Below are 71756 nucleotides of genomic sequence, written 5' to 3'. Positions count from 1 at the left end.
CTGCCCAGCCGCACCGCCACGAACCCCAGCACCGCCACCAGCAAGAGCGACGACACCGACGCCAAGGCCACCACCAGGTGGACGGTGAGCGGGTCGGCCCGGGCCTCGGCCGCCGCCGCGGCCGGGAGCGGCAGGTAGGGCTGCGAGAAGCCGTCCACCAGCAGCACGTGCAGCGTGACGCTGGCCGACAGCGGCGGCTCGCCGTTGTCCTTGACCAGCACCAGCAGCCTGTGCCGGACGGCGTCGCGCGCGCTCAGCGGCCTGGCCGTGCGCACCTCGCCGTTGTGCGCCCACACGCCGAACAGCCCGGGCTCCGTGGCCCTGAGCAGCTGGTACGCCAGCCAGGCGTTCTGGCCCGAGTCGCCGTCCACCGCCACCACCTTGGTCACCAGGTAGCCCGCCTCGGCCGCCCTGGGCACCAGCTCGGGGCAGCGCGCCGAGCCGTTCTGCGGCGGGTACAGCACGAAGGGCGCGTTGTCGTTGGCGTCCCCCACCAGCACGCGCACCAGCGCCTGGCTGCTGAGCGCCGGCGAGCCGCGGTCGGCCGCGCCCACGCGGAACTCGAACGCGCGCAGCGCCTCGAAGTCCAGGGAGCTGAGCGCGAACAGCTGCCCGGTGGCCGCGTTGAGGGACACCAGCGAGGCCAGGGGCAGCCGCGGGTCGTGCGGCGGCAGCAGCGAGTAGGTGACCTGCGCGTTGGCGCCCGCGTCTCTGTCCGCGGCGCTCACGCGGCCGATGTGCAGGCCGGGGCTGTTGTTCTCGCGCACCCGCAGGGTGTAGGCGGTGTGGCTGAAGGCCGGCGCGTTGTCGTTCACGTCGGACACCGTCACCGTCATGTGGTGCTGGGTTTGCAGCCTGGGGGTGCCCAGGTCAGTGACGGTGATGGTGATGTTGTACTCGGCCTGGCTCTCTCGGTCCAGCGGTCTCTCAGTAACTAGGGTGTAAAAGTTCTTGAATGTGGGTTTCAGGAGAAAGGGGAGATCCTTCTGGATGGAGCAAACCATCCTACCGTTGTCCCCGGAGTCTGGATCAGAAACACTGAAAACAGCCACTACAGTCTCTGGTGAGTTTTCTGGGGTAGAGCTTGTGAGCGTCGACATGGTAAGTTCAGGGGCGTTGTCATTCACATCCACAACCTCTATAGCTACAGTGCATTTTCCTGAAAGGCCCCCGCCGTCTGTGCCTGCAATTTCCACGTTATAGTATCGAGTTGCCTCGAAATCCAATGCCTTTTTCAGACGAATTTCTCCTGTAATTTCATCTATTACAAATGGTTGAGTAACTTCATTGCCTTGGAATAGAGTGTAGACTACATTCCCATTTGTTCCTGCATCTAAATCTTGGGCAGAGACAACAACAATTAAGGAGTTTAGGGGGCTGTTCTCGGGAACCGGTACCTCATAGAGCGACTGTAAAAACTGAGGAGCATTATCATTGATGTCCACGACTTCAATGTGGACTGCAGTGGTCCCGGACCTGGGCGGAGTCCCACCATCCAGCGCCATGAGGGTTAAACTGAGCTCAGACTGCTCCTCCCGATCCAGCGCTTTGTCCAGCATGAGCTCTGGGTATTTTCTGCCATCTCCGCGATTACGAGTGACAACGTGAAAATGGGAGTTGGGGCTGATTGTGTAGTTCTGCACAGTGTTGATACCTATGTCCAAGTCCTGAGCTATTTTCAAAGGAAATATGGTCCCTGGCTGAACATTCTCTGGGATTTTTAGGAGCATTTCCTTGTCTAGGAACTGTGGGGAATGGTCATTTATATCCGTAAGTTGCAGATCAGCCTGAAAAAACTGCACCGGGTTTTCCAGTAATAACTGGAAATATAATATACAGGGATCTGTCGCCCCGCACAGCACCTCCCGGTCTAGTTTTCCATATAGCAGCAAATTCCCGGTTTCTACATCCAGCTGCAAGACCTGTTTGTTTCCTTTGTAATGGATTCGCGCGCCCCGAGTAGCTAACTCCCCCACCCTAAGCCCCAGGTCTTTTGCCAGGTTGGCCACAAAGGAGCCACTTTCTGTTTCTTCTGGCATGGAATACCTAATTGCGTCAGAGGCAGCCTCCCACAAAAGCAACAATATAGCAAGAAAGATAACTTGCCTTTTCTGTGGTGTTTTTGCTAGCGCAGTCTCCATTGCTCAGACCCAATTCAATAAGGTGCAGTTTCTTCAACTCTGTATACAATCAGCCCAGATGATTTGGTTAAATAACCTCGATTTAGATATTTCTGACGACTCGCCCTAGAATGATGTCCTCTCTGAAGATAACTGCCGCTAGATCTTACTAAAATGCTTCCTTCTTTTAGGAAGCGCTCATTGTTCTGATTCCAGCTTAATGGCGTCCGGGATAGCCATAGAGCCTTTCATTCATACTCTAGCCTGGAGCGCCACCAGGCGTCCTTACTTACTATGGCATATAGTATTTGCCATTTCACTCCAAATTACAAATTGTATACACTATCAAAGTCCTTTTAAGTCACAGAAGTGCACCCTATCGTATCTCCAGTTCTTAGGTATTGGAAATTCTAAAGAAACATTTGTTAACTTTCAGTGCAGTAATACTTTTCAGAACAAACTAAATGATATATCAGTGTTCTTCATAAAATACATTTTGAGAAGAAACTTCTTGTTGGGTTTCTTATTTGATTACATTCAAGAAATAAGTGTTAACCGATGTTTACAAAAGTTTGCAATTTTACAAAAGTTATTTTTATTTTGAAATATAACATATCAGAAGGGGTACAAGTGATAAGTGTACAACTCAATACATTTTTCAGGAAGTGAACACAGTCCTATAAGTAGAAACTAAACTAAAACTAAAATGTTACCAAAACCCTAGAAGCTCCCTTCTGTTTTTGTTTGGTCATTACCCTCTCCCCTAAAGGTAAGCATGCTTCTGACATCTATTATCATAGATTTTTTTCTTTTTTGAACTTTTATACAAATGGACTTATGTCGTATTTCTCTTTTATGTTTGGCTTCTTTTACTCAACATTATGTTTTTAAAATTCATCTGTTATATATTGTCTTAATTTATTTTATTCTCAGTGCTTTATATTATTCTATTGTATGACTGTGCTACTCTTTATCTATTCTCCGGTTGATGCACATTGGGGTTTTCCAGTTTGGTGATATTTTGGATAGTGCTGCTACCGACATTCTTGTACATATCTTTTGGTGTCTATGTGAGCATTTATGTTGAATATATTCCTAGGAGTCAGACCTCTGTGTGCAAAGATGTACACATATATTTAGCCTTAACAGATATTGTAAAAAGTTTACAAATGTGGTTTTACTGAAACCAGCAAAAAGAGACAGTTCCAGTTGCTCCATGTCCTTGTCAACATTTGATACTGTCTTTTAATTTTAACCACTCTGATGATATTGTAACTTTAATTAACATCTCCCTGATTAAATTGAGCACTTTTTTCACATGATTAATGGCCATTAGGGTACATTCTTGTGAAGTACTTGTCTTTTGTCTCTATTTACGACATTTGCCTTTTTCCTTATCAATTATTAGAAGTTCCTTATATATCCTGAATATAATTACTTTTTCAGAAGTATGTATTGCAAATATCTTCTCCCACTTTATGGCTTGCATTTCCACTCTCTTGTGCTATCTTTGATGAACAAAATATCTTACCATTAGTCTAATTTATCAATACTTTTCTTATTTTTTTAAGATTTTATTTATTTATTTGAAGAGAGAGACACAGCGAGAGAGGGAACACAAGCAGGGGGAGTGGCAGAGGGAGAAGCAGGCTTCCCGCCGAGCAGAGAGCCCGATGCGGGGCTCGATCCCAGGACCCTGGGATCATGACCTGAGCTGAAGGCAGATGCCCAACGACTGAGCCACCCAGGCGCCCCAATACTTTTCATTTATGGTTAGGAAATCTTTGCATATATCCCAAGATCATGAAAATATTCTTGTATATTTTTTTAAATCGATTGCTTTACTTTTCATATTTAGAGCAATGATCTTCCTGAATTTGATTTTTTTCATATGAATGAGGTTAGGGTTACATTATTTTTTCATAAAAATATCCAAATGCACTATCTTTTGAAAAGAAGATTCATTCCCTATCATTTAGTTTGTTTCTGAAGTGTCAATTTATTATAAATCAGGTGACCATTGGTCTGTTCAAGACTCTTCTTTCCGTTTTTCTCTTGGTTTATCCTGGAATACCATATTGTCTTAATAACTATATCTTTTTAATAGGCTTGATTATCTGATAGGTAAGTTCTCCACTTTACAAATACCCCACATCCCTGATCATCTCCATTCAGAAGTTCTTTGAAACGATGTTGGCGTTGGCCAGTTTGAGGATGGAGTCATCTGGCTCACCTGTCCTGCGAATGGCCCCACAGCGTAGGTTTTAAACTGTCCATTGAACCTGCCTGTCATCTTCTCAACCTCGGCCTCGTTCATCTGGATGGACGCGTGATCCTTGGCGTCGATGATGCGGTTGCTGGCGGAGCATTTCCGCGGTACATGCAGCTCCACGAACTCGCCGGCGTCGTTCTGCACGTTGAGAGCGCTCCAGCTGCCAACCGCCAGGGGCGTAAGCACAGAAAGTCCTCCACTTTTATTCTTTTTCTTCAACATGGTTTTGGTTCTTATTGTCCTTTTGCATTTCTATATGAACTTTAGATTTGGCTTGTCGATTTTCACAAAGAAGTCTGCTGAAATTTTGTTTAGGATTTTATTCCATCTATAGAGTGCTTGGGGAGAACTGACATATTCCCAACATTGAGTCTTCCAAATATTGAAAATTATATATCCCTCTATTTTAGAACTTTAACTTTTCTCAGTATTTTATAGTTTTTCAGTATATAAGTCTTACACATGTTGTTAGATTTGTTTCTAGATATTTGATATTTTTTAAACTTTGTAAATGATACTCAAAATCTTAAATTTTATGATTTTTGTTGTTATCAGAAATACAATTTCTATTTGTATACTACCATATATCCAGTGGAATAGCTAACCTAATTTATTAATCATAATCATCAATAGATTCTTTATGACTTTTTATATATACAATCATGTCATTTTTTTTTAAAAAGACATTCTTATTTCTCCCCTTTCAATCATTGTCCCTTTTATTTTTTCTTTGCCTTATTCCACTGGTTAGGACCTATGGTATAATACTGAAGTGAAATAGTAAAGGCAGGCATCCTTGTCTCATTCTTGATAATTAAGGGAAACTTCAATAATTTACCATTAAAGATAATTTTTCCTGTAGGTTTTAAAATACAGTCTGAATGTTCCCTACTTTCAGTTTGCTAAATACTTTACCATGAATGTGTGCTGAATTGTATCAAATGACTTTTTCTGTATTTATTGAGATAATCCTATTTTCTTCATCTGTTCATGTGACTAATATTAATTTTCAAATATTAAATTGGATTTGCATCCTTAAAATAACACATTTTCTCATAATTTATTATTGCATTTTTATATATTTCTGAATTTTATTTCCTGATATTTTGTTTAGAATTTTCCCATCTATATTTATAAATGAGATTGGCCTCTGCTTTTCCTCTCTTATAATGTCTTATTCAGGTTTGGATGTCATAACCCATTGAAGTTATGTTAGCACCCAAATGATTTGAGAAACATTTCCTATTTTTCTATTCTCTGAAAAAGGCTGCAAAAACTGGTATTAGTTCTTCCATAAGTATTGTGGAAGAATTCCCTAGTGATAATTGGAGTGGCCAGGTTTCTTTAATAACAAGTTTAATTTACTTAATAGATATGCCTAATCAGATGTTATATTTCTTCTTGTTTCAGTTTTAGTATATTGTTTTTCAAAGATGTTTTCCATTTTACATAAATTGTCAAGTTTATTGGCATAAAGTTACTCATAATATCCCTTTTTATTTTTTAAATATCTATGGGATTGGTAGTGATGTTCCTTTTTCATTCCTGATATTGGTAGTTGGTGTTTTTTTCCTTCTTGATTTGTCTTACCTAGAGTTTTTTTTTTTAAGATTTTATTTATTTATTTATTTATTTATTGGGGGGGAGGGGCAGAGAGGGAGAAATAGAAAGAATCTGAAGCAGACTAGCAGCTGAGCACAACGACCCCAAGATCATTACCTGAGCCAAAACCAAGAGTCCGACCCTTCTAGTATCAAAAACCTATAAAGAACTTAGCAAACTCAACACCCAAAGAACAAATAATCCAATCAAGAAATGGGCAGAAGACATGAACATTTTTCCAAAGAAGACATCCAAATGGCCAACAGACACATGAGAAAATGCTCAACATCGCTCGGCATCAGGGAAATCCAAATCAAAACCTCAATGAGATACCAGTCAGAATGGCTAAAATTAACAAGTCAGGAAAAGACAGATGTTGGCAAGGATGTGGAGAAAGGGGAACACTCCTACACTGTTGGTGGGAATGCAAGCTGGTGCAGCCACTCTGGAAAACAGTATAGAGGTTCCTCAAAAAGTTGAAAATAGAACTACCCTACAACCCAGCAATTGCACTACTGGGTATTTACCCCAAAGATACAAATGTAGTGATCCAAAGGGGCACCTGCACCCCAATGTTTATAGCAGCAATGTCCACAATAGCCAAACTATGGTAAGAGCCAAGATGTCCATCAACAGATGAATGGATAAAGAAGATGTGATATATATATATATATATATATATATATATATATATATATACACACACAATGGAATATTATGCAGCCACCATAACAAAATCTTGCCTTTTGCAACAACGTGGATGGAACTGGAGGGTATTATGCTAAGCGAAATAAGTCAATCAGAGAAAGACATGTATCATATGACCTCACTGATATGAGGAATTCTTAATCTCAGGAAACAAACTGAGGGTTGCTGGAGTGGTGAGGGGTGGGAGGGATGGGGTGGCTGGGTGATAGACTTTGGGGAGGGTATGTGCTATGGTGAGCTCTGTGAATTGTGTAAGACTGATGAATCACAGACCTGTACCTCTGAAACAAATAATACATTATATGTTTTTTTAAAAAAAAGAGAAGATAGTAGGAAGGGAAAAATGAAGGGGGGGAATCGGAGGGGGAGACGAACCATGAGAGACTATGGACTCTGAGAAACAAAATGACGGTTCTAGAGGGGAGGGCGGGGAGGGGATGGGTTAGCCTGGTGATGGGTATTAAAGAGGTCACGTATTGAATGGAGCACTGGGTGTTATACGCAAACAATGAATCATGGAACACTACATCAAAAACTAATGATGTAATGTATGGTGATTAACATAACAAAATTTAAAAAAAAAGAGTCTGACCCTTAACCAACTGAGCCACCCAGATACCCCGTAAGAATTTTTTTTTTTAAGATTTTATTTACTTATTTGAGAAAGAATGAGAGAGAGAGGGAGAGCATGAGAGGGGGGAGGGTCAGAGGGAGCAGACTCCCCGCCGAGCAGGGAGCCCAATGTGGGACTCGATCCCAGGACTCCAGGATCATGACCTGAGCTGAAGGCAGTTGCTTAACCAACTGAGCCACCCAGGCGCCCCCCCATAAGAATTTTTAATTGTATCAATCATTACAAAGAGCCAACTTTCAGTTTTATTGATTTCCTGTTTTTGTTTTTGTTTTTTTTTTTTTAAAGATTTTATTTATCTATTTGAGACAGAGAGAATGAGAGAGAGAGAGCACATGAGAGGGGGGAGGGTCAGAGGGAGAAGCAGGCTCCCTGCTGAGGCAGGGAGCCCTATGCGGGACTCTATCCAGGGACTCCAGGATCATGACCTGAGCCGAAGGCAGTCGCTTAACCAACTGAGCCACCCAGGCGCCCCCTGTTTTTTTTTTTTAAAAGATTTCATTTATTTATTTGAGAGAGAGAGAATGAGAGACAGAGAGCATGAGAGGGAAGAGGGTCAGAGGGAGAAGCAGACCCCCCGCCGAGCTGGGAGCCCGATGTGGGACTCGATCCCGGGACTCCAGGATCATGACCTGAGCCGAAGGCAGTTGCTCAGCCAACTGAGCCACCCAGGCGCCCTGATTTCCTGTTTTATTTGTCATCTATTTGTGTTTATATCTGTTTTCTTCCTTCATTTGATTTCTTCTTTTTCTAGCTTCTTCAGAGTAAATCTTGGATTAGTGATTTTTAATATTTCTTTTCTAACATGTGCATTTAAAGTTTTTAAATTTCCTTCTAGGTCCCGTTTTGATGTAGCAAATCCTAATTTTTACCCAGTTCAAAATATATGGAAATTTCTGCTATTACATCTTCTTTGACCCATGGATTATATTATTTAGTTTTGAAGCACTTGGGGATTTCTTGTTATATTTTTATTTTAAATTTCATTTCATTTCTTTTTTTTTTTTTTTTAAGATTTTATTTTATTTTTTGACAGGGAGAAAGAGACAGCGAGAGAGGGAACACAAGCAGGGGGAGAGGGAGAGGGAGAAGCAGGCCTCCCGCCGAGCAGGGAGCCCGATGCGAGGCTCGATCCCAGGACGCTGAAATCATGACCTGAGCCAAAGGCAGACGCTTAACGACTGGGCCACACAGGCGCCCCTCATTTCATTTCATTGTAAATAGGCTCCACATCCAGCATGGAGCCCAACATAGGGCTTGAACTCACAACCGTGAGGTCAAAACCTGAGCTGAGATCAAGAGTCAGACACTTAACTGACTGAGCCACTCAGGTACCCCCTAGTTATATTTTTAATTCTGTCTTAATTCCAATGTCAAAAAGCATACTCTGAGTCATTTCAATTCTTTTAAATTTTTTGAGGTTTTTTTTTTGACCAGAATATGGATAATTTTTATATATTTCATATGCACATTAAATATCATGTATTCTCCAGTGTGCTGTGTATGTCAGTTTATTCCAATATGATTATTGTGTTGCTCAGATTTTTACTATTCTTGGTGTTTGTGTGTATATGTCTTCTTATTCTCTCAGGAATCAAGAGAGTTGTATTAAGTCTACTATGACCGTGGATTTGTCTATTTTTCATTTCTATTCTCTCAGTTTAACTTTATATATTTTGTAATTATCTTATGAGCATATATTCAGGCTTAGAACTGATATAATACTGGTGGATTTACTTCTTTATCATTATGAAACATCTCTTTTATCTCTATACATGTAATGCATCTTTCCTCAAAGTCTCCTTTGTCTTATATGAATACAGCTACACTAGGTTTATTTTGGTTAGTGTCTGTATTATATCTTTTCCTATTTTTTTAACTTTCAACCTTTTTGTTGTATCTCACACAAACACACATTTACATGATAGCATATACAATAGTTGAACTTTTCTCATACCTAGTCTGAAAATTTTTGGTTGTTTAATGGGATCATTTAACCTAATCACAATTAATGTAATATTTGATAATTCTTCATTTATATTTACCATCTTTTTTATTTGTCCCTAAAGTTTCATTTTTTTTGGATTATTCAGATATTTGTTATTTTTCATTTTCCTTCAATTAGTGTTTTAGTTAATCTTGTAGTAATTATCCTACAGATTAAAGCATGCATCTTTGATCTACAAGAGTATAACAATTTTTTAAATTTTACTACTTCCATGATAATGCTTAGAACTCATTAACTGTATCTATACCATCTTCCTTTTACATTATTATTGTCATGAATTTAAATTTTATATATATTTTAAATCTTTTAAGAAACTACTATTTTTGCCTTCTATAGTCAATATTAATTTATATTTACCTTTCCTGTTGCTCTTCATTTCTTCCTGCAAGTCTGATTCCTTTAGGACTGTTTTCCCTCTGCCCAATGAATTCCACTAAAAGTATTTCTTTTAGTGCAGATGTGACTGTGATTAATTCTCTTGGTTTTTGTTTGAAAACTGTATTTTTGAAATAAATATTTTCTGGTAATATAAGAGTGCTAGTCTGTTTTTTTTTTTTCCCCATGACCTTAAAGGCATCATTTCTTTGCCCTTTGGTTTCATGATTTATGTGGAAAAGTCAGCTCTCCATTTTATTGTTGCTCCTTTAAGAGTAATGTGTCATTTCTTGGTACTTGCTTTTAATGTTTTCTCTTTGACTCTGGTCTTCAGCATCTTTCCTATTATATGTCTAGGTGTACTTTGTATTTTATTTCTCTTGATTTGGTTTCCCCAAGCATCTTGAGTGGTGAAGGATTTTCACAAATTTTGGAAAATTTTTGGTCATTCTCTCTTCAAACATTGCTTATTGTCTATTCCTAGTATCTCCTCTCCTTTTAGGATTACAATCATATGTATGTTAGAGTTTTTCATTATATCCCACATATCACTAATGTTCTTTTCTGTATTTTTCATTATTTTCTCCTATGCTTCTATTTGGATGTTTTACATTGGTTTGTCTTGCATTCACTAATCCTGTATTCCTTTATGTCTACTAAGTCATAAACTACCTAAATCATTTTTAATTCCAGATTTTATTTTTTTCAGTTTATAATGAATTTCCATTTAAAATTTCAATTCTCTGGTGAAATTCTCTTTTATTTATTTTCTCTATTCTTTATTTGTAACCTATTAGTCACACTTATTTTAACATCACTGTCAGTAAATTTTAGTATTTGTTTCTTCTTTAGGTCATTTGTATTGTCTGTTTTTTTTCTCTCTAGGTTTTATTCATGTTAACCAGTTGTTGTTGTTGTTGTTTTTTGTATGTGTGACTAGTAGTTTTTTACTGAATATGGAATATTTATGTAAAAAGCTCTCTAGGATCCAGATGATATTATTTTTTTCCAAAAAGAATTCACCTTTTCCTCTGTTAACTTGATAGAGACATGTCTCATCAAATTTCATTAATCCAAACAGGCACTGTGCTTAGTCAAGGTGCTTTGCAGTCCTGATAAGCACCTAACACTCCAGAATGATCAGTTGAGAACTTAGTTTATTTTCCACAGTCCCTTCCCATGACAGGTTCTAAACCCTAATCTTTATGTATCAAGACTATCAAAACTGACTCTGCTGTTCAGAGATTTTTTACTTAGGCTTTTAGTCTTCTTCCCTGGAATGTCCCTGAGTTTGACAAGTATCTTGAGGGGAAAAATTGGCCATGGGCTTGAATCTTCCAGTCTGCCAAAGGCTACTGAAGTTGCTCTAGCCTGCAGCAGGAGCCTTTTGCCTGTTCTAAGACTTAGCAAAGTTCCGCAGGGCAAACTGACTGTAAAAGTAAGTTCATAACTCCAAGAAATCTTAGCTGTTTGAGTTCTTTTTTTTTTTTTAAGATTTTATTTATTTATTTGACAGAGAGACACAGCGAGAGAGGGAACACAAGCAGGGGGAGTGGGAGAGGGAGAAGCAGGCCTCCTGCGGAGCAGGGAACCCGATGCAGGGCTCGATGCAGGGCTCGATCCCAGGACCCTGGGATCATGACCCCAGCTAAAGGCAGACGCCTAACGACTGAGCCACCCAGGCACCCCATCCCTTTGAGTTTCTTATTATATCATCTGCTGTCTGTTGCTTCAAACATATAATTTCTGAATTTTAACAAGTTTTTATGGTTGTTTCTGCTATTAGGTAATCCATCCATTCTACCTGGAAGCAGACATCCACCAAACAACTACATAACTTTTAACCTCAGCCTGCTTAAAATCTGTATTTTGCAACTTTCAGTAGTAAAGGAAGAGGGGGGGTTTTGAAGTGATGTGGGCCTTACAGTGCCTTTAGTAAAAGTTCTGCCCCCCAAACAGCATATGTTCAATTCACTATGTGCTGTACCTAAAATAATAAAGGAATTGTAAAAGATGTATATAAAAGATGATGTTAGCTAAACCTATTGTGTGTGGAAGTTATTTCACAATATATGTAATTCAAAGCATCATGCTGTATACCTTAAATTTACACAGTGATGTATTTCAATTATTTTTCACTAAAACTGGGAAGATGTACTTATAAAAGAAGCATGTGAGAAAACATAGGATTAAAATGAGCGTTATTATCAAAATATTTGGCCTCCATTCTTTATTTTTGTTTTACAACAATAGAACTGGCCGATTTTTCATAAGGTATGCATTTTGTGGAAGTTTTTTGGATCACACTTACTATTAAATTTTAATTATTGAATTTCAAAATATTGATCCATTCTACACCAAAATCTGGAATAAGGAATGATTTGTGCTTTATGAATACACACAGTAATCAATAAAATAATACACAAAGTAATTCACAAATTTACACAGAAATTCATAAACGTGGGTTTGGGTGTTTATTTGGCCAGTCTCATTTGGGCAATTACACAAATTGGACTTTTCTGACATAAACAAAAAAAGGGTGACTTGGATTTTCATAATGTTGAAATATACTGGTGAAAACTTCAATAAGATTTCTCATCATCATATATAAAAGCTATTCATTTAAATAGCTAGTAAATGGAGTAATCATTAAAGTTGACTACCATATTTTTGTCTATATATATATGTACTATTTATGTCTATAAATACATAAAACCAAAAGAAACATATACATTAAATTACACTTGAACTTCTATTTATAGGGCAAAAGGAAGGACAAGAAAGATATGATGTCCTTCATATCTTGAATCCTTTGAAAGGATTTAAGGTTTATTTAAGTATATATATATAGTATATATTAAGTGTTTAATTTTGTTCTCATTTTTATCACTTTCTCATTTCAATTTTTAGACTGGACGAAGGCTGAAAGTTATGTTTCAAGAATAACTTAACCAGTAGTTTTCCTTATTTATGTCATTATTATATCCTTAGCACAAAAAAAAGTAATTCAGGGATAAGTACAAATAATTAAATTCCAGTAGGATGACCCTTGAGATTTAAAAATAAATATTTAGGGCGCCTGGGTGGCTCAGATGGTTAAGCGTCTGCCTTCAGCTCGGGTCATGATCTCAGGGTCCTGGGATCGAGTCCCGCATCGGGCTCCCTGCTCCTTGGGAGCCTGCTTCTCCCTCTGCCTTTCTCTCTTGCTCTCTCATGAATAAAATAAATAAATAAATAAATAAAAATAATAAAAGTAAATAGATTATAAAGCAAGCTCTTCAATTGCTCACATTGTGCCAAAAGTTCAATTAAGAGGTTTTACACTTATATCGATATAAATTTAGTTGGAAACGACATGATCAGCTTACTTTGCTTATTGAACACAACATAAAACAATTATACTTCAGATTTCTTAATTCCTATTTCTATTCTATTGTCCAAAATGACAAAATAATGCTCATTTCTTATAAATGAAATTTAGCATAATTGATAAAGTAAATTTACATAAAATACCTCAAAGCTACATTGAACAGAAGATAACTTGGACATCAAAAATTAAACATCTTGTTGAGAAAGGATGTTCATGTCTGCAAAGTAATTTAAAGCGAAAATCTCCTATCACCCAATAACCTTGAATAGGCCTGAATAGAATAACCGAAACTCAGAAGAAATTCTCTGACTCTTTTGAAAGGTGGGGAGAAGCTGCAAGAAAACCAAAAGAAACATACACATTAAATTACACTTGAACTTCTATTTATAGGGCAAAAGGAAGGACAAGGAAGATATGATGTCCTTCATATCTTGAATCCTTCGAAAGGATTTAAGGTTTATTTAAGGTTCTGAAATTGTTTTAAAGGATTTTACTAAGCAATGACTTAGTTTTGGTTAGTGAGCATGCCAAATTATAGAAGATTTTCATTATTGCTTATAAATGAGAATATTTTTTTTAAATTTAATATTCATATTTATGGAACACATACAGTATGCTAGGTAAGTAGCAGGCAATTACATTTTTTAAATTCTAGCAAGTATGGCGTTCACAATAGGAAGTCACAATTTTAGTGTCTTAATATTTTAATCAAAATGCATGTTTATGTACAATTTCAGAGAAACAAGTAGGTTAAGTTATACGCTCATGGCTTTTCAGGGGCATAGCCTGGAGGATAGTCAAAAAGGCCTAGGTAGCTAAAAGAATTTCAAATACTCTAAAGATAAAGCTAATGGTAGAGACAAACACCACAAATATATAGAAATGCACAATTACACAAAAGCTTGAAGACAGTAAAGAGTTGATTTAAATAAAAATTTCCTAAAGTACTTGAGCAATTTATGGTTATGGAAAGACTAATCACCAAGAGAAGGTCAAATATAGAGAATATACATACTCCATAACCAGTGTAACTGAAAATGCTAAGTCCAATGAATATTAATAAAAGGAGGAAAATTTAGCCCAATCAGGGACATGCATAAATTTGGAATAGAGATATACATATTTAGACAACAAAATTTCTTAAAAGAAAGGCATTGCAATGGGAGTTAGGTTTGCCAAAATTAAGGAGAGGCTGACTTGACCAAATACACTCTTCAACTGAATACAAAGCTATTCCTGCAGTTGAGGTTTTCTTGAATTTCTCTCAGTGTCCTCCATCAAGAGGCTGGGAAATACCGCCTGGAGGAATTTGAACTCACCAGTCCCAGGGGCTCCCGTCAGACACACGTCATACTGGTAGCTGTGCGACAGGGTCCCCGCGCCGCTGACGTCCAGCAGGTGGCCCGCGAAGGGGCCCTCGGGCAGCGAGCAGCCGCCCCCCGCCGCGGCCCGGCTCCTCCTGCCCAGCCGCACCGCCACGAACCCCAGCACCGCCACCAGCAAGAGCGACGACACCGACGCCAAGGCCACCACCAGGTGGACGGTGAGCGGGTCGGCCCGGGCCTCGGCCGCCGCCGCGGCCGGGAGCGGCAGGTAGGGCTGCGAGAAGCCGTCCACCAGCAGCACGTGCAGCGTGACGCTGGCCGACAGCGGCGGCTCGCCGTTGTCCTTGACCAGCACCAGCAGCCTGTGCCGGACGGCGTCGCGCGCGCTCAGCGGCCTGGCCGTGCGCACCTCGCCGTTGTGCGCCCACACGCCGAACAGCCCGGGCTCCGTGGCCCTGAGCAGCTGGTACGCCAGCCAGGCGTTCTGGCCCGAGTCGCCGTCCACCGCCACCACCTTGGTCACCAGGTAGCCCGCCTCGGCCGCCCTGGGCACCAGCTCGGGGCAGCGCGCCGAGCCGTTCTGCGGCGGGTACAGCACGAAGGGCGCGTTGTCGTTGGCGTCCCCCACCAGCACGCGCACCAGCGCCTGGCTGCTGAGCGCCGGCGAGCCGCGGTCGGCCGCGCCCACGCGGAACTCGAACGCGCGCAGCGCCTCGAAGTCCAGGGAGCTGAGCGCGAACAGCTGCCCGGTGGCCGCGTTGAGGGACACCAGCGAGGCCAGGGGCAGCCGCGGGTCGTGCGGCGGCAGCAGCGAGTAGGTGACCTGCGCGTTGGCGCCCGCGTCTCTGTCCGCGGCGCTCACGCGGCCGATGTGCAGGCCGGGGCTGTTGTTCTCGCGCACCCGCAGGGTGTAGGCGGTGTGGCTGAAGGCCGGCGCGTTGTCGTTCACGTCGGACACCGTCACCGTCATGTGGTGCTGGGTTTGCAGCCTGGGGGTGCCCAGGTCAGTGACGGTGATGGTGATGTTGTACTCGGCCTGGCTCTCTCTGTCCAGCGGTCTCTCTGTTACTAGGGTGTAAAAGTTCTTGAAAGTCGGTTTCAGAAGGAACGGCAGATTATCTGGTATAGAGCAAATCATCTTTCCATTGTCTCCAGAGTCTCGATCTCGAATTCTAAAGATAGAGACTACAGTCTCAGGAGCATTTTCTGGGACGGAGCTGGTGAGTGAAGATATGATAAGTTCAGGGGCGTTGTCGTTCACATCCACCACATCTATGAATACAGTGCCTTTTCCAGAAAGACCTCCTCCGTCTATAGCCTCAATTTCCACGTGGTAAGATTTAATTTGTTCAAAATCCAGTTTCTTTGTCAGTCGGATTTCTCCTGTGACTTCATTTATTGAGAAAGTTTGTTTAATTTCATCTGATGCTTGGAACAAGCCATAGGAAACACTCCCGAAGTGTCCAGCATCTACATCTCTAGCTGAGACACTAAGTACTGGGGAGTCCAGGGGGTTGTTTTCCAAGACCTGCACCTCATATGGGGTGTGCACAAACTCTGGAGCATTGTCATTGACGTCCATGATCAGGATTCGCACTGTGATGGTGCCAGACTTAGGTGGAGACCCACCATCCAGTCCCGTGAGGGTTAAGCTGAACTCAGGCTCCTCTTCTCGATCCAGCGGTTTGTCCTGCACCAAATCTGGGTATTTCTTACCTTCACTGTGATTTCGAGTTAGAACATGAAAATGAGAATTGGGGCTGATAGTGTATTTTTGAAGACCGTTGCTGCCCACATCCAAATCCTGAGCTAATTTCAACGGAAACAGAGTCCCTGGCTGGCTGTTTTCCGGTATTTTCAAGAGCATTTCCCCAGTCGGGAATACTGGGGAGTGGTCATTTACGTCCTGGATTGATAATTCTCCTTCAAAAAATTGAACCGGCGTTTCTAGGAACACTTGGAAATGCAGTACACACGGTTCAATAGGGCCACATAGCTCTTCCCGATCTAGTTTCTCTCTCAAAAGCAAATCTCCAGTCTGACGATCCAGCTGCAAGCGCTGTTTGTCATCATCAGACACCACCCGGGCCGACCGGGCGGCCAGTTCCCCAATTCCCAGGCCCAGATCCTTGGTCAGATGGGCTACAAAGAAGCCACTCTCTGTTTCTTCCATCACAGAATAACGAATAGGCTCAGCAAGAGCCTGAGACAAGAACACCATCAAAATAAAGACCATCACTTGCCTGTTTGGTTGAATTCTCTCTAGCGTCTCCATATTGGAGACCCGGTGCTTACATCCAATCCCTTCTAGCACTCACAGAGATACAAAATTCTGATTTCTTGTTTGTTAGAGTCCTCACAAAGTTGCTTTTAATCTTAAATTCGTTTAGTATATCGCAGTCCAAACTCGCTGGTAACCCAGCACGGCTGGCAAAGCTCCTCGCGTGTATTTTTGATTCCTTTTTGCAACAAAGGAGTGCGCGAGCTTTTTAGGGCTCTTTATTCACAATCTTAGCCTGCAGCGCCACCCTGCGTCTCGATTGAGAAATTAATATTCTCAAGTCAAAGCACATTTTGGTGGTGTCCAAATGTAAGCTATTTTTTAAAGTGTTTAGAACTTTCACAAACTTTTTTTCCCATTAAATTGAATTATTTATAAGGTTACACATTATATTGCATGAGCTAGAGTAATTGTGAGCACAAAGCAAGAGGATACCCTGGTCTCCCCACACTCTAATCAGTGGAACTTCAAAGAACTCCATTTCCCCTTTATGTAATCTAACCAGGGGAGATAAATTCTTCTAAAATTGTAATTCATAATAGTTAATATTTGTTTATTTCCAAGTAGGTGAGGAATTTATGATTATGCAAAAGTTTGTTAAGGTGTTTGGTGTCACGTGACCTCAGGGAGACTATTTTTCAAAGGGAAGCTTCTATGTCCCTACACTGCTATACAAAAAGTAGTATAGTTGAATGAAGAGGCATCTTGCTTTGTTATAAATCCTTTTACAGTGTGAACTCACATTAATTTTAAAAGGAAATCAAACAGTACTACAGTCAGATTCTCAGACCTGGATAAGAAATGAAACGGGTTTTACAGATAAGGAAACTGAAGCTCAGAGGGTAATAGGACTTGATTACTTGACTATTATCAGAATAATATAAAGACAAAATCAAGTGAGTAAGAATCATTAAATTTTGTTAAGGTAAAGGCTTTAAGCTTAAACTTACTTAGATAGATATCTCTATATTATAATAAGTTTACTTCTTACTATATTCATCCTTTGTATCCCAGATACCATATTCTTCAAGCAGCTGATATGGGCCAAATAAGAAGCCCTGATTTAAAGCATTTTAATCTGTGAGCAAAGGATGCCTCAGGCCTTGTCTATTCATATATCATAAAGAGGAGAGGCTTATTTATAAAATGGATTCCAGCACAGTGTGCAGCTATTGTGATTGCCCTGAAATAGTAAGTTAACTGAGATACAGTTAAGCAGTTTATCGGTTACAATTAGTATATTGAGTGGAGTACCACTTATTTTGGCACATACAGGATTTTCCCTTCTTAAATATCTTGGCATTTCATTTAATTACTTAATTGACTTAATAAATTATAATTCATGTTGAATGAATTATTTTAAAAGCATGTTAATACTTAAATTCTGAGTGACAGAAAGTATTAGAAAAAATACTCTTGAAAGAATCTTGGATTATGGTAGTCATTCAAAAATGTCAAATGAATAAATAAATTAATCCATTCTAATGATCATGTTTCTATTTATATAAGATTATTGCCAGATCATATATTCAGCCATGAACATGCCTGAAAATCAACATAGAATTCTCAGAGAGTATAATACATGCTAAGTACTATTCAATTAAATTTACTTTGATTCCAGTTCTAGTAATTAATTCCTATAAGAGACATAGCAATGGTAATAATAACATTAATACACTTTAGAATTCTTTCACATTTAAAGCAAATCAGAGGAGAATACAATATATATGACCATTAAGTGAAATAAAAAATGATAAAACACTGAAAAGAGCAAAAAGCAAAAATATTATTTTAGATATAAATGGAAAACAAATACCCTGGGCAAAACAAAGAGCAAACTGCTTATAATATAATAACCAAGCTCTAGTTAGATTCAAGTTAAAGTGTTCAGAACAAAACTCAAACCAAACTATATTTTGTTTACTTATTGCTATATGTTGACACTGAAATAGTGTTGCAAATCAGCTCTTTTCAATTCCTTTTTGTCAATGCAAAGCAAATGAAATTTAGATAATATTAACACATATGTGCAACTATATGCTAGATATTATTCTAAGTATTTACACATATTAGTTCATTTTATCCCCCAACAATCCTACGAGGTGGACACTCTTATTAGCCACATTTTATAGATGAAGAAATTGAGGTATAGAGAGTTTAAATAACCTGCCCATAATCACACACCATATGAAATGGCAAAGCTAGGATTCAAACTGTTAGTGTGGCTCCAGAACCTAATCTCCTATCCACATAAGTGGAATTGGAGAAGTGAACAACTTTTTAGATAATTTGGATCCAAACTTCAGCCTTGACTTGGTTACAGAGATATCATAGGTGATATATTTGTGTTCAAGTCTGCAATTAATATAAGAATCTTTAAAACAGTCTGTCTTCCTTTAGAGATAGACACCAGGAAAAAGAGGTGCTTACAAAACTTAGAAACTGGAAGGGAAACCAGTAGTGTTTTGTTGAGATCATTAATTAGATAAAAAAAAAATAAGTGACACATATTATGAATTCCCTGTAGCCTTGATTATTGGAGAAAAAGATATCTATGTATGGATCTTTTGAAATGTTATTAGGGTGTAAAGTTAAAAGCAAGAAAGACGACTTAAGAGGGCAGTCTTACATCATGAATTATTCCCCTCAAGAAATTGCTAAACTTAGAAAGAAAATCTATTATGTTTTACCTGCATGGAGGAGGAGTTAATGATATCAAGGGTGACCTCCTGAAAAAACATTCTATTCCAGTCAGGAAAGTTGCATTATCCATCCTGAAGGATTCATACTACAACAACTTACACAATTTTCACCAGACCTGAAACATGACTTTTAAAGTATTTTTTCCATGTTGATTATACAGAGAGAGAGAGAGAGAGAGAGAGAATAGTTTTGATTCCTCCCTGGTAAAGTATAGTGTAGGCAAGAACTTTAAATTTCCTTGAAGAAAAGATAAAAATCATTTTAAAGGAATTTGAATACAAGTAGGCCAAAAGTTCAAAATGCAAAATCCATACTCTGAAGTTTTGAATACTCTCACTTGTTTAGAAAAAAGTGAGAGAATCTTTTTTTAAACTTCATGATGACTTGAGGGCTGTTCTTAATGTGAAGGGGGAGAGTAGAGGGAAATTAAACATTAGTTGTTGAGAGAAAGATTAATTGGTGCAATAGGAATTAGATTTTAACTAGTATTTTTAGTTCCTTAAATCAAACTTCAATAGTATTATCTCAAAATATTAAGCTAACATTAATAATTGGTCAATATTGATGGTTTATGGATTTTGTTAGAAATTCTTATAAATATTTGAGATCTACTAGATAGATAAATTAGATACATTGGCTGGCCATTTGAGTGAAATAACTATAAAGCAAATGATACTGCTCACTGGTGAAAGCAAACTAAAATTTAATATCAGTTAAAATTCCAAACTAAACCTTTAAGATAGTTTTAAAAATCACATTTATTGGGACACCTGGGTGGCTCAGTCGGTAAGCGTCCAACTCTTGATTTTGGCTCAGGTCATGATCTCAGGGTCCTGAGATTGAGCCCAGCACTGGGCTCCATGCTGAGTGTGCAGCCTGCTTAACACTCTCTCTCCCCTCCCCCTCTCTCCCTCTGCCCCTCCCCACTCGCAGTCACGTGCTCTCTCAAATAAATAAGCAAATAAAATCGCATTTATTGAAATGTAAATTTTGAAAGGAGATATCTAAATAATGAGAATTTGACTTGAGAAATTTATGGTGGAATCTAAGATAATTTCTAGTAATTCCTTGTAGTACATACTAAATAAAAAGTATTTGTATGTTTAATGTATCAAAATGTTCAAAATCTGAAGTCTAATTTATCATACATCTTTGAACCCAGAAAGTATGAGTCCTCCAACTCTGTTGTTCTTTTTCAGGGTTGTTTTTGCTCTCCTGGGTCCCTTGCATTTCCGTATGAATTTTAAGGTCAATTTGCCAATTTCTGCAAAAAAAAAAAAAAAAAAAGCCTGCTGGGACTCTGATAAGGATTGCATTGACTCTGTAGACCAATTTGGGAGGTATCACCATCTTAACAATATTGAGTCTTCCAATCCATGAACACTTTCCATTTACTTAGGTTTTCTTTAATTTCTTTCAGTGATGTTTTGTTGTGCTCAGTGTAAAATCTTGCACTTATTTTGTTAAACTTGTTCCTAAGCATTTTATTCTTTTTGAAGCTATCATAAATGGAATTGTTTTCATTTCAGTTTTGGATTTTCCAACGCTAATGTATAGAAATGCAATTGATTTTTTAGGATTATTTATTTATTTATTTACTTAGAGTGTGCATAAGCAGGGGTAGGGGGTGGGAGAGGGGCAGAGGGAGAGAGAGAGAGAGAGAGGAAGCAGACTCTCCACTGAGCCAGGAGCCCTATGCGGTGCTCTATCCCAGGACCCTGAGATGGCGACCTGAGCTGAAATCAAGAGCTGGACGTTCAACCAACTGAGCCACCCAGGCATACCTCCTTAGGATTTTCTTTATGCAAGATGATGTCATCCACAAATATACTTTAACTTCTTCGTTTCCAATCTGAATTATTTTCTTTTTCTTGCCTAATTGCCCTGGCTGCATTTCCAGTACAGTATTAAATAAAGCAGTGAGAGGAGACATCCTTGTTCATTCCTCATCTTAGGGAGAAAGTCTTTCACCATTCAATATGAAGTTAGCTGTGGGTTTTTATCAGGTTGAGGATATTCCCTAGTCTTCCTAGCTTATTGAGTGTTCTTATCATGAAAAGGCATTGGATTTTGTAAAGCGCTTTTTCTGTGTAAACTGAGATGGTAATATGGTGTATTGCACTGATTGATTTTCATATGTTAAACCAACCTTTAATTTATGGGGTGAATTCTACTTGGTCATGGTGTATAATCCTTTTTATATGTTGCTGGAGTTAGTTTGCTAATATTTTGTTGAGAATTTTTGCATCTATATTCATAAGGAATACGGTATATAGTTTTCTTGTATTATCTTTGTCTGGTTTTAGCATCACGATAATATGGGTCCCATAGAGTGAACTGGGAAATGGCCCTTGCTCCTCTTTTTATAATTGGATTTGTGAAGGACTGGTGTTAATTTTTTAAACATGCAGTAGAATTCTAGTTCTGGGTCTTTCTTTAAAAGTTTTCTTGGAAAGTTTTTGATTACTGATTAAATCTTCTTGAATAGGGTAAGACATTTAGGATGAAAAAAATCCATTTCCCCAAAGATAAAAAAAATTTGGGTAAAAAAACCCCACCTTAAAATGACAATATTTAGACAACAGCATTATAATTTTTTATAAACCATCAATTGTCTTAGAAGTTGAGTTTCTCATCAAAGCTTTTCCTCATAGACAACCCATATTAGCTGGAGACAACTGACTTCAGAAATCTGAACCCATTTGTCTCTGACATTCCAGTCAGAAACCTTTCACATTAATAGTTCTGCAACTAAGTCCAAATGATGTTGATAACCCCCAAGTGCTCAAAAAAATGGCCTTATGAGCAATAGTCCACTAAAGGTTCCCTGTTCATCCTCCACAACTGAGCATCATTGAATAGGAGCAGAGAATTGAAAGAGGAAGATGGTGGGGTGAACTCAATGATCAAGAGGACAGAGAACCTGTCAGCTGAGTAGACATCTGTGGAGGTTCAGTGAATGACAGGTCAAGCTGGGATAGGTCCTAGACCATGTCAAATAGAGGTGACTTCTAGTCTTGAATAATAGTAATAGCTTGTGCCTGGCTGTGCCTATGACTTTGGAGGCTAGATATGCTTCAGTTCTCCATACTTCCAGGTTGTGGGCCCACATGCTAAACATCAAGTACTATGAAGCTTTGAATCATTGATAAAATAGTACCAAGTTCTAACTCAGATTGCCATCCAGGTTACTAACCATCTTGTTCTGTGTGGCGCCAGCTCAGTGCGTAGCATAAGATAGCTTTGCAGCAAATTTTCTTGGTCATCCAGCACTACCATGTGCAACACTGTCATATATATTAATCAAGACCTTGATTTTTGTTCCTGTAGGTATTCCCCATGTATCAATTATTTCAGTTACAACTTGATTTTCCTCAAAACCAGCTTGTTTACTCTGCAGATTGGAAAGTAAAAAATGTCTCCATTAGCTCCCATGTCTATAGCCCCAGCCATTACCATGACTAACAAGAGGCAGAGGGTGACTTTCTCTATGATTTTGCCTCATGGAGCAAATGCAGAACAGGACCATCTAAGGGAGACTGGGACCCAGATCAAACACATCCTTAGGTATTGGTCTCAAACTTCTACCTGTGTGTGACAGAGCTGAGCTAAGCTTCTTAATTAAGGCTTGGATTTGTAGAGCCTGGGGCTGGAACCACCCTGAGAGGACTCCTTCCTCTCTTCCACAGGACTACCAACTATCAGTACTGGCATGAGGGAAACCTCCAAAAGGGGGTGAGTTGTCAATAAAATATCACCAAGCAAATGAGGAAGACTAACAGAATGAAAAATGAACTCAACAGACAGAAAGAGACTCAACATAAGAAATAGAGATTCAGGGGCACCTGGGAGGCTCAGTCCTTAAGCGGCTGCCTTCGGCTCAGGTCATGATCCCAGAGTCCTGGGATGGAGCCCTGCGTCGGGCTACCTGCTCAGCGAGAAGCCTGCTTCTCCCTCTCCCACTCCCCCTGCTTGTGTTCCTGCTGTCACTCTCTCTCTCTGTCAAATAAATAAATAAAATCTTTTAAAAAATAGAGATTCAGAACAATATGGAAAGAACTTAAGAGTAAAAGACATTTAATTTCCTCAAACAAAAAAGAAGGAAATAACAATTGTGAATAAAAAAAACAAGCTGTTGTGAAAACTGACCACATGGAAGTTTAAAAAAAACCCAAAAACCTAAACTTCCTGAAACAAAAAAAAAATCAGTATATTGGGTAAATCTCAGGTTGGGACTTAGCAAGTACCAGAACATCAAGAAAAAAGAAAGAAAAAATCTAAAGCAGAGTAAAGAAGGGGCACCTGGCTGACTCAGTTGGTAGAGCACACAACTCTTAATCTTGGGTCATGAGTTAGAGCCCCATACTGGGCTTAGAGATTACTTAAAAAAAAAAAAAAAAAAAAAAACAGAATAAAGAAGTTTACAGATAAAAGAATGACAACTATACTGATTTCATACTTTTTATCAACAATGTTGAATACCAAAAGAACAGAAGGAAAATGAGTTTAAATTCAAAAATCTATGTTCAACCAAACTATTGGCTAAGAATATCAGTATTAGACATAAAAGTAACTCTGAATTACAACTAACAGATTTCTAGCTTTAAAATATATAGCAAACTACTCTGTAAAGCAAGTAGAAATAAAGAATAAAAGTAGTGGGATATGCAAAAGAACTTTGACTTTTTTTAAGTCCTCATTTATAAGGAAACCATATTTAAGGATTAAGGAAGATTTATAAAAAGATTTATAAAAGGAAGATTTATAAAAAGATTTATGCTAACTTAACATGCTTCACTAGTTTTAATGACTGGTATTTGAGTATAGTTTAGTTTTTTAACAAACCTACATAAAAGTTTGAAATTTTCATTTCTTTGCTTGAAGTGTTAAAAAATAGATTGTGAGGGCGCCTGGGTGGCTCAGTTGGTTAAGCGACTGCCTTCGGCTCAGGTCATGATCCTGGAGTCCCTGGATCGAGTCCCGCATCGGGCTCCCTGCTCGGCAGGGAGTCTGCTTCTCCCTCTGACCCTCCCCCCTCTCATGTTCTCTCTCTCTCTCATTCTCTCTGTCTCAAATAAATAAATAAAATCTTTTAAAAAAATAGATTGTGAATGTCAAGGAAATATTTCAATTATTTATGAATTTATGTGTTTTCAGAGAGGGAAAAAAGAGTGCACACTACCTAGAAGTGCATTTTGAAAATAAATTCATGACTGGCCATTTTAAAGTTTATTCAAAGATTTTCAGATCTTGCAAATTTCACTTAATTTTGATACCATAAGGACTAACAAAAATTCAATAGAATAACCAATTAGAGGCCAGGGACTTCAAATACCAATTTCAGGAAGCTAATTTGATGAACAGAAGGTCTGGGAAGTTGACACTGCTTTTATAAATTACTTGTATTTCATTTCTTCTTTATCCCTGAAATCAAAGATGTGAGCATGCGCAACTGGAACCCAAAGAGAGATTAATATATTATTTTACAATTCTGAGTTTCCAGAAATCTCAACAAATGAAGGAAGACCAGTAAATAAAATATATTGGCTCTATGGAGATCAGAATTCTAAAGCCCTGGTTTTTTCTGAATGTAGCTAGTTCTTTTGAATTTCAGTGTACAGATAAGTTCCAAGTAAACAAGTCCTTGAAAAATTCACTGACTTCCCAAATATCTTTTAAAAATTACTCATACATGGGCGCCTGGGTGGCTCAGTTGGTTAAGCGACTGCCTTCAGCTCAGGTCATGATCCTGGAGTCCCTGGATCGAGTCCCGCATCGGGCTCCCTGCTCGGCAGGGAGTCTGCTTCGTCCTCTGACCCTATCTCCTCTCATGTGTTCTCTCTCTCTCAAATAAAAAAAAAAATAAAATAAAATAAATAAAAATAAAAATTACTCATACAACAAATGTTATTCAAGCATCTACTATGTGTGAGGTATTGTGCTATGTGCTGGAGATGCAACTCTGAATAAAACAGAAACAGACTCTACCTACAAGTTCCTTAGGGTCTAGTCAGGTTATTTAGTGTATTTGGGGGGAGGGGCCATTTAATTTCTCTTACTTTCTGAAAATTAGGATATTAGAGATCAATTTGGAAATAATTCACAATAATTAACTTATTTAGTCCTCATAGAAGACTACTAAAAATTACCATTAACATAGGAAGTCATCCCTTTCACCTTGTACCAGACTTTCAGTATGGGAATTCCAAAAAGTGGCCACAGTAGATAGTACTATACATTTGGCACCTTCTTTGTCCTGTACTTAATATCCAGATAAAGAGGTTTTTGAACACTGTCTTCCAATAAAAGAGTAAAAGGTTTCCAATAGCCCAGAAATAAAAGCAACTTTGAAACAAGACTAAGGTGTAATTATTTCTGATCTTCAAATTTAGTTCAGAGGATCTTTTCTGGCTTTACTAAATTCTGTTCACTTTCTCAACAATTTGTGAATCCAATGGCTCTACCAACTAAGTTATTAATAGTATCTGTTCTTTTATCTTCTGGGTCTAAATGAATGCTCAGCATATAGCCCCTCCAACTTTAGTCCTAGATCGTATACCATATTGGCCAAAAAAAAAAAAAAGAGAGAGAGAGAACTGCCTTCTATACCTTACACAGAATACTTCCCTAGCTCTGACACTGCCCAGGACTAAGCTTGGGTAAATAAAGAGAAGTTTTGATCACAGTTCTTTGCCTTTTTCTTCTCTTAATGAAAATTCAGCTACCGTATGAAAAGAAAAGATCTGATGAAAAGAGCCAGATTCAAACATCTCTATAAAGTGCTTCATCGGTGAAAGGAAATATTCTCTTTCCCCTGATTAAGGATTCATGCATTTGATTCTCAGTTATATAAAATGACAGCGTTTATAACTACATTTTAATGTATGATTCAAGGCAAGTCAATCTTAAATTTGTTTTCTCTTTCGGGAACTTGCAAAATCACTGAGAAACTTTATTTTCTTCTAGTCACCAGTTTTCAGTTCTTGGAAGGTTCTATCCATCTGGATGAGAAAATGTCTCTGAGGAGAAAACTGATTTTTTCCTAATCAACTTCTCTAATTGGGAACTAAATAATTTGTCTCTTAAATATAAGTTTTTCTGTTTCACCCAAAATAGCCATAAAATGTGATGTTTTGGTTGCTTCCAGATTTTATCCATAGGTGTAGCCAATTTAGACTTTCACAATGATACTCCTCCCTCTTCTTAGGACTACCTATTCTTGGATATCTTTTAATTACATCGTAGGGAGTAGAATACTGATGTGGATGGACAGTGTTTATCCCAGAAGGACCATATATAATCCTGAGCATGTCAGATTGAAATCAGGAGGAGGGAACCAAGACAGGAAACACAAAATACATATGTATTTCCCTCATATATCACCATCTAAACACAAAGTGGGTATTAATTTAAATGGTTCTTCTTAAAAGACTTATTTTTATTTATTTATTATTTATTTATTTTAGAGAGAGAATGGGGGCAGGGAGGGGCAGAAGGAGAGGAAGAGAGAATTCAAGCAGACTCCAGTCGGAGCATGGAGTCAGAGCTTGATCTCATGACCCTGACTGAGATCAGGACCTGAGCCGAAACCAACAGTCAGTGGCTTAACTGACTGGGCCACCCAGGCGGCCCTAGATATTAATTTTAAAAGTAAGATTGGATGGGACACCACTTTTACTATAATGCATTCAGAGATCATATTATGTATGTGCTTTCTTGAAAACTTTTAAAAATGATGCCTAGATTGGGACACCTGGGTGGCTCAGCTGGTTGAGCACAGGACTCTTGGTTTCCACTCAGGTTATGATCTCAGGGTCCTGAGATGGAACCCTGCCTCCCGCTCCCAGCTAAGTGCTGAGTCTGCTTGAGATTCTCTCTCTCTCTCCTTCTGCCCCTCTCCCCACTCTCTCTCTCTCAAATAAATAAATAAATAAATAAATAAATAAATAAATAAATAAATAAAATATTTTAAAAATGACTCTTGGGTTGATAACATTTGTATCTCAGAATTTACAAACTAAATTATCATCACATCAGATGCCTCACTAAACAGTTTTCGTGCAAAATGGAAAGGCACAATCTGTTGTTCAAAATACTCTAGGCTTAATTTTTATTTTCAGTCATCATGAGAATACTGTAGGCAAATCCAAGAGTAATTTGCCTTATAGCTTATATTTTGTGTGCATTTTTGTCTACATTTACATTAATGCATAAAATATTGAAATATTAATTGCAAATATCAAAACAGAAAGTGAATTAAATGTATTGCTTTCATCTAACTACTATGTCCTTAAAAACATGTTGTATCTTAAAGAAGGTACATCTTAAAGAAAACACATTTTTATCTATCCACACACTTCATTAACTACAAAGCTGCTTTAAATATATTGTAAAGAACAATATCTGACTGTATTATACAGGCTACATTACAAGATTACTGGTGTGGAACTCTATCTACATTGCTCTGGATATAGAATTTGAGATGAGCTCCTTAAAGTAAACCTGTTAGAAATCATCATTAAAACAAAACGAATGTATTTTTGCTCACCTATTAGAAAAAGGAGGCATTAAGACTGCATTAATAAGAAAGGAAGCAGATGAAAAAAGAATATGCAAGGATTAACAACACAAAGTAAAATCAATATATAAACAAAATGTTATATCAACTAAAGATTCTTGATTTCAGAAGAAAACATCCATAGCCAAACACCTATTTTTTCACTGTTCTGTAAATGAAACCTAAACTATCCTTAAAATTGGAGCTTTGCTTTAGTCTCAGTGTCTTGAACCAGGCCATTGGGAAAAATTGGCTTGAGGAACTTGAACTCATTGGTCCCTGAGTCTCCCGTCAGACACACCTGGTACTGGTAGCTGTGCGACAGGGTCCCCGCGCCGCTGACGTCCAGCAGGTGGCCCGCGAAGGGGCCCTCGGGCAGCGAGCAGCCGCCCCCCGCCGCGGCCCGGCTCCTCCTGCCCAGCCGCACCGCCACGAACCCCAGCACCGCCACCAGCAAGAGCGACGACACCGACGCCAAGGCCACCACCAGGTGGACGGTGAGCGGGTCGGCCCGGGCCTCGGCCGCCGCCGCGGCCGGGAGCGGCAGGTAGGGCTGCGAGAAGCCGTCCACCAGCAGCACGTGCAGCGTGACGCTGGCCGACAGCGGCGGCTCGCCGTTGTCCTTGACCAGCACCAGCAGCCTGTGCCGGACGGCGTCGCGCGCGCTCAGCGGCCTGGCCGTGCGCACCTCGCCGTTGTGCGCCCACACGCCGAACAGCCCGGGCTCCGTGGCCCTGAGCAGCTGGTACGCCAGCCAGGCGTTCTGGCCCGAGTCGCCGTCCACCGCCACCACCTTGGTCACCAGGTAGCCCGCCTCGGCCGCCCTGGGCACCAGCTCGGGGCAGCGCGCCGAGCCGTTCTGCGGCGGGTACAGCACGAAGGGCGCGTTGTCGTTGGCGTCCCCCACCAGCACGCGCACCAGCGCCTGGCTGCTGAGCGCCGGCGAGCCGCGGTCGGCCGCGCCCACGCGGAACTCGAACGCGCGCAGCGCCTCGAAGTCCAGGGAGCTGAGCGCGAACAGCTGCCCGGTGGCCGCGTTGAGGGACACCAGCGAGGCCAGGGGCAGCCGCGGGTCGTGCGGCGGCAGCAGCGAGTAGGTGACCTGCGCGTTGGCGCCCGCGTCTCTGTCCGCGGCGCTCACGCGGCCGATGTGCAGGCCGGGGCTGTTGTTCTCGCGCACCCGCAGGGTGTAGGCGGTGTGGCTGAAGGCCGGCGCGTTGTCGTTCACGTCGGACACCGTCACCGTCATGTGGTGCTGGGTTTGCAGCCTGGGGGTGCCCAGGTCAGTGACGGTGATGGTGATGTTGTACTCGGCTCTTGTCTCTCGGTCCAGAGCTGTGTTTGTCACGAGGGTGTAAAAATTCTCTATTGATGGTTTGAGGATGAAGGGGAGATTGTTCTCGATGGAACACATAATTCTCCCATTGTCTCCAGAGTCTAGATCAGAAACACTGAAAACAGCCACCACAGTCTCCGGCGAGTTCTCAGGGATAGGGCTGGTAATTGAAGACAAGGTCAGTTCTGGTGGATTGTCGTTCACATCAACCACCTGAACTATCACTGTGGTTTCTCCTGAAAGGCCTCCGCCATCCTTGGCTTCTATGTCCAGTTCATAAGTATTCATAACCTCGTAATTCAAATATTTGACTAGCTGGATATCACCAGTAATTGGATTTAGCTGAAAAGTTTTGCGAATTTCTTCAGAAGCGTGAAAAAATGCGTATGATACTGTCCCAAAATTTCCTGTATCTAAGTCAGAAGCTGAGACCGTGACAATAACAGAGTTAATGGGGCTGTTCTCTAGAATTTGAACCTCATAGAGTGACTGTGTAAATTCTGGGGCGTTGTCGTTTATGTCTAAGACCAGGATGTGGATCTGGGCGATCCCCGACCGGGGTGGAGAGCCGCCATCCAGCGCGGTGAGGGTCAAAATGAGCTCTGGCTGCTCCTCACGGTCCAGTGCTTTGCCCAGCACTAGTTGTGGGTATTTTCTTCCGTCCCTACGACTGCGTGTGAGAACGTGGAAATGGGCATTAGGGGCGATCGTGTAGTTTTGGAGACTGTTTCTTCCCACATCCAAGTCCTCAGCATTTTCCAAAGGAATTATGGTTCCTGGTGGCGTGTTTTCTAAGAGTTTCAGCTGTATTTCATTTTCAAAGAATACAGGAGAATGGTCGTTTACATCTATGACCTGAAGCTCATTTGTAATAAACTGCAAAGGGGTTTGCAGTAATATCTGAAAATGCAGTATACAGGGCTCCGTGGGGCCGCATAGCTCTTCCCGGTCCAATTTCTCATGCAGGAGCAAATCGCCGGTCTGATGGTTGAGCTGAAAATGCTGTTTGTTCCCTTTAGACACAACTTGGGCCCCCCTCACAGCCAGTTCCCCTACCCCTAGCCCTAGATCCTTTGCCAGGTTGGCTATTAAATAGCCCCTCTCTGTTTCCTCAACCACAGAGTAGCGTCTTGACTCAGACCCAGCCAGAGACCCACCCAGAAAAACAAAGAGAAATAGGACTTGCCTTTGTCTAAGAAAGCGCTCCCCTCTGGCCTCCATTGTGCTTTCGGCCACGTTCCTTCCGGAAATATTGCCAAACTAAGCCTCCGGCAGCGCTAGCAAACACAGTCTTTTGCCTTCCAACCTTTGAGGAAGGTCTAGCGAATAATCCTTCCCAGGGCTCAGATTTGCTTGCTTGGAAAATCTGCCCAGGCTCACAATTCCTAGTTTACCGAACTGGATCCGTGCCTTACAGAGTGCGCACAATGCCGGTGGTTTAATTCACCTTCTTAGTCAACAGCGCCACCATGCGTTCGCTGGTAGCTTAAGAATCTTAGAGAAGGTGTTCTGTTGAGGCCGGGTGGGTGTTTCGATTTTTTAATCGCTTATTCCCCTTATCAAACCCATTTGACGCTACTGGAGGAGGTTCTTGTGTTAAATGAGTTAAACAAACACAACGTAGGGAAATGAAATGTGCTTTTAAAAAAACAACCACTGTCTTTGGTAAGAGTCCTCATTTACATGTTTTTGCTGATTTATATGATTTTGCTGGTAGAGCTACTCTTCCTGCCCATCTGCAATTATTACACATAAACTTTAAAGGATTTTGCTCTAAATGATGATATGCTTCATAGCCTACTTGCATTTTTCTCTTATTTTCCAGATTTTGCAAAATGTGCATGAATTGCGTTTATTACCAGGAAAAAATGCTATGAGAAGGTGACCTCATACAAGGTGATGAAAAATTATAATAGGTCATGTCAGGGGGTATATTCAGAGGCCACAAATGCCCAATTCTTTTCAATCTTCACAATCATTCAAGGAACACAGAGATTACTCCTCTTCTTATTTCATAGTAATTTTACAATTACTGGTTTCATCTATATAATAACTGTAATAACTGTTTCATCTGTATTTTATCCGTGGAAACACGTATTTGTTGAGTTTGTAGAAGTTAGGTATTATAGTGGTAACAAGACAAATCATGTCTATATATCTTATACAGTTTACCACCTAATGGGATGAACAGACTTTAAATATATGTTCAAACAAACTGTGAAAAGTGCTATATAGGAAATGTACTGAGTGCACTGAAAGTATGCTATAGGAGGACCTGACTCAATGGGTGGCGGGTGAAAAAGTTTCATCAAAGTTGTGCCACTTAATCTGGAAGATGAAGGATAAGATGTTTGTCTTACAGGCTAAGTCTTACAGACTAAGACTGTAAAATGGGAAGAATACATATGAGAAACTGATATGTAAAGGCCTGCAACAGTAAAGTATAGCTATTCTAGATAATAAAAGGACAGTGTACCCAAAACTTCGTGTCTCAAGAGTAAGTGGGAAGAGAAGGATGGAGAGATAAACTGTGGGCAAATAACAGATGCTTGGATTTTATTCTGAGAATAAAAGGAAGATATTGCAAGGTTTTAGGCAGAGAAATGAAACAATTCAAATATCAAGTGTTCAATCTAGCATCTTCACAATTACCAGGAATGTAACATGAAGGATCATTTATTAGGATTACTCTTAATATTAGTAACACTAAAAATAACAGCAATTATACTTCTATATCTTTATATTATCTCATTTTATCGTAATTTCAAGCTAGAGAAATAGCTGTTACTAGCATTTTGGGGGAATAGAAATGATGTGACTTATCCAAGATCCTATTAAGTATTAGCAGTGCTCTACACTGTGAATCTCAAAAGGACACCTTTAAAATTCATATTATAATTTTAATAGTAAAGCTCATACAAATAAACATAAAATGACATAAGAACTTAAATATAGGCTGAAGAACACTAAGAACTAAAACTGTGTCTTAATGTATGGATGTGAAATTGAACTGCAAGAAATAAAGTTGGATGAATCATTTAGGGAATTATAGAAGGAAATTTAAATTATAAAATAAAAAATACAATTTCCCCATATATATTCCTTAAGCTAGAACGCAGGAGAGGAGACTCAAATTAATCAGGAGGAGAGAAAGGAAAAATATATTGAAGGAAAGAGACACCAGGGACTGATAACTGCATAATCTTTCAGTAATAGTGATCAGTTGAATTAATAACCAAAAATTATATATGTAATTCCTTATACATTAGAGAGCATTTAATTCCAGCAAAATTTTGTTCTATGAGTATTTTAGTGTCTTTAAATATCAAAATATCACAGGGTGAAATAAAGACACTTCTTTCTTTCAATCATTTAGCCAAAACTTTTATTAACCTATAATCCTCCAATTACTGTGCTAATCATACAATAAATGGGGAGCTGTTGGGAAACATATTCCAGAACCTAAAAAGAAAAAAAGTTATGAAAAGCCTAGGAAACAGAAAAGGGAAAAATAGAAGTAGTGAAGAAAAAAAAAATGGCCACACTAAGATAAATCTTTCCCCGTAGGCTTATTTCCAAAATGGAATCATAAATGCTCCAAAAAAAATTTTTTTAAAGATTTTATTTATTTATTTGACAGAGAGAGAGATAGAGACAGCAGGAACACAAGCAGAGGGAGTGGGAGAGGGAGAAGCAGGCCTCCCGCTGAGCAGGGAGCCCGATGCAGGGTTCAATCCCAGGACCCTGGGATCATGACCTGAGCCGAAGGCAGACGCTTAACGACTGAGCCACCCAGGCGCCCCAATGGTCCAGAATTTTTGAAAAATGCAATGCCAAACTACATTTGAAGTTTCTAAAATTTGCTCAAGGACAAAGACATAGATTTATTTCCTCATATCTTCTGGATTTTAAGGATGTTAATAGATGACTTGCAATTGCTAAAATGGGTAACTTTTGAAATGAGCAGAGGTTTAAAGAAAAAAATATTAATAGAAAGCATGAAGAATTACATGGCTTTGAAAACAACTGGACACATGCTATTTATTTAACTACATTTGAGAATATTAGTGGTTGACTGAGCACTTTTGATGTGAATGGTTTGTAGAATCCAGCAGTCAAGGTTGTCACAATCTCTAAGGAATCATAATCTTCATTATGGACACTTTAAGGAAGTACATATTTAGAAAAATGTGAGAGGTTGCTTTGTTATTAATGAATATGCATATATTAATGGTTTTAGTCAATATGAGTTAACAGAATAAAAGTTATACTAGTCTAAGAGAATATACAAACACAAATATTCTGGGTTGGAGAAAGAATAAGCTTATGTAGCGATTAAAACATTTAAAAAATGTTTTAAATTTTAAGTTCTGCAAAATTACCTACGAGCTGTGGAAGGTGAGTTTGGAAAAAGGTGCTGTAACTTAAAAATTAAAGACTTCTGAAAATACAAAATTTACTTTCACACTTTAAGTTGAATGAAGTTACAGTGAGACTAATCAACAAAAAGAAAGCAAAGGAAATTTGCATTCCTTATACCACAAATGAACACATTTAGAAACACCAGTAACATGCACTAAATTAGAATAGAACCCCAATAAGCAAGGCAGTAAAAAAGGACTTTCAACAAATTAACTGAGACTAGGCTCAGTAGACCCTTATTAATTAATACTTAATTGAATTCAAAGTTATCCCTGAAACTGGGGTTTGCTTCACTAATCCTCTCTTCACCCAGACCAAGGAAACTGGGGAGAACTGGCTTGAGGAACTTGAACTCATTGGTTCCTGAGTCTCCCGTCAGACACACCTGGTACTGGTAGCTGTGCGACAGGGTCCCCGCGCCGCTGACGTCCAGCAGGTGGCCCGCGAAGGGGCCCTCGGGCAGCGAGCAGCCGCCCCCCGCCGCGGCCCGGCTCCTCCTGCCCAGCCGCACCGCCACGAACCCCAGCACCGCCACCAGCAAGAGCGACGACACCGACGCCAAGGCCACCACCAGGTGGACGGTGAGCGGGTCGGCCCGGGCCTCGGCCGCCGCCGCGGCCGGGAGCGGCAGGTAGGGCTGCGAGAAGCCGTCCACCAGCAGCACGTGCAGCGTGACGCTGGCCGACAGCGGCGGCTCGCCGTTGTCCTTGACCAGCACCAGCAGCCTGTGCCGGACGGCGTCGCGCGCGCTCAGCGGCCTGGCCGTGCGCACCTCGCCGTTGTGCGCCCACACGCCGAACAGCCCGGGCTCCGTGGCCCTGAGCAGCTGGTACGCCAGCCAGGCGTTCTGGCCCGAGTCGCCGTCCACCGCCACCACCTTGGTCACCAGGTAGCCCGCCTCGGCCGCCCTGGGCACCAGCTCGGGGCAGCGCGCCGAGCCGTTCTGCGGCGGGTACAGCACGAAGGGCGCGTTGTCGTTGGCGTCCCCCACCAGCACGCGCACCAGCGCCTGGCTGCTGAGCGCCGGCGAGCCGCGGTCGGCCGCGCCCACGCGGAACTCGAACGCGCGCAGCGCCTCGAAGTCCAGGGAGCTGAGCGCGAACAGCTGCCCGGTGGCCGCGTTGAGGGACACCAGCGAGGCCAGGGGCAGCCGCGGGTCGTGCGGCGGCAGCAGCGAGTAGGTGACCTGCGCGTTGGCGCCCGCGTCTCTGTCCGCGGCGCTCACGCGGCCGATGTGCAGGCCGGGGCTGTTGTTCTCGCGCACCCGCAGGGTGTAGGCGGTGTGGCTGAAGGCCGGCGCGTTGTCGTTCACGTCGGACACCGTCACCGTCATGTGGTGCTGGGTTTGCAGCCTGGGGGTGCCCAGGTCAGTGACGGTGATGGTGATGTTGTACTCGGCCTGGCTCTCTCTGTCCAGCGCTCCTTCAGTTACTAGAGTGTAGAAATTTTCTACAGTAAGTTTCAGAAGGAAGGGGAGATGGTCTGGGATGGAACACATCATTTTGCCATTTTCCCCGGAGTCTGGATCTGAAATTCCAAAAATAGCGACCACTGTATCAGGGGTGTTTTCTGGGATATCACTGGTGAATACTGACATAGTCAGTTCGGGCGTGTTGTCGTTTACATCCATCACTTCTATGGCTACAGAGCATTTTCCTGATAGTCCCCCGCCATCTGAAGCCTCAATTTCCATACGGTAAGATTGAATTTCCTCAAAATCCAACATTTTTTTTAATCGAATTTCCCCTGTGACTACGTTTATTTCAAAGGCCTGAATCACTTGATTTGAGGATTGGAAAAATGAGTAGGAGAGCTCTCCAAGAGTCCCAGCATCTAAATCTCTAGCAGTCACAGTGATGACAAGGGACCCTATAGGGCTGTTCTCTGGGATTTGCACCTCATAGAGCAGCTGAGCAAATTCAGGAGCATTATCATTTATGTCCAAGACTACGATGAGAACCTGAGAAGTCCCAGTTCTAGGCGGTGACCCACCATCCAGGGCCATGAGCGTTAACCTGAGCTCTGACTCTTCTTCCCGGTCCAGCGCTTTGTCCAGCACCAGCTCAGGGTATCTCCTGCCATCGCTGTGATTTCGAGTGAAAAGGTGGAAATGGGAGTTGGTGCTAATAGTGTAGTTCTGAACTGTGTTACTGCCCACGTCTAAATCTTGAGCTATTTTCAAAGGAAATGCAGTCCCTGGATGGCTGCTTTCTGAGATTTTCAGGAGGATTTCATTTTCCAGGAATTCTGGGGCGTGGTCATTTATGTCTCGTAGCTGTAGTTCACCTTTAATAAACTGCACTGGGCTTTTTAATAAGACCTGGAAATGCAGTATACATGGATCTGTGTCACCGCACAACTCTTCCCGGTCCAATTTTTCGTTTAGGAGCAAATTCCCACTCTTCTGCTCGAGCTGCAAATACTGTTGATTCCCTTTGGAAAGAATTCGAGCACCCCGCGCGGCCAGCTCCCCCAAGCCAAGCCCCAGATCTTTCGCGAGGTTGGCCACAAAGGAGCCGCTTTCCCTCTCTTCTAGAACCGAATACTTAATGGTCGTACTGCCCACTTCCCACCGTATTAACAGTATTAGGATAATAATGGAGCTCACTTGCCTTTTCTGCAGCGCTTTGGGTAGCATTGTCTCCATCGTTCTTCGGCGTCCAAAAGATGCAGTATTTAATCACAAAATAATTGCTGTGCAGCCAACTCTACTATCTTCATTCAATAATCTTGAGTTAGTTGCTAACATTGACTGACATGGGGATAGCGGCCTCTCTGAAACCTACCATCGCCCAAGAGTGTAAAACCTTTCCTTTTCAAGTAGCCGGAAACTGCTCAGCTGTTACAGAGGCTGCAGAGTTTTTCACTTTCTTAGCCTGCAGCGCCACCAAGCGTCCTGCCTTACAACTTCAGTTTTTGTTTTTTGGGGTGGGTTTTTTGTTGTTTTTCATTTCAAAGCATCATGCAACAGTTAAAACAAAAAGAAAGCCTTTTGGGTTATAAACTCCACTCCACCCCACTCTGCGGTATTCTTCAGGTAGCTAACAATATTTGTGAGAGCAAAAGTAATACTTACATATCTATATCTATATTCATCTTCCTTAAAGGTACAAGTTCAGTATACAAAACTCTGCTCAAGACAAATTCATTTATTCATTTAACCAGTATTTCTCTATGCAGGCAATTTTCTAGCTTCTGGAGATAAAATGGTAAATTAAACACAAAATTCTTGCTCTTGGGTGCTTACATTCAATTACAAAAAAATTGCTGTATTGTGTTAGAAGAAGTTATGAATTTTAAAATCCACTTTCTACTCCCAAATTGCAATGTGCCTGTAACTCCTGAAAAATTTTTTAAATGTGATTTCTTGTCAGTCTCTGGGCAATTTTTTCCTTTGTAAATTCACTCTGTGCAATGCCCAGTAAGACTAAGAGGAAATGGCCATTTGTTTTGTTAGAAATCAATGTAAGTTCAGAATTCAGACAATGTCTTTTCTACAAACATGTAGAAGGCAAAAAATTCAATGGAGTCAAAGATATACTTTCTTGGGAAGGGTTTTGATCTGTCAACATTGGACAGTGGCCCATCCCAGTGTACATCCCCTGGGACTATGGAAATGGGTATATTGAAAAACACCACGGCACCAACTAAAGTCAAGTGGTTGCAGTGACACTAGCAGGAAAAGTAGTTTCCCCCAGAGAAGAATGCTTTCCCAAGGAGGAGGGATAAGTATCTAAGAATACAAAACAGTAAGTGTTCCCTATAGTCATTGTACCAACTGGTAATCATCTATGACAGTTCACTTATTTGGACACAAACCTCAGCCAAATATAATTTAGTTAAGCCTAGGTCCATTTTAATTAAGGATAAGAATAAAATATTCACTCAGCTATCAGTTTAGTATAAATTACCTGACTTCAATGGAGAGTTGAAAAGAGAAATTTTTCTTAAGATACTACAAATAAAACCAACACAAGACAAATATGGCCTAAACTGTGAAAGTAAATGATTTTATGATTGATAAAGATTAATGATACTTACACAGCACTTTATTTATGACATTACCTAATAACCTGCCATTAATTACTTAGTTCTTGGCAGGTATCACACATGTAGAAGCTTGAGAAACTAGGAGGAAGAGTTTGAAAAATATAATTTGGGTTTTATTAAATAATACATTTTAAGGAGCACCTGAGTGACTCAGTCGGTTAAATGTCTGCCTTCAGCTCAGGTCCTAATCCCAGGGTCCTGGAATCGAAACCTATAGCTTGCTTCTCCCTCTCCCTCTGGTTTCTTCTCCCCCTCCCTCTGCCTGCTGCTCCCCCTGCTTGTGCTCTCTCTTTCTCAAATAAATAAATAAAAACTTTAAAAATATACATTTGAACTTTCAAATTGATAGACAAAGACAAGGAGATAAAATGTACTCTCAACATTTTATATTCTGTAATAGAGTTTAGGGTGTGTGGAGGGTGGTTTCCGTTTAGAAAGAAAGTAAAAGAATGATATTTAATTTCACTTATTGACAAAGGTAATGCATTGTGGAGAGAATATTAACATTTTTCTATATTCCTTGAAAATAAACCTTTGAAATTCACTGTTGGAATGTTAGTAACATTCATCAAATATTTATTATGCATTTATAACTGACTTGGTATTATTTAAAAATACTATCATAAGCTTACATGCAGCTCACAAACTGGAGTTTAATTTATTGACACTTTTGTGCAAAGTTTATATGCATAGAAAAATGTATTGACTATTATGGTATATTGAAATACACATAAATATGAATGGTTGTCTTAGCATTTAGCCATCTTTAGTGTTTATCTTTAATTATTCACATTGTAGCCATTACCCCAAAATGAGACTTTCACTGGCAGATTAAGTAATATCAAATACTCACATTTTATTTTATGTGTTTTGTTTTTAAAGATTTTATTTATTTATTTGACAGAGAGAATGAGAGAGAGAGCACATGAGAGGGGGGAGGGTCAGAGGGAGAAGCAGACTCCCTGCCGAGCAGGGAGCCTGATGCGGGACTCGATGCGGGACTCGATGCGGGACTCGATGCGGGACTCGATGCGGGACTCGATGCGGGACTCGATCCAGGGACTCCAGGATCATGACCTGAGCCGAAGGCAGTCGCTTAACCAACTGAGCCACCCAGGCGCCCATTATTTTATGTTTTTAAAGTAGGCTCTATGCCCAGTATGGGGCTTGAACTCACCACCGAGATCAAGAGTTGCATTTTCTACCAACTGAGCCAGCCAGGCACCCCCAAACACTCACACTTTAAAAATTTCCCTACATGGTAATGGTGATGACAGTTGTCACCAATAGTTAGATATACAATCTTACTTAAGGGCTTTGTATTACAATTTTTCTAAGACGAATAGAAGATTAAATTTCAAAAATTTTAAATTATGCAAATAAAAATTTACTTTTTATTCGGATTGTCAAATATAGTTGAGAGTAATACAAATCTACTAAGCATGATATAGGGAAAACACTGTACATACCCAGTATCTGATTTTTTTTCAACCTAAGGAAGTGTAGTAAAATAATTAAAAAACAAACTATCGATAACATTTAACTAAGTTAAAAGATTTTCAAACTAAGTAGGGCTTAATAGGATAATCCAATACTTAACTGAATAGGAAACTATCACGAACCATGGGGTTTTCCTCAATTTCCTTTCCAGTGCCCTGAGGAGGGAAGTTGGGAATAATGGGCTTGAGGAACTTGAACTCATTGGTCCCAGATCCTCCCGTCAGACACACCTGGTACTGGTAGCTGTGCGACAGGGTCCCCGCGCCGCTGACGTCCAGCAGGTGGCCCGCGAAGGGGCCCTCGGGCAGCGAGCAGCCGCCCCCCGCCGCGGCCCGGCTCCTCCTGCCCAGCCGCACCGCCACGAACCCCAGCACCGCCACCAGCAAGAGCGACGACACCGACGCCAAGGCCACCACCAGGTGGACGGTGAGCGGGTCGGCCCGGGCCTCGGCCGCCGCCGCGGCCGGGAGCGGCAGGTAGGGCTGCGAGAAGCCGTCCACCAGCAGCACGTGCAGCGTGACGCTGGCCGACAGCGGCGGCTCGCCGTTGTCCTTGACCAGCACCAGCAGCCTGTGCCGGACGGCGTCGCGCGCGCTCAGCGGCCTGGCCGTGCGCACCTCGCCGTTGTGCGCCCACACGCCGAACAGCCCGGGCTCCGTGGCCCTGAGCAGCTGGTACGCCAGCCAGGCGTTCTGGCCCGAGTCGCCGTCCACCGCCACCACCTTGGTCACCAGGTAGCCCGCCTCGGCCGCCCTGGGCACCAGCTCGGGGCAGCGCGCCGAGCCGTTCTGCGGCGGGTACAGCACGAAGGGCGCGTTGTCGTTGGCGTCCCCCACCAGCACGCGCACCAGCGCCTGGCTGCTGAGCGCCGGCGAGCCGCGGTCGGCCGCGCCCACGCGGAACTCGAACGCGCGCAGCGCCTCGAAGTCCAGGGAGCTGAGCGCGAACAGCTGCCCGGTGGCCGCGTTGAGGGACACCAGCGAGGCCAGGGGCAGCCGCGGGTCGTGCGGCGGCAGCAGCGAGTAGGTGACCTGCGCGTTGGCGCCCGCGTCTCTGTCCGCGGCGCTCACGCGGCCGATGTGCAGGCCGGGGCTGTTGTTCTCGCGCACCCGCAGGGTGTAGGCGGTGTGGCTGAAGGCCGGCGCGTTGTCGTTCACGTCGGACACCGTCACCGTCATGTGGTGCTGGGTTTGCAGCCTGGGGGTGCCCAGGTCAGTGACGGTGATGGTGATGTTGTACTCGGCCTGGCTCTCTCTGTCCAGCGCTCCTTCAGTTACCAAGGTGTAGAAATTCTCGACTGATGGTCTTAGAAGAAAGGGGAGATTGTCATCTATAGAACAAATAACCTGTTGATTTTGTCCAGAATCTGCATCTGACACACTGAAAACTGCTACTATGACCTCTGGCAGGTTTTCGGGGATGGGACTGACGAGGGAGGACATGGTCAGTTGAGGAGCGTTGTCATTTACGTCCAGAACCTTGATGACTAAAGAGCATTTTCCTGATAGTCCCCCGCCATCTGTAGCCTCAATATCCACGTGGTATGATTGAAATTCCTCAAAATCCAAAGTCTTTCTCAGTCGAATTTCTCCTGTAATTGCGTTTATTTCGAAGGGTTGATTAACGTCATCTCCCTGAAATAGGGCATAAGATACCTCCCCAAAGGATCCTGCATCTAAATCTGTCGCTGAGACGGTGATAATCAGGGAGCCTAGGGAATTGTTTTCAGGGATTTGTGCCTCATAGAGTTCCTGAGCAAATTCGGGAGCATTGTCATTGATGTCCAAGACCAGGATCTGAATCTCCGTGCTCCCAGACCTGGGCGGAGACCCACCATCCAGCGCTGTGAGGGTAAGCCTTAGTTCGCGCTGCTCCTCGCGGTCCAAGGCTTTGTCCAGCACCAGCTCCGGGAACTTCCTGCCATCGCTGCGATTGCGAGTGAGAACGTGAAAATGAGGATTGGAGCTGATTATATAGCTCTGAAGACTGTTGTTACCAGCGTCTAAATCCTGTGCCATTTTCAAAGGAAATAGCTTTCCTGGTGTAGTAATTTCTGATATTTTTAGTAGCATTTCTCTGGCTGGGAACTCTGGGGCGTGGTCATTTATATCTCTGACTCGTAAAGCAGCCTGAAAAAACTGCAAGGGATTTTCCAGTAACACTTGAAAAGGTAGCACGCATGGCTCAGTGGAGCCGCACAGCTCTTCCCGGTCCAGTTTCTCATTTAGCAGTAAATCATAGGTCTTTGGGTCAAGCTGCAAATACTGTCTGTTCCCCTTGAAAACAACCTGGGCACCACGCGCAGCCAGTTCTCCTCTCCTGAGTCCCAGGTCCTTTGTCAAATTGGCCACAAACGTGCCAGTTTCTGACTCCTCCAGTACAGAATATTGAATCGATTCTGAACCGGCTTCCCACAAAAGCACCCATATAATGAGAATTGCCACTTGCCTTTTCTTGCGATGTACTTTTGTTCTCGCCATCTCCATTATGTCTGATCCCAGAGGAAAAAATCTTTTTCCAGTCCCCATCATCACGTCCACCACCGACCCTCCGAAATGTCTTTACTGTTGAATTTCGAATTCGTCTTATAACTTGTCTGGTGACGAGTGCCTTCCTGAATACTACTATCTTAGCTCCAGCTGTAAGTGTGTTCTGTATTTGGGGGGGCTTCTGAATAAAATGGAGTCCACCGAATCTGCAGAGCTCTTATTCACTCTCTTAGCCTGCACTGCCACCACGCGTTCAAATTAATAACTTCAGGAGGTGCATACAGGCAATACCATTTCCAAAATCTGAGCCTTATAAAGACTTTCAGGTGGAGTTAGTGTTTTTCAGATTGTAGTGTGTGAACCATATGCATAAATAATTACTTGGGAGTCTGAGTTGTTTTTTTCCAGGTTGACTCCTGGGTTTCCCTCCAGACCTTGAATGAAATTCTCTGGTGGTGCTAAGGGCTGAAAATCTGCACTTCAATCTCTCTCTTTAAGTGATTCTCGTGCATACTAATGTTTAGGAATCACACCCTCAGGTAATGTAAACCTGTAAAACCAATTTTTATTCTTTGGCAGTGAAATTTATCTCTGATGAGTAGTGTGATTTGTGAATCCAAAAGTACACTATTTAATCGTCCCAACAAACAAGTCAATAAACTATACAAAATGTAAAAGTTGGTTAGCAACACCAATTATAAAATAAACAATTATTTCTCTAAGTTATATGGCTCATAAAATGGCATGAACAACAAGACTTAACTTATTTTGTGGTTACACCTGCACAGTAAGGGGAACAATTAAGCTATTAGGAGGAAAATTGAGGCCAACACATACTTATGATAGAAGTATCTGATTAATTAAATTATTTAAAAGGGTAACTAGTGGGGCACCTTGGTGGTGCAGTCAGCTAAGCGTCAGACTCTTGGTTTCAGCTCATGTCATGATTTCAGAGTTGTGAAATAGAGCCCCCAGATGGCTCTGAGCTCCTGAGCTCCCTGCGAGTCAGCTTAAGACTCTTTCCCTCTCCCACTGCCCCTCCCTGCTGCACTCTTTCTCTCAAATAAATAAATAAATCTTTAAAAGAGGAACAAGCAACAATCAGTCTGTCATAAGTAGGCATTTTAGGATTTTACTTCATTTTTTATGGGTAGAATTGGTCATGATTTTATTAGTTTTGTTCATTTTATTATAACTTTTAAATCAAATTTCCCTCCTATATTAATTAATTAATGAAGGCCCAAATATATTACCATGTTGTAAGGACATAATGCAATGCAGAATACAAACATTCAAGAATCACCTCTATCATCCTCTCACAACAAGGATGACGCTAGTTGCTATTATAAATAGACACTAAGTAAGATAGTGAATTACATTTGAGTGGATTCCATAGAATTCAATGATGGTTCACCATGGCTATATCCATTTCTATCTCACCATTTTCTGCTCAGATAAATAGGAAAATATGTCTTTAAATATCCTCAAAATATATGAAATGGGTCAGTGCACATATAAGAACACAAAATGTGCCAAACATAATCTCATCTCAGATTGATTTCATAATTCTTGAGAGGTGAAATCAATTGAGTTCAACCAAAGTTCACTTCAGGTAAGAGCCAAAGTGATGGAAGATAAAAATGAGGATATTTTTCAAGATGTTTCAACTCTAGGTAAAATAAGTAAAGCTAAATAAAGTCTAAACTCTGAACAGATGAAATAATTTTGTAGTTAAAAAATATCTCTACCTACCCAGAAGGATAAAAAATAAAATCACTGTGACCAGCCTCCATGGTTCACTTGATAAATGTTACTGAGAATAGACTTCCTTGAGAGTATGAATAACAAGATAAACTGGTGAAGTAAAACCAACAATCATAAACATATTAGATGGGTTTAGTTTCTTCTTTGAAACAAAGTTATTTCCAACTCATTCCTTCCTTCGATGGGCATTCTGATTCCAGCTTGATGGCATCCCTGCCATTTGTGTGGTCCTTTGAGCTCTCTCTTTGCCTGCACTGACACCAGAAATCTTCACATATAGCTTACTGAATTATTTTTCACTTTAAAGCAAATTTTACTAGCAGTACAGTATCTGTGATACTCAATTGGGACATTGAAATGTCTTTGAGAATGTTGCTTGTTATGACAGAGAGGAAGAAGATAGTATCTTAATGTATCATCCAAGGCTATCAGTTGGTATGTGAAGACACTGCCTTTTTATGGAAATTGATTATTTTAGATTCTTTCAGGAGAGTGCTTCTCTGTTTTATTCTCTTTCGCTTTCCTTTGCTAGAGTAGAACTGAATTGAATTTATAAACTTGTCTCACAAGTAGTAACTCACTAACATTTGTGGAAAAAGTTCAACACATACAAAGCAAACAGCATAACTTCCATTTACACGTCATCCAGCTTCACAACATCTTGTCTCATTTCATCTATAACTTCCCCTCCACTTCCCACTCAATGTTTTTGTACAGGTCTTTTCTTAAGGTAATGTTTACACAAATTGAAATGCATCAGTCTTAACTATATAAATGGATCCATCCATGTAACCCACACCTCTTTCAAGATACAGACTATTTTCATCATTCATTGGGAATCTTCTTAATCATATTTTCCAGCTTAATTTTAATAATTAGGTGGCAAAAACTTGGTCTCCTCTGGACACAACATGGAAAGGTAAACAATGTAAAAAACCACCAAGCCCTATGTCATTATGCTCATGTACGCTTATGTGAAGTGACAGATCATTAAGATTAATTTTACTGATTATTACCAGTGACCTGAAATAATACTTTGATGAACTATTGTAAAGTATATTAAACTTAATTTTATTTAGTAAGCTTATAATTATTGCATAGCTGATCAAGCTGGTTTCCATTTTTATGCTACAAATGTTTGTTTTCCTTTCATTCCATTATAAATTTTAAAAATTCTTCAAGTTCTAAATGTGAGAATCCATCAAAATCCTACAGGAGAACCTCTTTGGCCTTGGCTGCAACAACTTCTTGCTAGACATGTCTCCAAAGGTAAGGGAAACAAAAGCAAAAAATGAACTATTGGGACTTCAAGATAAAAAGCTTTTGCACAGGGGCGCCTGGGTGGCTCAGTCATTAAGCGTTTGCCTTTGGCTCGGGTCATGATCCCAAGGTCCTGGGATTGAGCCCCGCATCAGGCTCCCTGCTCGGCGGGAGGCCTGCTTCTCCCTCTCCCACTCCCCCCGCCCCGCTTGTGTTCCCTCTTTCGCTGTGTCTCTCTCTGTCAAATAAATAAATAAAATCTTAAAAAAAAAAAAAAAAAGCTTTTGCACAACAAAAGAAACAGTCAACAAAACCAAAAGACAACCGACAGAATGGGAGAGGATATTTGCAAAATCTTTTCAGATAAAGGGTTAGTATCCAAGATCTATAAGGAATTTATCAAACTCCACACACCAAAAATAAATAATCCAGTCAAGAAATGGGCAGAAGACATGAACAGACATTTCTTAAAAGAAGACATACAAATGTCCACCAGACATGTGAAAAAATGCTCAACATCCCTCAGCATCAGGGAAATACAGATCAAAACCACAATGAGATACATCAGATCAGTCAGAATGGCTAAAATTAACAAGTCAGGAAACAACAGATGCTGGTGAGGATGTGAAGAAAGGGGACCACTCTTACACTGTTGGTGGGAATGAAAGCTGGTACAGCCACTCTGGAAAACGGTATGGAGGTTCCTCAAAAAGTTGAAAACAGAGCTACCCTACGACCCAGCAATTGCACTACTAGATATTTATCCAAAGGATACAAACATAGTGATCCGAAGGGGCACCTGCACTCCAATGTTTATAGCAGCAATGTCCACAATAGCCAAACTATGGAAAGAGCCCAGATGTCCAACAGATAGATGAATGGATAAAGAAGATGTAGGATATATATACAATGGAATATTACTCAGCCATCAAAAAATGGAAATCTTACCATTTGCAATGACATGAATGGAACTAGAGGGTATTATGCTAAGTGAAATAAGTCAAATCAGAGAAAGTAAATTTTCATATGATTTCAATCATATGTGGAATTTAAGAAATAAAACAGAGGATCATAAGGGAAGGGAGGGAAAAATAATATAAGATGCAATCAGAGAGGGAGATAAACCATACAAGACTTAAGTATAGGAAACAAACCGAGGGTTGCAGTTAGGGAGGAGGGTGGGGGGATGGGGTAACTGGGTGATGGGCATTAAGGAGGGCACATGATGTAATGAGCACTGGGTGTTATATGCAACTGATGAGTCACTGAACTCTACCTCTGAAACTAATAATACACTATATGTTAATTAATTGAATTTAAATAAAATTTTAAAAAACAAAAAAATTAAAAAAATAAAAATTCTTCAAGTTTACTAAAAATGAAAGACAAAGATTAACCTTCAAGGTTAGGCTTCCAAATCTTCTTTAATTTTGTTATGAATCTCTTAAAAAATCTTATTTAATTTAGCTATATCCAAGGAAAAACAATACTTCAGGGCAAAGATGGAAATATATAAGCAATCACTTAAAGAACCCTCTGAATTGATGGGAGAAATGATGCAGAAAAGTTTGAAAATATAAAGGATTTGAGGGGCTCCTGGGTGGCTCAGGCAGTTAAGCTTCCAACTCTTGATTTCATCTCAGCTCATGATCTCAGGGGTGTGAGATCATCGAACCCCATGGCTCTGCACTGGGCATGCAGCCTGCTTAAGATTCTCTCTCTCTCACAGACAGTAGTTTCAGTTCTGATGGTATAAGCAAAACAAATAAAACATGTTTATAAAAGTTGTATCTTGAAACACTGGTGTTCAACAGCTAGCAGCTTATGTGGTTCACCCCATGCATTGTTAGTGTTTCAAATTTTAATGGTTATCTCCAGCAGCTATTTCTGTAGTAGTTGCGTTTATCTTTTGTCTAACCCTAACTGAATTATCTTTTTCTCATGGAGGCGTTTATATTCAAAGTGGTGATTCTTTCCCTTAGATGCATAGGGAGAGTCACAAGTTTGATGGAGATGACAGTTTAGTAATTTATGTACTGTTGGAATTTGTGCTAGCAGCTTGAGCACTTGTTCTGTGTGCCTATGAACTTAATGCTGCTTGTCATATCCCACTTTGACTTCATGGAGAATGAATCCCATCTATTCAGCAAAGGCTACTAATACTAAGTGAATGGTATTTTCTGTGTGGAAACTGAATTTTGTTTTATTAGCCTTTAGCTAAGGAATTTTTCCACTAGGTGCTCAGCTACTAAAGAAAAACAAAAAACAAGACACAAAACTATTCTCAAACATTCATTATTAGACAACTGGAGTTTTTGCTGGTTTTGTAACCTACTAAAATGGATAGGCTGTTGAACATTTCACATTCAAAAGTTTTTTGTAGGATGGTGGGGAAGGGGGGGTATCTTCAATGTTTATTTTAAAATAAAAGAAGTTCTTGACTTAAAAAAAAAAAAAAGATTCTCTCTCCCTCTCTCTCTCTCTGCCCCTCCCCCGCTAAAAAAAAAACAACAAAGAACCAGCTTTTTACTTCACTGATTTTCTCTATTATTTTTATTTTGGATTTCATTGGTTTCTTCTATTATTTTTATTATTTCCTTCCTCCTGCTTCTTCTGCTTGCTTTGGGTTTATTTTCTGTTCTTTTCCTAGATTCTTGAGGTGGGAGATTAGATAATTGATTTGAGACTTTTCCTCTTTTTTAATGTATGCTTGTAATGTTATAGATATCCCTCTCTGCACCGCGTTAGCTGTGTCTTACAAATTTTAATTTGTTGTCTTTTCATTTTCAATTCAGCTTGATATATTTTTTTATATCCCTTGAGACTTTGTCTTTGATCCAGGGATTAATGAGAAGTGTGTTGTTTAGTTTTCAAGTGTTTGAAGTGTTGTTTTTATGTTATTGATTTTTTAGTTTGATTCCATTGTGATTGGAGAACCCACATTGTATGATTTCAGTCCTTTTAAATTGGTTGAAGTTTGTGTTATGGCCTTGTTTATGTAGTTTATCTTGTATATTTTCTGAAAGCATTTGGAAAAAATGCTTATTCTACTGTTTTTGGCTAGGAATTTCATAAATATGGATTAGATTCTGTTGGTTGATGGTGTTGTTTAGTTCTGAGTTCTTGCTGATTTTCTGTCTAGTTGTTCTATCACTTGTTAAGAGAGGGTGTTGAAGTATCCAACTTTGATTGTAGACCTATTTTTCCTTTCACTTGTCAGTTTTTGCTTTACATAATTTGCAACTTTGTTACTTGGTGTATACATACTAAATATGTATAAAATACATAGGAATGCTTTGTCTTCTTTTGTTGTTATATAATGTCCTGAAGAAATCTGTCACTTTCTTCCCCACTTTCTGGTCATTTTCTTCCCTCTGATGTCTACTTTATCTGAAATTAGTATGGTCGCTCCTGATGTATTTTTATTAACATTTGCATAATATATTTCCCATCTTTTTACATTCAATCTGCCTATATCATTATATTTGAAGTGAAGTGTCTTGTAGACAGCATACGGTTGGACATTTTTTAACCCATTCTATCAATCTCTTTGCTTTAATTGGTGTGTTTAGACCATTTACATGTAATGTAATAACTGATATTAGAGCATAAGCCTAACATTTTTTTGTTTTCTGTTTGTTCCCTGGAGGGTTTTTTTGTTTCTCTGTTTTCTTTTTCCTGCCTTCCTGTGGGTTATTAGAACATTTTTTAGAATTCCAATTTGATTTATCTGTAGTGTTTTTTAGTGTATCACATTGTATAGCTTTTATAATGGTTGCTCCATACATAACTTATTACAGTTTACTGGTATTGTCATTTTACCAGTTCAAGAGCAGGGTGGAAAACTTACCTCCCTTTATATCCCTTTACATCCCCATTTATAATTGTCTTAAAAATTTCCTCTCTAGGGGCGCCTGGGTGGCTCAGTCGTTAAGCGTCTGCCTTCGGCTCAGGTCATGATCCTGGAGTCCCAGGATCGAGTCCCGCATCGGGCTCCCTGCTCGGCAGGGAGTCTGCTTCTCCCTCTGACCCTCCCCACTCTCATGCTCTCTCTCTCTCATTCTCTCTCTCAAAAAAAAAAAAATTTCCTCTCTATATACTTAGAATTATATCAGACATAATCAGATATAATTTGGGATTCAACCATCAAACATAATTTATGAAACTCAAGAGAAGGAAAGTCTATAACATTTACCCATATTTTTGTTTCCTGTGTTTTTCTTCTTTACTGATGTCCCAAGATTCCTTTTTTTTTTTTTTCAGGTAGCCTCCACGTCCAACATGGAGCTCGAACTTACAACCCTGAGATCAAGAGTCGCACGCTCAGAGTCCCAAGATTCCTTTCTTTTTAATTGATTCCTTTCCGTTTGGAGAACTTTCATCAGCCATTCTTTTAGGGTAGGTGTACTGGCAACCAATTCTCTTCCTGAAGGATATTTTCACTGGATATAGGATTCTGGGTTAACATTTCTTTTCTCTCAGCACTTGAAAACTATGTGTCCTTCTTCTAACCTCTATGGTTTTTGATGAGAAGTCTACTGTCATTCAAATTGTTATTGCTCTATGAATAATGTGTCATTTTCACCGCTTTCAAGATTTTTTCCTTGCCTTTAGTTTTCAGAAATTTGACTATGATGTCTTTTGATGTGGATTAACAAATATGATGTCATGAGGCTTTTCCCCTATGTTTTCAGCATGTTGCTCCTCTGTTGTGCAGTTGCCAGGATCTCTCTGCTTCCTGTAGCAACAAATATCAACACTTCTCCTAAGGGAAGAAATAGAAATACTCAAAATAAAGTGAGGGACTTACTTTAAAAAAGGATGGAGAAGAAAAACCAAAGATGTAAAATGCAAGAGAAATATAAGAAACATAGAGGAATAATTGAGAGTGTTCAATATCTGACAAACACAAGTCTCAGAGAAAAAAACAAGATAAAATTAGGAATACTGTTATTAAGGAAATAATAGTAGAGATGAAATAATCCCAGATATGAAAAAGCATGAAGTGTTAAAATATATGACATTAAATGACATATATAATATATAACATATCAATGAAGTGTAAGAAAACTAAATGCATTTTCAGACATGCAGAGACAAGAGTTCATTTTTCGTATACCCTCTCAGGAATCCACTTGAGGATATACTGTAGCAAAGAGAGGGAATTTTTTTTTTAAAAAGGAGATAAGTAATCTATCAATGGACTTAACTAGGAGAGGTATGAAGACAAGATGATAGTTTTGTTCACATTTAGAGATCATTTAGTCCAGAAAGAAGCAGAAAGATAGAGGGCTTCGGGCAAGAAATATGGGAACCTGAATTATTGATTTAAAGATATTTGAAGATATGGTAAAGCCAACTGATGGAGTCTAAAATGGTGAATCTATTTGATCTTGATTCTAGGAACACTCTATTTTCAATGGCACAGGAAACACAAGAATAGATCAAAGGAGCAGAAAACACAGTCCTTACCACTAAGTAATATGGCTCTGCAATGAACAACATATTTTATTGTAGTTAAAAATATAACAAAATTTACCATCATAACAATTTTTCGGTGTACAGTTCAGCAATGTTAAGTATATTCACATTGTTGTGAAACCGATCTTCAGAACATTTTCATTTTGCAAATCTGAAACTCTGTACCCATTAAACAAAACTCCCCTCTCCTCCTCCCCCCATCCCTGGTAATCACCATTCTACTTTCTGTTTGTATGAATTTAACAACTTTAGATACATGATTTAAGTGGAATCATACAATATTTGCCTTTTTGTGATTATCTTATTTTACTTAGAATAATGCCCTCAAAGTTCATCCATGCTGTAGCATGTGATAGGCTTGCCTTCCTTTTTTAAGGCTGAATAATATTCCCATTCTTTACACACACACCACATTTTGTTTATTCATTCATCTATATGTGGGTATTCGGGTTGCTTCCATCTCTTGCCAGTTGTGAATACTGCTGCTATGAATATGGGTGCACAAATATCTCTTTGAGACTTTGCTTTCAATTCCTTTGGATATACACCCAGGAATGAGACTGCTGGATCATATAGAAGTTCTCTTTTAAATTTTTTGAGGAGCCTCCATACTGTTTTTATAGCAGTTGCACGATTTTACAATCTCACCAACACTGCACAAAGGTACCAGTTTCTCTACATCCTTACAAACACTTGCTATTTTCTGGTTTTTGATAGCAGTCATCCTCATGTGTGTGTGAGGTAATATCTCATTGTGGTTTGGATCTCCATTTCTCTGATGATTAGTGATGTTGAGCATTTTTTCATATTTTTGTTGGTCATCTGCACATCATCTTCAGAGAAATGTCCATTCAATTACTTTGTTCATTTTTTAATGAGGTTACTTGATATTTTGTGGTTTCTGTTGGGTTGTAGGAGTTCTTAAATATTATGGACATTAACCCCTTATCAGATAAAAGATTTGCAGATATTTTCTCCCATTCGATAGATTGCCTTTTCACTGTTGACTGTGTTCTTTGATGCATAAAAATTTTTAAGTTTGATGTAGTGTCATTTGTCTATTTTTGCCTTCATTGCTTTTGGTGTCATGCCCAAGAAGTCATTGCCAAATTCAATGTCATGAAGCTTTTCTCCTGTGCTTTCTTCTAGGGATTTTACAGTACAATGAATATTTTGAGAAAGAGAAAATCAGCCTCTTATAAATAGGAACTGGCCTAGCACTCACAAATGGGCCATGATCTTCTCCTGTTGAATATAAATAACTTCACAGAACATCATTAAAGACCATTGTGATAAGATGGAAACAACCACAATAAGATGACATCATGATCATGCTTGGGCAGAGACAAAAACAAGAACATGGTAAACCGCCCCCCCCCAAAAAATGACCAAGTCCTCTGTCCTAGCTTATTATGAGTGAATGCAGGTTTTTAAAAAACCAGTTACAGAGCCCAGTTACAGGGGCGCCTGGGTGGCTGACATTAAGCATCTGCCTTAGGCTCAGGTCATGATCCCAGGGTCCTGGGATTGAGCCCTGCATTGGGCTCCCTGCCCTCATCCACTCCCCTTGCTTGTGTTCCCTCTCTCTCTGTGTCTCTCTCTGTCAAATAAATAAATAAAATCTTTAAGACAAAACAAAAAAATAATAATAAAAAATAAAAAACCAGTTACAGCTTTAACCTCACTTTGTTCTTCTCATCTCCTAAATAAAATTCAGTAAGAGCCCTATAATAGAATTACTGCCATTCACTGAAAGCATCTAATCCAGGGCTACTTCCTTGAACTCTATGCAAAATCACTGAACACAAGCCCAAAACCTATAGCTCCTTTTTAAGGCGCTATTACTAAGGTAACCCATGCTTTCCCAGGATGTGCAGTCTCCCTCATTACAACAAGTCAATAAACCCAACTTTGTTCTGATGCAGTGTGTTCCTGGTGATCTTTGGCTGCAGGGCATTCATAATTTATGTGTCATTAATGGTGAATTTTTAATATTGATTTTCAGAAAACAGATCTACAGACAAAAGGGGGAATTCTTAGCTATGGTTGTAGAGTAAAAAATGTCATCAACCTTGACAAAAGTAAAAGTTAATTTGATAGAGGTCTGAAAGTGTAAGGGAGAAAGAGGTAAGAGGAAAAAAATAAGAACTGTATTCTATTCTGTCATACAAGTAAATGCAAAGGAACTGTTGTTAGTGGAACAATAAATGTTGCTAGTAGAATAATAAATAAAAGATTTCAGTTTGTGCAGGGAAGTACTGGAAAACAGTGACACAGCCATATGTGAAGGATGAATGAGAGAAGTTTTAAGTGTGCTAGGTACTAAACAACAGCAGGAAATTGAGGAAATTGTTTTAAGTTTACGAAAAAGTTACAAACACATTCTTTAGTAATAAAGAAATGAATATAAAAAGAACTAGAAATAAAAGGTTTAAAAGTACTTTCCATTGGGATAAAATGAAAAACAAATACCAAGTTTTGGCAAAAATGTGGAGGAACATCCAGACTGTACTGACAGCAGTGTAAATTGGTACAACCAGTTTGGAAAACTATTTGGAAGTATCTACTACACTTGATCTTAGCAGCAATTTCACTCCTAGGTATACACCAACAGAAAGGCATATAAATATTTGCCAAAGGACATGTATGAGAATGTTCAAAGCAGTATTATTCGAATAGTCAAACCTTGCACCAGCCCAAATAGGATGGGCAATAAATTGGGAAAGCTTCACACAATGGAATACTATACAGCAATGATAATAAAAACTAAAATTAAAAGCAATATCATGGACAAATTTCAGAAACATAATGTTCAGTGAAAGAAGCCAGACACAAAATAGTTCATACTCTACTATTCCATTGATATAAATTCAAAACAGGCAAAAACTAAAACATAGTATTGGATATTTGTTATACTTGGGCTGGTAGTGACTTTAAGGGGTAATTTGTGTGGCACCTGAAATGCTAACAATGTTTCATTTCTTCATCAAGATACTGGTACCAAGTATGTTCACTTTCTTAAAACACATTGAGCTGATGTCAGGATTTGTTCCCTTTTCTGTATGTATAGTTCAATAAAAAATGTTTGTTTAACAAAATGTTTGCCAGTGTAGATCAGAGCTAGGAAAGAAGAGTAGAAGATTGTTGCTTTTTTTTTTTTTTTAATTTACTTATTTGAGAGAGAGCGCAGGGGGGTGGGAAGGGGCAGAAGAAGAGAGAGAGAATTTCAAGCTGACTCTGAGTTGAGCCAAAGCCCCACACAGGCAGATCCTGACCCTGAAATCAAGACCTGAACCAAAACCAAGAGCCCAGGCTTAACCACTGGAGCTACCCAGGTGCCCAGATTATTGTTGCTTTTTGTCAGGTTTTCTCACACACTACATTTGTTATCATGTGCATGTATTCCTTTGAAAACAAAATTATGTAAAAACATTTTTATTTTTGCTATTTAGCATCAAAAACACTTGGAGTGTGATGAAAAATGAATAGAATACAGAGAAAAACAATATTTGATTTCATTAAAATAGCTCACCCTGACAAATACCATCAGGAGCAAACATCTCAGAAAAATCAAGAGCATGCTTAGATTTGGGGTGGCACTGTGTAAATAGATGCCATGACATAGAATTCAGTTTTTCAAAACTGGACAAGATAAAGTTCAAAGGATAAATTTACTACAAAAGGGAAATCATACCTGAAGGTGGGGTTTTTCTCCGTGACGTTCTCAAACTTGGTATTTGGGGAAATTAGAGATAAATGGCAAAACACAGGGCATTATGATCAGATCCCTAATTGAATCCACAGCTATTCCGGAAGGTGGCCTTTCCCTCTATTACTTCGACAGCGCCATGGGGCGGAAATTTGGGGATAATAGGCTTCAAGAACTTGAACTCATTTGACCCGGGGCCTTCCGTCAGACACACCTGGTACTGGTAGCTGTGCGACAGGGTCCCCGCGCCGCTGACGTCCAGCAGGTGGCCCGCGAAGGGGCCCTCGGGCAGCGAGCAGCCGCCCCCCGCCGCGGCCCGGCTCCTCCTGCCCAGCCGCACCGCCACGAACCCCAGCACCGCCACCAGCAAGAGCGACGACACCGACGCCAAGGCCACCACCAGGTGGACGGTGAGCGGGTCGGCCCGGGCCTCGGCCGCCGCCGCGGCCGGGAGCGGCAGGTAGGGCTGCGAGAAGCCGTCCACCAGCAGCACGTGCAGCGTGACGCTGGCCGACAGCGGCGGCTCGCCGTTGTCCTTGACCAGCACCAGCAGCCTGTGCCGGACGGCGTCGCGCGCGCTCAGCGGCCTGGCCGTGCGCACCTCGCCGTTGTGCGCCCACACGCCGAACAGCCCGGGCTCCGTGGCCCTGAGCAGCTGGTACGCCAGCCAGGCGTTCTGGCCCGAGTCGCCGTCCACCGCCACCACCTTGGTCACCAGGTAGCCCGCCTCGGCCGCCCTGGGCACCAGCTCGGGGCAGCGCGCCGAGCCGTTCTGCGGCGGGTACAGCACGAAGGGCGCGTTGTCGTTGGCGTCCCCCACCAGCACGCGCACCAGCGCCTGGCTGCTGAGCGCCGGCGAGCCGCGGTCGGCCGCGCCCACGCGGAACTCGAACGCGCGCAGCGCCTCGAAGTCCAGGGAGCTGAGCGCGAACAGCTGCCCGGTGGCCGCGTTGAGGGACACCAGCGAGGCCAGGGGCAGCCGCGGGTCGTGCGGCGGCAGCAGCGAGTAGGTGACCTGCGCGTTGGCGCCCGCGTCTCTGTCCGCGGCGCTCACGCGGCCGATGTGCAGGCCGGGGCTGTTGTTCTCGCGCACCCGCAGGGTGTAGGCGGTGTGGCTGAAGGCCGGCGCGTTGTCGTTCACGTCGGACACCGTCACCGTCATGTGGTGCTGGGTTTGCAGCCTGGGGGTGCCCAGGTCAGTGACGGTGATGGTGATGTTGTACTCGGCCTGGCTCTCTCGGTCCAGCGGTCTCTCAGTAACTAGGGTGTAAAAGTTCTTGAATGTGGGTTTCAGGAGAAAGGGGAGATCCTTCTGGATGGAGCAAACCATCCTACCGTTGTCCCCGGAGTCTGGATCAGAAACACTGAAAACAGCCACTACAGTCTCTGGTGAGTTTTCTGGGGTAGAGCTTGTGAGCGTCGACATGGTAAGTTCAGGGGCGTTGTCATTCACATCCACAACCTCTATAGCTACAGTGCATTTTCCTGAAAGGCCCCCGCCGTCTGTGCCTGCAATTTCCACGTTATAGTATCGAGTTGCCTCGAAATCCAATGCCTTTTTCAGACGAATTTCTCCTGTAATTTCATCTATTACAAATGGTTGAGTAACTTCATTGCCTTGGAATAGAGTGTAGACTACATTCCCATTTGTTCCTGCATCTAAATCTTGGGCAGAGACAACAACAATTAAGGAGTTTAGGGGGCTGTTCTCGGGAACCGGTACCTCATAGAGCGACTGTAAAAACTGAGGAGCATTATCATTGATGTCCACGACTTCAATGTGGACTGCAGTGGTCCCGGACCTGGGCGGAGTCCCACCATCCAGCGCCATGAGGGTTAAACTGAGCTCAGACTGCTCCTCCCGATCCAGCGCTTTGTCCAGCATGAGCTCTGGGTATTTTCTGCCATCTCCGCGATTACGAGTGACAACGTGAAAATGGGAGTTGGGGCTGATTGTGTAGTTCTGCACAGTGTTGATACCTATGTCCAAGTCCTGAGCTATTTTCAAAGGAAATATGGTCCCTGGCTGAACATTCTCTGGGATTTTTAGGAGCATTTCCTTGTCTAGGAACTGTGGGGAATGGTCATTTATATCCGTAAGTTGCAGATCAGCCTGAAAAAACTGCACCGGGTTTTCCAGTAATAACTGGAAATATAATATACAGGGATCTGTCGCCCCGCACAGCACCTCCCGGTCTAGTTTTCCATATAGCAGCAAATTCCCGGTTTCTACATCCAGCTGCAAGACCTGTTTGTTTCCTTTGTAATGGATTCGCGCGCCCCGAGTAGCTAACTCCCCCACCCTAAGCCCCAGGTCTTTTGCCAGGTTGGCCACAAAGGAGCCACTTTCTGTTTCTTCTGGCATGGAATACCTAATTGCGTCAGAGGCAGCCTCCCACAAAAGCAACAATATAGCAAGAAAGATAACTTGCCTTTTCTGTGGTGTTTTTGCTAGCGCAGTCTCCATTGCTCAGACCCAATTCAATAAGGTGCAGTTTCTTCAACTCTGTATACAATCAGCCCAGATGATTTGGTTAAATAACCTCGATTTAGATATTTCTGACGACTCGCCCTAGAATGATGTCCTCTCTGAAGATAACTGCCGCTAGATCTTACTAAAATGCTTCCTTCTTTTAGGAAGCGCTCATTGTTCTGATTCCAGCTTAATGGCGTCCGGGATAGCCATAGAGCCTTTCATTCATACTCTAGCCTGGAGCGCCACCAGGCGTCCTTACTTACTATGGCATATAGTATTTGCCATTTCACTCCAAATTACAAATTGTATACACTATCAAAGTCCTTTTAAGTCACAGAAGTGCACCCTATCGTATCTCCAGTTCTTAGGTATTGGAAATTCTAAAGAAACATTTGTTAACTTTCAGTGCAGTAATACTTTTCAGAACAAACTAAATGATATATCAGTGTTCTTCATAAAATACATTTTGAGAAGAAACTTCTTGTTGGGTTTCTTATTTGATTACATTCAAGAAATAAGTGTTAACCGATGTTTACAAAAGTTTGCAATTTTACAAAAGTTATTTTTATTTTGAAATATAACATATCAGAAGGGGTACAAGTGATAAGTGTACAACTCAATACATTTTTCAGGAAGTGAACACAGTCCTATAAGTAGAAACTAAACTAAAACTAAAATGTTACCAAAACCCTAGAAGCTCCCTTCTGTTTTTGTTTGGTCATTACCCTCTCCCCTAAAGGTAAGCATGCTTCTGACATCTATTATCATAGATTTTTTTCTTTTTTGAACTTTTATACAAATGGACTTATGTCGTATTTCTCTTTTATGTTTGGCTTCTTTTACTCAACATTATGTTTTTAAAATTCATCTGTTATATATTGTCTTAATTTATTTTATTCTCAGTGCTTTATATTATTCTATTGTATGACTGTGCTACTCTTTATCTATTCTCCGGTTGATGCACATTGGGGTTTTCCAGTTTGGTGATATTTTGGATAGTGCTGCTACCGACATTCTTGTACATATCTTTTGGTGTCTATGTGAGCATTTATGTTGAATATATTCCTAGGAGTCAGACCTCTGTGTGCAAAGATGTACACATATATTTAGCCTTAACAGATATTGTAAAAAGTTTACAAATGTGGTTTTACTGAAACCAGCAAAAAGAGACAGTTCCAGTTGCTCCATGTCCTTGTCAACATTTGATACTGTCTTTTAATTTTAACCACTCTGATGATATTGTAACTTTAATTAACATCTCCCTGATTAAATTGAGCACTTTTTTCACATGATTAATGGCCATTAGGGTACATTCTTGTGAAGTACTTGTCTTTTGTCTCTATTTACGACATTTGCCTTTTTCCTTATCAATTATTAGAAGTTCCTTATATATCCTGAATATAATTACTTTTTCAGAAGTATGTATTGCAAATATCTTCTCCCACTTTATGGCTTGCATTTCCACTCTCTTGTGCTATCTTTGATGAACAAAATATCTTACCATTAGTCTAATTTATCAATACTTTTCTTATTTTTTTAAGATTTTATTTATTTATTTGAAGAGAGAGACACAGCGAGAGAGGGAACACAAGCAGGGGGAGTGGCAGAGGGAGAAGCAGGCTTCCCGCCGAGCAGAGAGCCCGATGCGGGGCTCGATCCCAGGACCCTGGGATCATGACCTGAGCTGAAGGCAGATGCCCAACGACTGAGCCACCCAGGCGCCCCAATACTTTTCATTTATGGTTAGGAAATCTTTGCATATATCCCAAGATCATGAAAATATTCTTGTATATTTTTTTAAATCGATTGCTTTACTTTTCATATTTAGAGCAATGATCTTCCTGAATTTGATTTTTTTCATATGAATGAGGTTAGGGTTACATTATTTTTTCATAAAAATATCCAAATGCACTATCTTTTGAAAAGAAGATTCATTCCCTATCATTTAGTTTGTTTCTGAAGTGTCAATTTATTATAAATCAGGTGACCATTGGTCTGTTCAAGACTCTTCTTTCCGTTTTTCTCTTGGTTTATCCTGGAATACCATATTGTCTTAATAACTATATCTTTTTAATAGGCTTGATTATCTGATAGGTAAGTTCTCCACTTTACAAATACCCCACATCCCTGATCATCTCCATTCAGAAGTTCTTTGAAACGATGTTGGCGTTGGCCAGTTTGAGGATGGAGTCATCTGGCTCACCTGTCCTGCGAATGGCCCCACAGCGTAGGTTTTAAACTGTCCATTGAACCTGCCTGTCATCTTCTCAACCTCGGCCTCGTTCATCTGGATGGACGCGTGATCCTTGGCGTCGATGATGCGGTTGCTGGCGGAGCATTTCCGCGGTACATGCAGCTCCACGAACTCGCCGGCGTCGTTCTGCACGTTGAGAGCGCTCCAGCTGCCAACCGCCAGGGGCGTAAGCACAGAAAGTCCTCCACTTTTATTCTTTTTCTTCAACATGGTTTTGGTTCTTATTGTCCTTTTGCATTTCTATATGAACTTTAGATTTGGCTTGTCGATTTTCACAAAGAAGTCTGCTGAAATTTTGTTTAGGATTTTATTCCATCTATAGAGTGCTTGGGGAGAACTGACATATTCCCAACATTGAGTCTTCCAAATATTGAAAATTATATATCCCTCTATTTTAGAACTTTAACTTTTCTCAGTATTTTATAGTTTTTCAGTATATAAGTCTTACACATGTTGTTAGATTTGTTTCTAGATATTTGATATTTTTTAAACTTTGTAAATGATACTCAAAATCTTAAATTTTATGATTTTTGTTGTTATCAGAAATACAATTTCTATTTGTATACTACCATATATCCAGTGGAATAGCTAACCTAATTTATTAATCATAATCATCAATAGATTCTTTATGACTTTTTATATATACAATCATGTCATTTTTTTTTAAAAAGACATTCTTATTTCTCCCCTTTCAATCATTGTCCCTTTTATTTTTTCTTTGCCTTATTCCACTGGTTAGGACCTATGGTATAATACTGAAGTGAAATAGTAAAGGCAGGCATCCTTGTCTCATTCTTGATAATTAAGGGAAACTTCAATAATTTACCATTAAAGATAATTTTTCCTGTAGGTTTTAAAATACAGTCTGAATGTTCCCTACTTTCAGTTTGCTAAATACTTTACCATGAATGTGTGCTGAATTGTATCAAATGACTTTTTCTGTATTTATTGAGATAATCCTATTTTCTTCATCTGTTCATGTGACTAATATTAATTTTCAAATATTAAATTGGATTTGCATCCTTAAAATAACACATTTTCTCATAATTTATTATTGCATTTTTATATATTTCTGAATTTTATTTCCTGATATTTTGTTTAGAATTTTCCCATCTATATTTATAAATGAGATTGGCCTCTGCTTTTCCTCTCTTATAATGTCTTATTCAGGTTTGGATGTCATAACCCATTGAAGTTATGTTAGCACCCAAATGATTTGAGAAACATTTCCTATTTTTCTATTCTCTGAAAAAGGCTGCAAAAACTGGTATTAGTTCTTCCATAAGTATTGTGGAAGAATTCCCTAGTGATAATTGGAGTGGCCAGGTTTCTTTAATAACAAGTTTAATTTACTTAATAGATATGCCTAATCAGATGTTATATTTCTTCTTGTTTCAGTTTTAGTATATTGTTTTTCAAAGATGTTTTCCATTTTACATAAATTGTCAAGTTTATTGGCATAAAGTTACTCATAATATCCCTTTTTATTTTTTAAATATCTATGGGATTGGTAGTGATGTTCCTTTTTCATTCCTGATATTGGTAGTTGGTGTTTTTTTCCTTCTTGATTTGTCTTACCTAGAGTTTTTTTTTTTAAGATTTTATTTATTTATTTATTTATTTATTGGGGGGGAGGGGCAGAGAGGGAGAAATAGAAAGAATCTGAAGCAGACTAGCAGCTGAGCACAACGACCCCAAGATCATTACCTGAGCCAAAACCAAGAGTCCGACCCTTCTAGTATCAAAAACCTATAAAGAACTTAGCAAACTCAACACCCAAAGAACAAATAATCCAATCAAGAAATGGGCAGAAGACATGAACATTTTTCCAAAGAAGACATCCAAATGGCCAACAGACACATGAGAAAATGCTCAACATCGCTCGGCATCAGGGAAATCCAAATCAAAACCTCAATGAGATACCAGTCAGAATGGCTAAAATTAACAAGTCAGGAAAAGACAGATGTTGGCAAGGATGTGGAGAAAGGGGAACACTCCTACACTGTTGGTGGGAATGCAAGCTGGTGCAGCCACTCTGGAAAACAGTATAGAGGTTCCTCAAAAAGTTGAAAATAGAACTACCCTACAACCCAGCAATTGCACTACTGGGTATTTACCCCAAAGATACAAATGTAGTGATCCAAAGGGGCACCTGCACCCCAATGTTTATAGCAGCAATGTCCACAATAGCCAAACTATGGTAAGAGCCAAGATGTCCATCAACAGATGAATGGATAAAGAAGATGTGATATATATATATATATATATATATATATATATATATATATACACACACAATGGAATATTATGCAGCCACCATAACAAAATCTTGCCTTTTGCAACAACGTGGATGGAACTGGAGGGTATTATGCTAAGCGAAATAAGTCAATCAGAGAAAGACATGTATCATATGACCTCACTGATATGAGGAATTCTTAATCTCAGGAAACAAACTGAGGGTTGCTGGAGTGGTGAGGGGTGGGAGGGATGGGGTGGCTGGGTGATAGACTTTGGGGAGGGTATGTGCTATGGTGAGCTCTGTGAATTGTGTAAGACTGATGAATCACAGACCTGTACCTCTGAAACAAATAATACATTATATGTTTTTTTAAAAAAAAGAGAAGATAGTAGGAAGGGAAAAATGAAGGGGGGGAATCGGAGGGGGAGACGAACCATGAGAGACTATGGACTCTGAGAAACAAAATGACGGTTCTAGAGGGGAGGGCGGGGAGGGGATGGGTTAGCCTGGTGATGGGTATTAAAGAGGTCACGTATTGAATGGAGCACTGGGTGTTATACGCAAACAATGAATCATGGAACACTACATCAAAAACTAATGATGTAATGTATGGTGATTAACATAACAAAATTTAAAAAAAAAGAGTCTGACCCTTAACCAACTGAGCCACCCAGATACCCCGTAAGAATTTTTTTTTTTAAGATTTTATTTACTTATTTGAGAAAGAATGAGAGAGAGAGGGAGAGCATGAGAGGGGGGAGGGTCAGAGGGAGCAGACTCCCCGCCGAGCAGGGAGCCCAATGTGGGACTCGATCCCAGGACTCCAGGATCATGACCTGAGCTGAAGGCAGTTGCTTAACCAACTGAGCCACCCAGGCGCCCCCCCATAAGAATTTTTAATTGTATCAATCATTACAAAGAGCCAACTTTCAGTTTTATTGATTTCCTGTTTTTGTTTTTGTTTTTTTTTTTTTAAAGATTTTATTTATCTATTTGAGACAGAGAGAATGAGAGAGAGAGAGCACATGAGAGGGGGGAGGGTCAGAGGGAGAAGCAGGCTCCCTGCTGAGGCAGGGAGCCCTATGCGGGACTCTATCCAGGGACTCCAGGATCATGACCTGAGCCGAAGGCAGTCGCTTAACCAACTGAGCCACCCAGGCGCCCCCTGTTTTTTTTTTTTAAAAGATTTCATTTATTTATTTGAGAGAGAGAGAATGAGAGACAGAGAGCATGAGAGGGAAGAGGGTCAGAGGGAGAAGCAGACCCCCCGCCGAGCTGGGAGCCCGATGTGGGACTCGATCCCGGGACTCCAGGATCATGACCTGAGCCGAAGGCAGTTGCTCAGCCAACTGAGCCACCCAGGCGCCCTGATTTCCTGTTTTATTTGTCATCTATTTGTGTTTATATCTGTTTTCTTCCTTCATTTGATTTCTTCTTTTTCTAGCTTCTTCAGAGTAAATCTTGGATTAGTGATTTTTAATATTTCTTTTCTAACATGTGCATTTAAAGTTTTTAAATTTCCTTCTAGGTCCCGTTTTGATGTAGCAAATCCTAATTTTTACCCAGTTCAAAATATATGGAAATTTCTGCTATTACATCTTCTTTGACCCATGGATTATATTATTTAGTTTTGAAGCACTTGGGGATTTCTTGTTATATTTTTATTTTAAATTTCATTTCATTTCTTTTTTTTTTTTTTTTAAGATTTTATTTTATTTTTTGACAGGGAGAAAGAGACAGCGAGAGAGGGAACACAAGCAGGGGGAGAGGGAGAGGGAGAAGCAGGCCTCCCGCCGAGCAGGGAGCCCGATGCGAGGCTCGATCCCAGGACGCTGAAATCATGACCTGAGCCAAAGGCAGACGCTTAACGACTGGGCCACACAGGCGCCCCTCATTTCATTTCATTGTAAATAGGCTCCACATCCAGCATGGAGCCCAACATAGGGCTTGAACTCACAACCGTGAGGTCAAAACCTGAGCTGAGATCAAGAGTCAGACACTTAACTGACTGAGCCACTCAGGTACCCCCTAGTTATATTTTTAATTCTGTCTTAATTCCAATGTCAAAAAGCATACTCTGAGTCATTTCAATTCTTTTAAATTTTTTGAGGTTTTTTTTTTGACCAGAATATGGATAATTTTTATATATTTCATATGCACATTAAATATCATGTATTCTCCAGTGTGCTGTGTATGTCAGTTTATTCCAATATGATTATTGTGTTGCTCAGATTTTTACTATTCTTGGTGTTTGTGTGTATATGTCTTCTTATTCTCTCAGGAATCAAGAGAGTTGTATTAAGTCTACTATGACCGTGGATTTGTCTATTTTTCATTTCTATTCTCTCAGTTTAACTTTATATATTTTGTAATTATCTTATGAGCATATATTCAGGCTTAGAACTGATATAATACTGGTGGATTTACTTCTTTATCATTATGAAACATCTCTTTTATCTCTATACATGTAATGCATCTTTCCTCAAAGTCTCCTTTGTCTTATATGAATACAGCTACACTAGGTTTATTTTGGTTAGTGTCTGTATTATATCTTTTCCTATTTTTTTAACTTTCAACCTTTTTGTTGTATCTCACACAAACACACATTTACATGATAGCATATACAATAGTTGAACTTTTCTCATACCTAGTCTGAAAATTTTTGGTTGTTTAATGGGATCATTTAACCTAATCACAATTAATGTAATATTTGATAATTCTTCATTTATATTTACCATCTTTTTTATTTGTCCCTAAAGTTTCATTTTTTTTGGATTATTCAGATATTTGTTATTTTTCATTTTCCTTCAATTAGTGTTTTAGTTAATCTTGTAGTAATTATCCTACAGATTAAAGCATGCATCTTTGATCTACAAGAGTATAACAATTTTTTAAATTTTACTACTTCCATGATAATGCTTAGAACTCATTAACTGTATCTATACCATCTTCCTTTTACATTATTATTGTCATGAATTTAAATTTTATATATATTTTAAATCTTTTAAGAAACTACTATTTTTGCCTTCTATAGTCAATATTAATTTATATTTACCTTTCCTGTTGCTCTTCATTTCTTCCTGCAAGTCTGATTCCTTTAGGACTGTTTTCCCTCTGCCCAATGAATTCCACTAAAAGTATTTCTTTTAGTGCAGATGTGACTGTGATTAATTCTCTTGGTTTTTGTTTGAAAACTGTATTTTTGAAATAAATATTTTCTGGTAATATAAGAGTGCTAGTCTGTTTTTTTTTTTTCCCCATGACCTTAAAGGCATCATTTCTTTGCCCTTTGGTTTCATGATTTATGTGGAAAAGTCAGCTCTCCATTTTATTGTTGCTCCTTTAAGAGTAATGTGTCATTTCTTGGTACTTGCTTTTAATGTTTTCTCTTTGACTCTGGTCTTCAGCATCTTTCCTATTATATGTCTAGGTGTACTTTGTATTTTATTTCTCTTGATTTGGTTTCCCCAAGCATCTTGAGTGGTGAAGGATTTTCACAAATTTTGGAAAATTTTTGGTCATTCTCTCTTCAAACATTGCTTATTGTCTATTCCTAGTATCTCCTCTCCTTTTAGGATTACAATCATATGTATGTTAGAGTTTTTCATTATATCCCACATATCACTAATGTTCTTTTCTGTATTTTTCATTATTTTCTCCTATGCTTCTATTTGGATGTTTTACATTGGTTTGTCTTGCATTCACTAATCCTGTATTCCTTTATGTCTACTAAGTCATAAACTACCTAAATCATTTTTAATTCCAGATTTTATTTTTTTCAGTTTATAATGAATTTCCATTTAAAATTTCAATTCTCTGGTGAAATTCTCTTTTATTTATTTTCTCTATTCTTTATTTGTAACCTATTAGTCACACTTATTTTAACATCACTGTCAGTAAATTTTAGTATTTGTTTCTTCTTTAGGTCATTTGTATTGTCTGTTTTTTTTCTCTCTAGGTTTTATTCATGTTAACCAGTTGTTGTTGTTGTTGTTTTTTGTATGTGTGACTAGTAGTTTTTTACTGAATATGGAATATTTATGTAAAAAGCTCTCTAGGATCCAGATGATATTATTTTTTTCCAAAAAGAATTCACCTTTTCCTCTGTTAACTTGATAGAGACATGTCTCATCAAATTTCATTAATCCAAACAGGCACTGTGCTTAGTCAAGGTGCTTTGCAGTCCTGATAAGCACCTAACACTCCAGAATGATCAGTTGAGAACTTAGTTTATTTTCCACAGTCCCTTCCCATGACAGGTTCTAAACCCTAATCTTTATGTATCAAGACTATCAAAACTGACTCTGCTGTTCAGAGATTTTTTACTTAGGCTTTTAGTCTTCTTCCCTGGAATGTCCCTGAGTTTGACAAGTATCTTGAGGGGAAAAATTGGCCATGGGCTTGAATCTTCCAGTCTGCCAAAGGCTACTGAAGTTGCTCTAGCCTGCAGCAGGAGCCTTTTGCCTGTTCTAAGACTTAGCAAAGTTCCGCAGGGCAAACTGACTGTAAAAGTAAGTTCATAACTCCAAGAAATCTTAGCTGTTTGAGTTCTTTTTTTTTTTTTAAGATTTTATTTATTTATTTGACAGAGAGACACAGCGAGAGAGGGAACACAAGCAGGGGGAGTGGGAGAGGGAGAAGCAGGCCTCCTGCGGAGCAGGGAACCCGATGCAGGGCTCGATGCAGGGCTCGATCCCAGGACCCTGGGATCATGACCCCAGCTAAAGGCAGACGCCTAACGACTGAGCCACCCAGGCACCCCATCCCTTTGAGTTTCTTATTATATCATCTGCTGTCTGTTGCTTCAAACATATAATTTCTGAATTTTAACAAGTTTTTATGGTTGTTTCTGCTATTAGGTAATCCATCCATTCTACCTGGAAGCAGACATCCACCAAACAACTACATAACTTTTAACCTCAGCCTGCTTAAAATCTGTATTTTGCAACTTTCAGTAGTAAAGGAAGAGGGGGGGTTTTGAAGTGATGTGGGCCTTACAGTGCCTTTAGTAAAAGTTCTGCCCCCCAAACAGCATATGTTCAATTCACTATGTGCTGTACCTAAAATAATAAAGGAATTGTAAAAGATGTATATAAAAGATGATGTTAGCTAAACCTATTGTGTGTGGAAGTTATTTCACAATATATGTAATTCAAAGCATCATGCTGTATACCTTAAATTTACACAGTGATGTATTTCAATTATTTTTCACTAAAACTGGGAAGATGTACTTATAAAAGAAGCATGTGAGAAAACATAGGATTAAAATGAGCGTTATTATCAAAATATTTGGCCTCCATTCTTTATTTTTGTTTTACAACAATAGAACTGGCCGATTTTTCATAAGGTATGCATTTTGTGGAAGTTTTTTGGATCACACTTACTATTAAATTTTAATTATTGAATTTCAAAATATTGATCCATTCTACACCAAAATCTGGAATAAGGAATGATTTGTGCTTTATGAATACACACAGTAATCAATAAAATAATACACAAAGTAATTCACAAATTTACACAGAAATTCATAAACGTGGGTTTGGGTGTTTATTTGGCCAGTCTCATTTGGGCAATTACACAAATTGGACTTTTCTGACATAAACAAAAAAAGGGTGACTTGGATTTTCATAATGTTGAAATATACTGGTGAAAACTTCAATAAGATTTCTCATCATCATATATAAAAGCTATTCATTTAAATAGCTAGTAAATGGAGTAATCATTAAAGTTGACTACCATATTTTTGTCTATATATATATGTACTATTTATGTCTATAAATACATAAAACCAAAAGAAACATATACATTAAATTACACTTGAACTTCTATTTATAGGGCAAAAGGAAGGACAAGAAAGATATGATGTCCTTCATATCTTGAATCCTTTGAAAGGATTTAAGGTTTATTTAAGTATATATATATAGTATATATTAAGTGTTTAATTTTGTTCTCATTTTTATCACTTTCTCATTTCAATTTTTAGACTGGACGAAGGCTGAAAGTTATGTTTCAAGAATAACTTAACCAGTAGTTTTCCTTATTTATGTCATTATTATATCCTTAGCACAAAAAAAAGTAATTCAGGGATAAGTACAAATAATTAAATTCCAGTAGGATGACCCTTGAGATTTAAAAATAAATATTTAGGGCGCCTGGGTGGCTCAGATGGTTAAGCGTCTGCCTTCAGCTCGGGTCATGATCTCAGGGTCCTGGGATCGAGTCCCGCATCGGGCTCCCTGCTCCTTGGGAGCCTGCTTCTCCCTCTGCCTTTCTCTCTTGCTCTCTCATGAATAAAATAAATAAATAAATAAATAAAAATAATAAAAGTAAATAGATTATAAAGCAAGCTCTTCAATTGCTCACATTGTGCCAAAAGTTCAATTAAGAGGTTTTACACTTATATCGATATAAATTTAGTTGGAAACGACATGATCAGCTTACTTTGCTTATTGAACACAACATAAAACAATTATACTTCAGATTTCTTAATTCCTATTTCTATTCTATTGTCCAAAATGACAAAATAATGCTCATTTCTTATAAATGAAATTTAGCATAATTGATAAAGTAAATTTACATAAAATACCTCAAAGCTACATTGAACAGAAGATAACTTGGACATCAAAAATTAAACATCTTGTTGAGAAAGGATGTTCATGTCTGCAAAGTAATTTAAAGCGAAAATCTCCTATCACCCAATAACCTTGAATAGGCCTGAATAGAATAACCGAAACTCAGAAGAAATTCTCTGACTCTTTTGAAAGGTGGGGAGAAGCTGCAAGAAAACCAAAAGAAACATACACATTAAATTACACTTGAACTTCTATTTATAGGGCAAAAGGAAGGACAAGGAAGATATGATGTCCTTCATATCTTGAATCCTTCGAAAGGATTTAAGGTTTATTTAAGGTTCTGAAATTGTTTTAAAGGATTTTACTAAGCAATGACTTAGTTTTGGTTAGTGAGCATGCCAAATTATAGAAGATTTTCATTATTGCTTATAAATGAGAATATTTTTTTTAAATTTAATATTCATATTTATGGAACACATACAGTATGCTAGGTAAGTAGCAGGCAATTACATTTTTTAAATTCTAGCAAGTATGGCGTTCACAATAGGAAGTCACAATTTTAGTGTCTTAATATTTTAATCAAAATGCATGTTTATGTACAATTTCAGAGAAACAAGTAGGTTAAGTTATACGCTCATGGCTTTTCAGGGGCATAGCCTGGAGGATAGTCAAAAAGGCCTAGGTAGCTAAAAGAATTTCAAATACTCTAAAGATAAAGCTAATGGTAGAGACAAACACCACAAATATATAGAAATGCACAATTACACAAAAGCTTGAAGACAGTAAAGAGTTGATTTAAATAAAAATTTCCTAAAGTACTTGAGCAATTTATGGTTATGGAAAGACTAATCACCAAGAGAAGGTCAAATATAGAGAATATACATACTCCATAACCAGTGTAACTGAAAATGCTAAGTCCAATGAATATTAATAAAAGGAGGAAAATTTAGCCCAATCAGGGACATGCATAAATTTGGAATAGAGATATACATATTTAGACAACAAAATTTCTTAAAAGAAAGGCATTGCAATGGGAGTTAGGTTTGCCAAAATTAAGGAGAGGCTGACTTGACCAAATACACTCTTCAACTGAATACAAAGCTATTCCTGCAGTTGAGGTTTTCTTGAATTTCTCTCAGTGTCCTCCATCAAGAGGCTGGGAAATACCGCCTGGAGGAATTTGAACTCACCAGTCCCAGGGGCTCCCGTCAGACACACGTCATACTGGTAGCTGTGCGACAGGGTCCCCGCGCCGCTGACGTCCAGCAGGTGGCCCGCGAAGGGGCCCTCGGGCAGCGAGCAGCCGCCCCCCGCCGCGGCCCGGCTCCTCCTGCCCAGCCGCACCGCCACGAACCCCAGCACCGCCACCAGCAAGAGCGACGACACCGACGCCAAGGCCACCACCAGGTGGACGGTGAGCGGGTCGGCCCGGGCCTCGGCCGCCGCCGCGGCCGGGAGCGGCAGGTAGGGCTGCGAGAAGCCGTCCACCAGCAGCACGTGCAGCGTGACGCTGGCCGACAGCGGCGGCTCGCCGTTGTCCTTGACCAGCACCAGCAGCCTGTGCCGGACGGCGTCGCGCGCGCTCAGCGGCCTGGCCGTGCGCACCTCGCCGTTGTGCGCCCACACGCCGAACAGCCCGGGCTCCGTGGCCCTGAGCAGCTGGTACGCCAGCCAGGCGTTCTGGCCCGAGTCGCCGTCCACCGCCACCACCTTGGTCACCAGGTAGCCCGCCTCGGCCGCCCTGGGCACCAGCTCGGGGCAGCGCGCCGAGCCGTTCTGCGGCGGGTACAGCACGAAGGGCGCGTTGTCGTTGGCGTCCCCCACCAGCACGCGCACCAGCGCCTGGCTGCTGAGCGCCGGCGAGCCGCGGTCGGCCGCGCCCACGCGGAACTCGAACGCGCGCAGCGCCTCGAAGTCCAGGGAGCTGAGCGCGAACAGCTGCCCGGTGGCCGCGTTGAGGGACACCAGCGAGGCCAGGGGCAGCCGCGGGTCGTGCGGCGGCAGCAGCGAGTAGGTGACCTGCGCGTTGGCGCCCGCGTCTCTGTCCGCGGCGCTCACGCGGCCGATGTGCAGGCCGGGGCTGTTGTTCTCGCGCACCCGCAGGGTGTAGGCGGTGTGGCTGAAGGCCGGCGCGTTGTCGTTCACGTCGGACACCGTCACCGTCATGTGGTGCTGGGTTTGCAGCCTGGGGGTGCCCAGGTCAGTGACGGTGATGGTGATGTTGTACTCGGCCTGGCTCTCTCTGTCCAGCGGTCTCTCTGTTACTAGGGTGTAAAAGTTCTTGAAAGTCGGTTTCAGAAGGAACGGCAGATTATCTGGTATAGAGCAAATCATCTTTCCATTGTCTCCAGAGTCTCGATCTCGAATTCTAAAGATAGAGACTACAGTCTCAGGAGCATTTTCTGGGACGGAGCTGGTGAGTGAAGATATGATAAGTTCAGGGGCGTTGTCGTTCACATCCACCACATCTATGAATACAGTGCCTTTTCCAGAAAGACCTCCTCCGTCTATAGCCTCAATTTCCACGTGGTAAGATTTAATTTGTTCAAAATCCAGTTTCTTTGTCAGTCGGATTTCTCCTGTGACTTCATTTATTGAGAAAGTTTGTTTAATTTCATCTGATGCTTGGAACAAGCCATAGGAAACACTCCCGAAGTGTCCAGCATCTACATCTCTAGCTGAGACACTAAGTACTGGGGAGTCCAGGGGGTTGTTTTCCAAGACCTGCACCTCATATGGGGTGTGCACAAACTCTGGAGCATTGTCATTGACGTCCATGATCAGGATTCGCACTGTGATGGTGCCAGACTTAGGTGGAGACCCACCATCCAGTCCCGTGAGGGTTAAGCTGAACTCAGGCTCCTCTTCTCGATCCAGCGGTTTGTCCTGCACCAAATCTGGGTATTTCTTACCTTCACTGTGATTTCGAGTTAGAACATGAAAATGAGAATTGGGGCTGATAGTGTATTTTTGAAGACCGTTGCTGCCCACATCCAAATCCTGAGCTAATTTCAACGGAAACAGAGTCCCTGGCTGGCTGTTTTCCGGTATTTTCAAGAGCATTTCCCCAGTCGGGAATACTGGGGAGTGGTCATTTACGTCCTGGATTGATAATTCTCCTTCAAAAAATTGAACCGGCGTTTCTAGGAACACTTGGAAATGCAGTACACACGGTTCAATAGGGCCACATAGCTCTTCCCGATCTAGTTTCTCTCTCAAAAGCAAATCTCCAGTCTGACGATCCAGCTGCAAGCGCTGTTTGTCATCATCAGACACCACCCGGGCCGACCGGGCGGCCAGTTCCCCAATTCCCAGGCCCAGATCCTTGGTCAGATGGGCTACAAAGAAGCCACTCTCTGTTTCTTCCATCACAGAATAACGAATAGGCTCAGCAAGAGCCTGAGACAAGAACACCATCAAAATAAAGACCATCACTTGCCTGTTTGGTTGAATTCTCTCTAGCGTCTCCATATTGGAGACCCGGTGCTTACATCCAATCCCTTCTAGCACTCACAGAGATACAAAATTCTGATTTCTTGTTTGTTAGAGTCCTCACAAAGTTGCTTTTAATCTTAAATTCGTTTAGTATATCGCAGTCCAAACTCGCTGGTAACCCAGCACGGCTGGCAAAGCTCCTCGCGTGTATTTTTGATTCCTTTTTGCAACAAAGGAGTGCGCGAGCTTTTTAGGGCTCTTTATTCACAATCTTAGCCTGCAGCGCCACCCTGCGTCTCGATTGAGAAATTAATATTCTCAAGTCAAAGCACATTTTGGTGGTGTCCAAATGTAAGCTATTTTTTAAAGTGTTTAGAACTTTCACAAACTTTTTTTCCCATTAAATTGAATTATTTATAAGGTTACACATTATATTGCATGAGCTAGAGTAATTGTGAGCACAAAGCAAGAGGATACCCTGGTCTCCCCACACTCTAATCAGTGGAACTTCAAAGAACTCCATTTCCCCTTTATGTAATCTAACCAGGGGAGATAAATTCTTCTAAAATTGTAATTCATAATAGTTAATATTTGTTTATTTCCAAGTAGGTGAGGAATTTATGATTATGCAAAAGTTTGTTAAGGTGTTTGGTGTCACGTGACCTCAGGGAGACTATTTTTCAAAGGGAAGCTTCTATGTCCCTACACTGCTATACAAAAAGTAGTATAGTTGAATGAAGAGGCATCTTGCTTTGTTATAAATCCTTTTACAGTGTGAACTCACATTAATTTTAAAAGGAAATCAAACAGTACTACA

At 40.4% G+C, this 71756-nt stretch overlaps 6 protein-coding genes and 3 pseudogenes across 6 annotated transcripts in view; all 9 read right to left on the bottom strand.

Annotated features, from left to right (window-relative positions):
* The window catches only part of LOC135365367 (protocadherin beta-5-like), a 3364-nt gene extending 894 nt beyond the window's left edge, over positions 1–2470 (bottom strand). Inside the window, exon 1 of the mRNA XM_064596014.1 lies at positions 1–2470. This exon is cut by the window's left edge and continues 894 nt beyond it. Within this exon, the coding sequence (XP_064452084.1) occupies positions 1–2141 (2141 nt within the window). The 5' untranslated portion in view covers positions 2142–2470.
* Positions 2471–2583: 113 nt separating this feature from the next.
* On the bottom strand, positions 2584–10613 carry LOC129045736 (small ribosomal subunit protein eS21-like; annotated as a pseudogene).
* A 121-nt stretch (positions 10614–10734) lies between these two features.
* On the bottom strand, positions 10735–16882 carry LOC135365365 (protocadherin beta-4-like; annotated as a pseudogene).
* Positions 16883–27389: 10507 nt separating this feature from the next.
* LOC135365364 (protocadherin beta-3-like) lies at positions 27390–30733 on the bottom strand. Its single transcript, XM_064596012.1, has one exon. The coding sequence runs from the start codon at positions 30507–30509 to the stop codon at positions 28146–28148; it is 2364 nt and encodes a 787-aa protein (XP_064452082.1). The 5' UTR covers positions 30510–30733; the 3' UTR covers positions 27390–28145.
* A 1129-nt stretch (positions 30734–31862) lies between these two features.
* LOC135365363 (protocadherin beta-17-like) lies at positions 31863–37775 on the bottom strand. The gene has a single exon (XM_064596011.1). It carries the CDS (start codon positions 36355–36357, stop codon positions 33961–33963), a length of 2397 nt encoding a protein of 798 aa, XP_064452081.1. The 5' UTR covers positions 36358–37775; the 3' UTR covers positions 31863–33960.
* A 330-nt stretch (positions 37776–38105) lies between these two features.
* On the bottom strand, positions 38106–42538 carry LOC123841024 (protocadherin beta-6-like). Its single transcript, XM_045870719.2, has one exon. It carries the CDS (start codon positions 41789–41791, stop codon positions 39356–39358), a length of 2436 nt encoding a protein of 811 aa, XP_045726675.2. The 5' UTR covers positions 41792–42538; the 3' UTR covers positions 38106–39355.
* A 10857-nt stretch (positions 42539–53395) lies between these two features.
* Positions 53396–56759, bottom strand: LOC135365361 (protocadherin beta-5-like). The gene has a single exon (XM_064596009.1). The coding sequence runs from the start codon at positions 56428–56430 to the stop codon at positions 54043–54045; it is 2388 nt and encodes a 795-aa protein (XP_064452079.1). The 5' UTR covers positions 56431–56759; the 3' UTR covers positions 53396–54042.
* A 113-nt stretch (positions 56760–56872) lies between these two features.
* LOC135365362 (small ribosomal subunit protein eS21-like) lies at positions 56873–64902 on the bottom strand (annotated as a pseudogene).
* Positions 64903–65023: 121 nt separating this feature from the next.
* Positions 65024–71171, bottom strand: LOC123841191 (protocadherin beta-4). The gene is given in 2 exon segments (XM_045870853.3): positions 65024–68641; positions 68643–71171. Coding segments are annotated over 2 exon segments (2385 nt in total). The 5' UTR covers positions 70976–71171; the 3' UTR covers positions 65024–68589.
* Between the last annotated feature and the right edge of the window lie 585 nt (positions 71172–71756).

Source organism: Mirounga angustirostris, unplaced genomic scaffold (assembly GCF_029215605.1).
Source record: "Mirounga angustirostris isolate CCGP_5_RB_7025 unplaced genomic scaffold, mMirAng1.0.hap1 SCAF_7, whole genome shotgun sequence".
In the NCBI taxonomy this organism is placed as follows: domain Eukaryota; kingdom Metazoa; phylum Chordata; class Mammalia; order Carnivora; family Phocidae; genus Mirounga; species Mirounga angustirostris.
The sequence above is the reverse complement of the archived record's forward strand: the minus strand, read 5'-3'. Positions and strand labels throughout refer to the sequence as shown.

Excerpts from the sequence above, each read along its gene's own strand:
- LOC135365364 (XM_064596012.1), bottom strand. The coding sequence starts at position 30,509 with ATGGAGGCCAGAGGGGAGCGCTTTCTTAGACAAAGGCAAGTCCTATTT.
- LOC135365363 (XM_064596011.1), bottom strand. The coding sequence starts at position 36,357 with ATGGAGACAATGCTACCCAAAGCGCTGCAGAAAAGGCAAGTGAGCTCC.
- LOC123841024 (XM_045870719.2), bottom strand. The coding sequence starts at position 41,791 with ATGATGGGGACTGGAAAAAGATTTTTTCCTCTGGGATCAGACATAATG.
- LOC135365361 (XM_064596009.1), bottom strand. The coding sequence starts at position 56,430 with ATGGAGACTGCGCTAGCAAAAACACCACAGAAAAGGCAAGTTATCTTT.